The 72,089-nt window shown below is 38.7% G+C and overlaps 1 protein-coding gene and 2 non-coding genes across 4 annotated transcripts; 2 read left to right on the top strand and 1 right to left on the bottom strand.

The window, feature by feature from the left end:
* The first annotated feature begins 15,549 nt into the window (after positions 1-15,549).
* On the top strand, positions 15,550-24,452 carry LOC110929159 (patatin-like protein 2). 2 transcript variants are annotated; one of them, XM_022172279.2, is made up of 6 exons: positions 15,550-15,726; positions 15,935-16,119; positions 16,347-16,527; positions 16,636-16,794; positions 23,976-24,148; positions 24,227-24,452. In XM_022172279.2, exons 1-6 carry the CDS (start codon positions 15,610-15,612, stop codon positions 24,294-24,296), a joined length of 885 nt encoding a protein of 294 aa, XP_022027971.1. In that variant the 5' UTR covers positions 15,550-15,609; the 3' UTR covers positions 24,297-24,452. The 2 variants fall into 2 exon arrangements, with proteins under 2 accessions (XP_022027971.1, XP_035843276.1); XM_035987383.1 differs by lacking the exons at positions 23,976-24,148; positions 24,227-24,452 and adding an exon at positions 21,863-23,939.
* A 5,932-nt stretch (positions 24,453-30,384) lies between these two features.
* LOC118490830 lies at positions 30,385-30,491 on the top strand. Its single transcript, XR_004890055.1, has one exon. It is a non-coding gene; the product is annotated as a small nucleolar RNA R71 (small nucleolar RNA).
* A 6,520-nt stretch (positions 30,492-37,011) lies between these two features.
* Positions 37,012-37,118, bottom strand: LOC118490996. The gene has a single exon (XR_004890221.1). It is a non-coding gene; the product is annotated as a small nucleolar RNA R71 (small nucleolar RNA).
* Positions 37,119-72,089: the final 34,971 nt, after the last annotated feature.

Here is a 72,089-nt window from a genome sequence, read left to right as displayed (position 1 = left end):
AAGGCTTGTCAAAGCAGCAAGAGATTGAGATAAGCGATTTTAAGAAGAGTTTTGAGGCCGATAGGTTGAAGCTAAAGGCGGACAGGGAGGGCTTTATCTGTTGCTCAGAAAGCCTTTGATGAGGAAAAGGAGAGCCTGAAGGCTTTGGTTTCCCGTGCAATTAGTGATAACCAATGGTTGATTGAGCAGGGCTTTCAACAGTTTGTCACCTACCTGCTTCATTCTACCGAATTTAACTCCGCTCTTGGTGATGTTTATACAAAGTTGCTTAATTTGGGAAAACACCAAGGCCTCATTGTTGGTTACAAGTTGCATGAAGCTGGGCATTCTCTGGAAAAGTCCTCCTTGTTTCGTCCCGACGCTTCTGATGTTTTTAAAAGCTCAGTTGAACAGATGGAGAGGCTAACCTATCCTTATGTTCATCAGGTTTCCTCTTGCTTTGGTAAGCCTTTGTCTGTTTTACAGGACTTGAAACCGGAAGGCCTGAATGAAAAGGTTTGTACTGAAGTCTTGGGCTCACTTTCGAAGAAAAGATCCTATTCCGGAGATAGTGATGATACCCTCTCGAGTATGCCGGATGCTTCGAAGGATGTTGGCTTGGAGGCTTCAGCGGTGGGTGATGATGGTGGTGCAAAGGCTAAGAAGTCCAAGAAAGCCAAGAAGGCCAAAGCTGAAGGTTCTGGTGTCTCCAAGCCTTCTGCTATTTGATGATTATTCGTAGCTTTCTTAGCAAAACAATTTATGGTTTGTAATGTTATTTTGAGCAATATTAGATTTCCAGGAACCCTTAAGGTTCCTATTGATGGTGTGTTGGGCCTGTATGGCCATTTGAATAGTAGTTAACTTTGCAAGTTACTAGGACTTGCCTTAACTTTTTATTTGAAAGTCTTTCATGACTTTCTTTGTTATGGTATGATGGTTAATTATGTTACTTGTGTTGTGTTTTTATGTTTATGCCTGTTTTGCTGAGTTTGTTTGGTTAGCTTTAACCCTTCAGACCTTTTGGCTAATCGTAGGTGGGTTGAAGCCTTCAATGTTTCAAGCTGTCAAGTGGGTAGCTTGAAGCCTTGATAGCTCTTGATTTGGTTTGTATGTTTTGTTGAAGGATTTTCTTTTTGCTTGTATTTTTCCTTGGACAGTTTTCATTCTCTTTTAACTTTGTCTTTGTTGAGTTTACTTTGTCTTTATGTTTTTTACACCTTAAAGGGTTTAGTGCTGCAGACACTTAGCCTTGGTGTTTTTAACAAGAAGACATAGTACCTATCCTCTTTATTATTTCTTTGTGATTTATTCGACTTCGTAAGCCTGTTTGTTGGTTATATTTCTAAGGCTTAAGGAACGATTGGTGTAGGTTGTTCAGACCTGTCTATGAGACAATTTTGTTTTGGCTTAATAAGTCTCATGGAGTTATATTGATTTAGGAACTCACCCCTTATATAGGTTCATTCAACCCTTGAACCTATTGAGCGATGTGGCCTGGGAGCTCATCCCCTTACATGGCCCTTGCCATGGAGTTTTTTGCTAGGTTCTCAACCTGACCTTAGGATAGAAAGACAAGTTTGATAAAACAACTTCATTCATTCAAGCAACACTTGCTTTTTACAAAAGGTTTTCATAGTGTTGTTCCAGATACATTTTGATACAAACCCAACTTTCCTGTCTAAACGTGGAATCTTCTCAGGGTTTTGCCGTTCCAATGCCTTGGAAGCCTTTTGCCTTCTGAATCTGCTAGCTTGTAGGATCCACCCTTGTGTGCTTCAAGGATGGTGTATGGACCTTCCCATTTTGGGCCCAGCTTTCCTTGATTTTCCTTTTTGCTAGCTTCATTGTTTCTGAGGACTAGGTCCCCTGGCTTGAATCGTTCATTCTTGACCTTCTTGTTGTAGTAGGCTTCCATTTGCTGCTTATATTTGGCTTCTCGAATTGCGGCTTGATCTCGGGCTTCCTCTAGGAGTTGTAAATTCAACATGGTCTCTTTTTGGTTCGTTTCGGGATCCATGTTGACAATTCGTTGGGTTACAACTCCTATTTCAGAAGGGATTACGGCCTCTGATCCAAATACCAAGCTATAAGGTGTTTTCTTGTGGCTTGTTTTTTCGGTTGTTCTAATTGCCCATAGAACACTAGGCAATTCTTCGAGCCAATTGCTTTCGTATCTTCCTAATCTTGTCTTGATGCCTTCCACTATGCTTCGATTTGCCCTTTCAACCTGGCCATTTGATTGCGGGTAAGCCACTGAGCTGAAGATCTGGTTGATCCTGTACTCTTTACACCAAAGGCTGAAAGGCTTTTCAGCGAATTGCTTTCCGTTGTCGGTGACAATCACTCCCGGCAATCCATAGCGGCAGATGATGTTTTCCCAAACGAAGTCAATGACCTGTTTGCCTGTGATCTTTGCAAGGGGTTTAACCTCGGGCCATTTGGTGAAATAGTCTATTGCCACTAGCAAGAATTTCACTCCTCCTTTGCTTGGAGGGAATGGTCCAACAATGTCCATTCCCCACTTATGGAATGGCCATGCCGAGGTTATTGGGACAAGATCGTGCTTGGGACTTTTTGGGATCGGTGCATGAATCTGACAAGCATCACATTTCTTCAATTGCTCGGTGGTGTCACGATGCATTGAGGGCCAAAAATATCCGAGGTTCATGAGTTTTGCAACCACCGACCTTGCTCCAAAATGGGCTCCACATACGCCTTCGTGAATTTCTTTGATCAAATACTTACTTTGCTCTGGACCAACACATCTTAGCAAGGGGGCAAGGTAACCCTTTTTGTAGAGGGTTTCTCCTTGCAACACATATTGTCTTGCTTTGATTTTAACCCTTTCAGCTTCTACTTGATCATTGGGTAGTTCACCATTTTGAAGGAACTTTTTGATGGGAGTCATCCAGTTTGGATCTTCCTCTGTGACTATATCTTGGACCTCCAATTCATTAATCGATGGAGCCTTCAACACTTCTACCAACACCTTCTTGGTGAGGTGGGCGAAGGTGAGAGATGCAAGCTTACTTAAGGCATCAGCCTTTTTGTTTTGGGATCTGGGAATTTGTTTGATACTGCATGCTTGGAAGGTATTCATCACCTCTTTGGACTTTTCCTTATATCTTCTCATATTGGGTTCTTTGGCAACATAGCTATCATTGACTTGGCTCGAGACTAGTAATGAGTCTGTGAACACTTCAAGCTTTTGAGCTTTCATTTCTTTAGCCAGCCTTAAGCTGGCGATCAGTGCCTCGTATTCAGCCTCATTATTGGTGGTCTGAAAATCAAAGCGAAGAGCATATGTGAATTCCAAACCTTCTGGGTTGATTAAAACTAACCCAGCCCCTGACCCTTCAACGCTTGAAGCTCCGTCGGTGAATAGCTTCCAAGCTTCAGGGTTGAAGGGTTCGGTGGTGGTAGTGTTTACTTCGTCAATTGTTTGGTTTGGGACTACCACAAGGAAGTCAGCCAAGACTTGGGCTTTAATAGCTTTTCGTGGGACATAGGTGATGTTGTGCTCACCTAGCTCCCCTGCCCATTTTGCCAACCTTCCTGACTTCTCAGGTTTTTCGAGCACATTTTTAACAGGTTGGTCAGTGACCACTTGTATAGGATGTGCTTGGAAATACCTTCTAAGCCTTCTAACTATTTGAACTAGGGCTAGGGCAAGCTTTTCAAGGGAAGGATATTTGGTCTCAGCTAATTTTAAAGTTTTGCTGAAGAAGTAAACAGGTACCTGAGCCGTGTTTCGTTCGATTGTGAGGACTGCACTTATAGCCTCTTCAGCAACTGATAGATATACTGAAATCAACTCTCCCGTTTCTGGGGCTGCAATGTCTGGCAAGGAAGCCAGGTTTGTTTCATCTGGTTAAAGGCTTCCTCAGCCTCATCAGTCCACTTGAAATCCTTCTTATCAGAACAATTTTTAAGTGTTTTGTAGAAGGGTAGGGACCTTTCAGCCAGCTTGGAAGTGAAACGCTTCAAGGCAGCAAGTTTCCCGTTTCAGCTTTCAACCTCTTTTTTGGTTTTTGGTGGCTTGGCTTCGAGGACAGCTTTTACTTTGTTTGGGTTGGCCTTGATGCTTTGTTTTCCGACGATGTGACCCAGGAATTTTCCTTCTTCGAATCCAAATGAGCATTTTTCAGGGTTAAGTTTCATGTTAACCTTTCTGAGATTTTTGAAAGTTTCTTGGATGTCATCAAGCATTTGATACTCCTTCTTGCTTTTGATCACCAAGTCGTTGACACAGGCTTCCATGTTTTTGCCAATTTGACTTGCAAAAGCCTTGTCCACCAAGCGTTGGTAGGTTGTCCGGCGTTCTTTAGTCCGAAGGGCATCTTCTTGTAACAGAAGATTCCTTTATTAGTGTGGAACGCCGTCTTTTCTTCGTCCTCCTCTTTCATGAGTATTTGATGATACTTTTGTAAGCATCGAGAAAGCATTTGAAAGGGTAACCGGTGAACGAGTCGACCTTGAGGTCAATTTCTGGTAGAGGATAGCAGTCCTTAGGACAAGCTTTGTTGAGATCTTTGAAGTCTATGCACATTCTCCAAGAGTTATCTGGTTTCTTGACCATAATCGGGTTTGCAACCCATGATTGGTACTTGACTTCTCGGAGAATGTCAGCAGATACAAGCTTCTCAACCTCCTGACAAGCAGCCAGGCTTCTTTCTGGTGCTAAGCTTCTTTTCTTTTGGACCACAGGTTTGACATCGGGTGGTATTCTTAACTCATGTTCAGCAATACTTCGGGGGATTCCCGTCATATCTTCTGGACACCAAGCGAAGACATCGCTGTAATGTGTCAACAACTTTTCCAAATAAGAGAGAATTTCTGGTGAAAGGCTTGGGTTGACCCTTATTCTTTGTTCAGGGTACTTAGGATTTATGATAAGCCTTTGCTTGTCTTCTTCGCTTCTGTGACTTTCGCCTTCAACCATGTAGGCTTCTTGAGAGGGTTGAAGGGTTGCTATCCCCCTCTCGGTTGGGAATTTTACCGTGCCATGACCAACAGACACGGCCATGAAGAAGGCACATTGCCCCGGTCTTCCTATGATCACATCATAGTTTGAAGGTATGTTGATAACCACAAAGGTGAGTGGCTGGATTCTTTTCTTCTGACCTTCACTGAAACAAACATCCAGCGTCAGTTGCCCTAAAGGCTTGAGGGGTATATCAGCAATGCCTTTTATGGAGGTTCCAGAGTGTTGAAGCCTTGAACGTTCTTCATTACTCAAGCGGTTGAAGAACTTTTCGAACATGATTTCAGTGGCTGCCCCAGTGTCTATGTATGCCTTGTGTGTTTCCAATGTTCCAATAGTAGCTTCCACGACGAGAGGGCTTGAAAGAGGGCCTTTTTCCGTTGGGGGAAAGCAAACACACTGAAGCTCCCAAGCTTCCAACTGCTGCCTTTTATGAGGAACCTTTTCATTAGAGTTCACCATATTGACTTCCTTTCCCTTTCCTTTAGCCATTTTGTCTAGAACCCCCTTCACCAAATGGGCGAGTTCTCCTGACTTAACAGCCTCCTCAATTCTTTTCTTGAGTTGGAAGCAATCGTTGGTGTGGTGACCCTTCTCTTCATGAAACTTACAGAATTGTGTGGAGTTTTCATTTTTTCTGCTTTTGGGGAGAGGCCTAGGAGGCCTAAAGTTCTGCTTGACTTATTCTGTTGCAAGGATTTCTTGAGGAGTCTTTGTGAGGGGTGTGAAACTCATGCCTTTTTCCCTGGTTGGAGGGTTCCCGCCTTCAGACCTTCGATGGTCTGAACCCTTTTGCCGTCTGTCATAGGAGTTGTAATTCCCTCTTTTTCTGACTGGGCTACTACTTCGCCAACTAGACCCTCTTTTCCGTTGTTCTTTGATGTCGACCGCCTCCTCTCCCCGGATGTGGGCTTCTGCCCTTTCAAGGGCTTCTTCCAAGGTCTTGGGCAGGGACTTGTTGAAATCTCTTGTGAGGTATTTCGTGGTGATAGCGTTCATGAAACCGGCTACCCTCATTTTTTCATCTTCCCCTACATAGGTTAGACCTTCCTTTTTGTATCGTTCATTAAACTCACGAAGACTTTCATTGTCTCGTTGTTTTATTTGAAAAATGACTGTTGCATCTTTGACATATGTCTCTGCAGGGAGAAGTTGGCCAAAAAACCCTTGCTAAGGTCGTCAAAGTTTCGAATGCTTCGAGCAGGTAAATCGTTGAACCAGATCCTGGCAGATCCGATAAAGGTTTGCATGAACATTAGACAACATTCAGCGTTTGACCATTTCTCTATCCTTGCTGCACCGGCAAAGATCTGAAGATGGTCCTCTGGGTCCTCAGACCCATCATACGTTCTGATGTGGGATGGCATCTTGATCTTTGTTTGAAAATCATAATCGGCTATTTGCTGTGAGAAGCATGAAAGGTTGCTTGGCTTGTAGGGTTTGGCCAAGTCTTCTTCGACCCTTGTACCCATATTATTATTACCATTGTTATTCCCTTGAGTGGCTAACACTTGATTGATGAAGTGTTGCCACGGGAAGCTGGTCATCATCTGGGTCATCAACTGGGTCATAGGGTTGAAGCCTTGGAGGTTTCCGGAGGTGACTGGGCAGCTGACTCCAAGAGGGGTGCTCATTACCGCACTTCGTGCCAATGGAAGCACATACAGGGCTTGTTCCCACGAATTGGGTGTAGAAGCTGGAAAGCTTGATACTGGGGAATGTAGGAGCTGATCCAAAGTCAGCTCATGGCCCAGAGGAGCACCACTTGTAACTGGCTGAGACGAAAAAAGGGGATATGTTGTAGGATTTGTCATGGTAGATAAATATGGAACGGGGTTTGGAGGATTACTGGGGCCGGCTTCATTCCTGGTTGTAAAAGGTGGAATGGGAGGTCCGGGAGACAGTGTTGGTTCAGGTTCATCAAAGTCTAGACGAATCCTCACTCCCTTATCCTTCTCTTTGTTCACATACTGGTTGAGGAGAGTCCTCAACTCAAGAAAATTATTAGCAACTCCCTCGGGGGTAAGTTCGATACGCGTGGGGGTGTCAGTGACACCAACGTTAGGGGAAGGAACTCCGGATCTAGAAGGAGTTGGAGTGTTAAAGGTGAGAAACTCGGGTGTGCTCCCCGGAGTTGAAAAAGAGGTGGGAATAGCCACGTGAGCTTGGCTGCTACCCGGAGTTGAAGTGTTTGGTACCTGGTTCACTTCACCCGGGGATCCACTTTCGGACATGGCAACTTTAAGAGAGAAGAGCTACACTACTAGGTCTTTTTGAGGAGAAATAGCGGCGTAGCCCCATGGTGGGCGCCAACTTGTTGAGACAACAAATAATAGACCAAAGATAGTGGCAAGGGTGGTTAGGCAGAAGGGTTAAAGGGTTTAACTTTGCCTAGCGCAAGTCGTGGGGTCCCCCCACGTTTGCAAGACGTGGAAGGAGGTTCACTAGTTTATTTTTCTTGTTTGAAGATCCAATTCTGAAGTGTTGTTCAGAAAAGGGTTGAGGAACAAAAAGAATAAGTGTAATTTGAATGTGAGTGAGAGACACTTGAGTGAAGCAAGTGTACGATGTGAAGGACCAGAGTTTGTGGAAGCAAACCTGATCGGAATGTCTTCCCTTGATAAATGAAGTGTCACTTATATAGGAGAAGACATCTCCCAAAGAAGTATTCATTTGACTAGTGAACTAGCTTGCAGTGAGGGGCTTACCCTTTCGGGGGTTGAAGCCTTTTGACCCCTGGATAATAGCATGTACTCTGTGGACCTGCATTGCTTTTACGGCTGTGGTTTGTGAGACTGTTTGGGGATGTGACTTGTTTACTGTTCCCATATTACTTTACTCTATCTTCTCAGCTTTTTCAACCATTGAACCTTTTAACCTTTTGGGCGTTTACACACTTGGTCATTTTATTTGGTCTCGGGCTACCCCGTCATCATGCTGAAGATAATATTTTTTAAATTTATGGTTTAAATAAAAATCGTGAAAATGCTAAAATTATCCACATGTACGTTGCACATGATAATATTTAAGGTCCTATTTAAACGTTCGTCCTCTAAGAGACGAAACATGTAAAAATCATATAAATATGGGGTTAGCCCCCACTTAGACCACTCGTAGTGGCAAAACTTTTAGACGTTTTTTTATGAATTCCACGCCCCAAAATGCCAAGGAGCCCGCCCCTAGGGGCGTTTTTTTCCAAAAAAAAAAATGCTTGAGGTGTCCTTTAATCCAAGCCTGGCTGATTTTGTTTTGACCAATCACAGTTAATATCCTTTTTGTTTGGCGAATAAGATTTTTTTGATGGTTTTTTTACTTAATTGTTTAACACCCATTTTAACATAATTCCCACAATGCCCACATCCTCAGTACACCCATTTTAGTAAACGTCCCATAATGTCTAATTGCTGACTGAACTGCCATATTGCGCAAAACGTCCAAGGGTGAGGTGTCTTCCACTACGCATGGTTTTAGTAGAGACATTCAATCCTGGCAAGGGGAGTAGTTTGTATTGCTTGGTGTAAAATTAAGTAGAGTAATATTTGACGTTTATAAAAAAGACATTGTTAGTGCATTATCTGTCTATCGCCTCCGTCAATCTAGTCCGTAGCAGAAAACCGAAGAAAACGAGAGTTACTATGTTATATTTTAGTGATAGTTAGTAAAAAAGGCAAGGTGACATAATTGTAATTAATGAGATTCCTCATTAAATGCCTTGGCCTATAAATAGAACTCTAAGGCTTCTAGTTTAGAACTTTTTGAGCATTTGTCATTTTCACAACTTGGAGGTTTCTAGAGCTAGAGAGAGAAAGCTAGAGAGAGAAAGTTAGTTATTCGTGATTCAGGCGTTGTACATTTTCAGATTCGTTAATAGAATCACGTTTATATTACGTCTCGTGTGTTAGCTCGCGTTCGTGTACGGATTCCGCACGTGACACGTTCGATTACGCAATCGTTTCGGAGTCAAACCGGTCCTAACAGACATGTTAGAAGCATTATAGTTAATGTAATTAATTGAGATACATTGGAGAGGATGGTAGGGTGTAAAATGAAGTAGACGTATACACATCGAAAAGACAAAATCGAAAATTGTGAAATTCTGATTTTACCCCTACACGTATCGTATAGGTCAAGACTAAAACAGACCTATACGATGCGTATATGGGCGTCGTTTCATGAAGGGGGGGCGTATCAACATAATACGAGACCTTTATATGCATCGTATAGGTCAATACCAGTCGTATAATTGTACTATACGCCCCAGTTTTGGCCTATATGATGCGTATAGGGGTAAAATTTGAAGGATCGGTTTTTGACTCCTGAACGATTGCGAACCAATACGTGTGACGTGTGGAATCCGTACACGTACGTGGACCGAACACAAGAACGTACTACAATCTGTGATTCTATTCAAAGATATGAAAAGATACAATGAACCGTGAATCACCTTTTGCCTTTCTCTCTCTACTTTCTCTCTCTAGCTCCTATTCTCCAAATGGTGAAAATGGCAAAAGTTCTAAACTAAAGCCCTAAAGGTTTTATTTATAGGCCAAGGCTTTAATGAGAGTTCTCATTAATTACATAAATGTCACATTGTCTTTTCCCTAAATATTGCAATATTAGACTTTGTTTTATTCTAATTTCTGCTATGGACTGATTGACGGAGGTGATAGACATTACTGCACCAACAGACTCCCACTTGGATATTGCCGCAGTCAATCTCGTAGCGTCTTGTCTTTCTCTCTCTGAGTCTTCTTGAAGCTTTATCACATCTTCAGCAACATAGACTCCCTCTTACTCGAACAGAATCCCCGTGGATCTGTTTTCAGCTTCAGCTGCTCCCCCTTTCGGTAGACTCTTTCTTTAGGTTCCCCTTTCGTCAAGCTTCCGTGCTTTTGGGATTGACACCTGGCTTTCCGGATACAAGCTCCCCCTTGCGTCGAGCTTGTCTTCAGACTCCCCTTAATCTTGGCTATCAGGATCGTAACCTGGTACAACATCTGTAAATCTCAAACATTTATAAGTGAAAACGTTTTGAGCATACAGTAATGATTATCGGGCTCTTTAAAACTTTTTGAATCAAGAACCTGGCTCTAAAATATGATAATATGAATATATCCAGGATTAACTTGACTCCACTTCCCCTATCAACAAACTTCAAAGATTTGGCAGTATTAAGAATCCAAATCTGTAACTTGACTCTTTTCAACAGATTTAAACAATTTAAGAATCCAAATCCCTCACAGTTAATCGTCCAAGTCCAACTTAATGACCTTGGAGATTTCACAAACTGTTTTTGATTTTTGATTTAAAAAAAAAATTCAAGTTTCAAATTAATGAACTTGTTTATTTTCAGAAACACGATTAGCATACTTAGATTTTGAAACTCAGCACTCAGACATCGGTTGTCGAAAATAAAGTAGAAACAAAATCTTTTTGATTTTTTCTGAAACATAAAGGAGTAAAGAAACATTTACACACAATATTTTTGTTTAAGTTCGTGTTAGAGGATCATATCAGTTTATGACAAATCACTAGCACCATTAAGCTATACATACTTTAAGTTCTAAGCGATTCACTTAGATTGTCAGTAGACTGGTCCTCTTAAATTTTCACACAAATTTCAATTGACTCGATATACGGAATTAGTGTTTTAAGGACTTAAACTTATTCGTGTGTCTCACCTCAGAATATACTCCCGTATCAAAATTCCCTTGATTCAGTCTTACAGGTGAGTATACCAATTTGATATCTATACTCTGGGTTAGTGCGAGACCTTGAGAGCTCAGGTATGAACTTCCGTTCAGTCATAGAGATGAACGCTCAACTTTAGGTGTGTTCCCTTTAGAGAATCTTTTCTTCAACTGCAATTGATTCATATCTTTCGATATTTTTCAATTTTTATGCAGAGGGTAAGCTTTTAAAAGTGCGTAAAGTATTATACGAGGTCTAGGCCATTGCTTCCGCACTATCAGAAGACCAGGTATAATACCCCAGATATCAAACAGTAAAAATACCTAGTATCTCAGAATCAAGCAACCTCTCAAACAAGATTTCGGGGGTTACCCATATATCCGAGAGATGTTCCCCACGATATAAGTAAGTATTTGATATTTAGATTTATATCTCGAAAACAATCTACTAAGCATGTAAAAACCTACTGGCATATCATCAGTGAGACCGTTTATCACATTTTAACTTTCCAATTCTTTAGCGTACTGTGTTTGTCTACTGATGTAGTATCATTTCCTCTTTTTACACACAACTCATTTTTTGAGTTTTATCATGTTTTTGGCTTTTTCAAATTTTCAAATGTTTTTGGATTTTTTGACAACGCCTTTACTCCCCCTAAAATTCAAAACATTTAAAGAAAATTTAATAACCGATGTAGATTGCTTTGTCTCGCCATCCATTTTCTGCTTCTCATGCTCTGTTTTGCAGAAAATATACCCCCCATGATTTACAACACATTGATATTCGACAGTTTGAAAACCGTTGTTCAATCTTGTGAAATTAATCATGTTTGTTCAGCCGTGAGGGTTTCAGCGTGTTCACTCAACATATTTTTGAATTTTTTGAATTTTGACAAAATTTAAAAACAAACATATTTTTGATTTTTCAAATTTTTGACAAAATAAAAATATATTTTTGGTTTTTAAATTTTTCAATTTTTAGGGTTTTGAAATATGGTTTATTTATGTACAGAAATGAACAAACTTCCTGATTTCAGACGTAGGGACCTGCAGCCTCCTCTCCTCGTGCCAGGCTGCTCTCATCTCCATCTTGGTATTTTTCAAAGTTCTTGAGCACCTGCACATTCAAACTACTCAATTACTTGAACAAATTAGCCCAGGTCTGTTTGACCTTAGGCATTTCAACACAATAAGATTCGTTTAGCTTCGAAAAATCTTTATCATTTTTCACAAATGTATTTTCATTTCGATTATCACTCACATGAACCTTTTGTTTCTTTTCCACCAAAGTTTGTCCTTTAGACGCACTTCTTTTGTAAAAATGAGATTCATTCTGAGTGTTTTGATTTTGAACAACAAATTTTGTTTTCCAAAACTGGTTTGGTTTTGTTGCATCAACAGTTGTTTTCCAACTTTGTGTTGTTCTAAATCTGGGTGTCACTGATTTCCATGTTTGTTGTGACTCAGCGTTTGACATTTTCGGCTTCCAAGTTTGCTTGATTCTAACTTGGTTGATTTCGAGTCACAACATCAGACTTCTTTTTCGTTTCAACAACAACAGGTTTAAGATTTGGATGATTTCGACTGAGATGTCCAATTTGATCACACTTAAAGCATGTTCTCTTGGACACATCTTTAACCTGTTGTTGTTGCTTACTCTTTTGAGCATAGAACTCTTCATTAGACTGTCGCCAAAATTGGAGTTATTTCTCTTCTTCGGAACTTGTTTCGTGAACAAAATTCATCTTTTCCTGATAATTTGGTGTTTCATTTCTTTTCCAATTCTGTTTCTTTTTATAACCCAACCCAGCCTTCATGTTTTTCTTTTTGTAACCAGGTTTGTTATAAAAGATTTTGTGACTTTTTCCAGCAAACTTTAAAATTTCAGACTTTTGAATCTCTACCAGTTTGAAAATTGTTGATTTTATCTGAAATCACATTTTGAATTAGGAATTCATTATCCGAAAATAGTTTGTCCGATCCAATCATGGTATAAACCAATCCTTTTGAATCATCATTCACAACTTTTTCAGATTTTGAGTGTTTTAGATAACTATCATGAAAACTTCCCTCATTTTCATCTTGTGATTCAAACTTATCTGTTTTGGTTGACTCCTCTGCTAGAACACTTTCAACAACCTTACCAACCACCTCTGAATCACTGATGTCATCAGATTTGGTGTAAGTCACATCGATGTTTTCGGGTAACTAGTCAACCATGTTTATTGCTTTTTCCACCTTCTTGCCATCATAGAATGTATAATTATTCTCCAACAGTGGTGGAACCTGATGGTATTCAGACCCAATTCCCTTTTTGTTTTTTTCTGACTCTTTCCCATTGGGGTTGATGTTGAAAATACGTTCCATAATGTATGAAGACTCATGATAACTTTGAAGTTTATTGACCAACTTTTCTTTATCTGCCAGTTCTTGTTTAAGCTTAGCGACATCATCAATATATTGATTTAAAACCATTTGTTTACCTTCGTATCTAGCTTCAAGAAATTTTGTTGTTTTCTGACATGCAGACAATCTACCATCTAAACTTTTGACTTTACTTTTCAAAGTTTCATAAGCTTCTTTTACGGTATGATATGATAATTTCATTCCATCATATTCTTTTTGCAACTCTTGAATTGTTTAATCTTTTGGAACACATTCGTTGCAAACAATTGAACACTTTTCTTTCAATATTTTATTTTCTTTTTCTAGATCATCACATTTTTGTTTTAGCTTTTCATTTTCTTGTTTCAAAAACTTTTCATTTTCAATCATTTCGTGACATTTATTTTTGAAAATCTTTTCTATTTTAGTGAATTCAATGTCTCTGATTTTAAACTTTTCATCTTTTTCAATACAAGCACTGCACGTTTCCATGCATTTCTTGCACTGATATTCAGCTTTTTCATCAATTTCAATTGACGAATCAAAAGAATCAGTTTGAGTTATTACCTCAGTGTTTGGGACCGTGGCTTCTTTTGCTTGTTGATTCTGATCTTCTTCAAGCACCTGTTGTTTCTCTGCAACAGCTTCCTCTTTTCAAAGTATGGCCGACAATGACTAAATTTACATGCAGCTTTTGATTGTATATTGTAATTATTTGGCTGACAATTATAAAATCTCGTGAACAAATGTAATACTATTGGACCAAGATTATTTGTCGTTATTGAATATTGGGCCGCTATTTTAAAGTGTACTGCTAAAGAAATTTGGCTGCTAAACAGAATTGAATGACTTTAAATGAAATGTATTTCACCTGTGATCACCGATCGAATGAGTTTTAAGTGTGCTAAGTCTCGGATTGGATTTGGATCGGATGGCCATCCGATCGGTGAGCATCATTATGAACAGCAACGCAAACAACAACACTTTCTAACATTTTTCGGACCAAAAAAATCTCAATATCTCACAAACCGCTTGGAATTTTGATCTGAAAATTTGTAGGCTTTTAGAACGATGATTTTCTCACACTATGTCAATAAAATCAGCCAATTTTATCCGTAAAAACCTCGTTAATTTTGAATTTTTCTGTAGAAAAGTGAAGAAAAAGAGTAGAGTAAGAAATTTGACAAATCTGATATGATTTTGACTCTGAATCTGATGATTTCTTGTGCGATTTTGTGTGTTTGATCCGTACAATCGAGCCCCCGCTCTCCCGCTCTGATACCACTTGTAGGATCGGGGTTTTTGACTCCCGAACGATTGCGAACCGATACGTGTGACGTGCGGAATCCGTACACATACGTGGACTGAACACAAGAACGTACTATAATCTTTGATTCTATTCAAAGATATGAAAAGATACAATGAACGGTGAATCACCTTTTGCCTTTCTCTCTCTACTTTCTCTCTCTAGCTCCTATGCTCCAAATGGTGAAAATGGTAAAAGTTCTAAACTAAAGCCTTAAAAGTTCTATTTATAGGCCAATGCTTTAATGAGAGTTCTCATTAATTACATAAATGCCACCGTGCCTTTTCCCTAAATATTACAATATTAAACTTTGTTTTATTCTAATTTCTGCTACGGAGTCATTTTATTCTAATTACTGCACCAACAAAATCGAACTTTCATAATTTTTTTTTAAAATTTATAATAAATGTTATATATAATACTATAGTTTATTATACTATACTACACTACAAATATACTATACTACAATTATAAGCGTATATATGAGATGTATACTACACATATAGGTTTATACGAGGCCTATACATAACTTATACTACACCTATACTATACATATATCACATCTATTCTACACTAAAACCTATACCAATATTACAATTATTAGCATATACGAGACCTTTACTACACCTATATGCTCATACGGGACATATACTTCATATATATTATAATATACTATACTACACTATACGATACATGTACCAAGCTTATGCTACACTATCTTATTAGCATATACCAGACCTTTACTACACCTATATATATATATATATATATATATTAAGAAAACCTTGTTACAACTATAGATAAATGTATAAACAAAATTGTACAAAATAATAATAATAATAATAATAATAAAAATAATAATAATAATAATAGTAATTCAATTCGACCCGTATAGACCTATACAACCTATATAGGTCCAGTCTCTATCAGACAAAATCTGATACATTAGTCTTTGTTGAAAATTGAAAACGTTATACGACTTGTATCGTATAGGCATATACGACCCGTATTAAAGGTGCCGATTTAAGGATTCAGTGTGTGCCAATAATATGATATAGTTATGGTATGGGAAAGGATGTTATCCATACCAAACAATATAGTAGTTTATAAATTCTGAAACGGTATTCTCGAGCAAGAAAAGTAGCGCATATATAGGCCTATAAATATTAATGCGAAGATAAGTGTACTACACCCGGGTCGCAAAAACACAAAGAGCTGTCACTAACAATAATACACAAATAAGCAAAACATACATCACTGTGATGGAGAGAAAGCCCCCAGTTTATGGGAAGTTGATCACAGTCCTTAGCATTGATGGTGGTGGAGTTAGAGGTCTAATCCCAGCTACAATCCTTGAATTTCTTGAAGGTGAACTTCAGGTAGAACATGTAATTTGTTAGTTTATTTTTATATTCGGTTTTTAGATTTGATATTTTAAGGGATCTTATTCTTACGATGTTTTAAAGGATCTTATTCTTACAAATAATAAGTGCAATTGCTAACACACACCACTAACATAAGTATCTTAGCATATTTTAAATTCTGACAACCCGGGCTTTGATATAACTAAGGTGGTTTATGGTTCAGAAATTAGACGGTGAAGATGCAAGAATCGCAGACTATTTTGATATAATTGCTGGGACAAGTACCGGTGGTCTCATCACTGCGATGTTAGCCGCTCCAAATGAGCATAGGCGCCCTCTATTCAAGGCTAAAGAAATCATAGATTTCTATCTTCATATGTGCCCCAAGATCTTCCCTCAACACTGGTGGTATGTAATATTTATTTTGAAATATAGTACTTAACAGGTTTCTCTATTATCTTTCCTTTTTCTCTATTATCTTTCCTCCGAGATAAAGTGTAATAGAATCTGTAATTGCTTTTAAAATTTAAAATTCTTTGGTGTTTCCTACACCAACTCATCTTTTTTATGATTTATTTACTTCAAAATAACAAATAACATTGACATGATTTTTTTTTTTATTTCTTGAACAACAGCTATACTTTTATAAGAAGATTAAAGAGCTTAATTAGAGGGCCAATGTATGATGGAAAATGCCTACATGACTTCATAAGGAAGAAACTTGTTGACACCAGATTAGGAGATACATTAACTAATGTAGTTATTCCTACCTTTGACATCGAAAGACTCAAACCAACTATCTTTTCAAGCATTGAGGTTTCATCTTTTATCTTATTTTCTCTTCTATGAACGTATGATATAGTTTTGATGCCATTATACACAAAGTTTATAGACATAAACATCTGATGCGCCTTATATTGCTAGGTGAACGAAAAACCATACATGAACGCCTACCTATCCGATATTTGCATAGCAACATCTGCGGCACCAACTTATCTTCCTCCTCATTATTTTGAGACCAGTCAAGGTGGAAAGAAGCATAAATTTGACCTAATTGATGGTGGTGTGGCATTAAATAATCCGGTAATGCTACTTTATATTTAGATTATCGCACGTTGCTGCGGATCCATAATAGCATAGATATTTTATGTAAATCACATGGACCATCCGAATATAACACGTAAAAAGTTAATTTCCTATACTTATAAAATTAGTATGTATAAAATGTGAGAGCATATCAAACAAAGAAGAAACACTTAGAACTATGTGTAGTTGTAGATAAAGTTGCGTAAATATTTTATTTTTAAATTATTAAAAACTAAAACAAAGAAAAGTTATACTATTAGAACGTGTCATATCTAAAACTTTAAAATAACTATTAATACTTTTATAACATTAAGTAATAATTAATAACAAAATACAAATAAACAAATAACATGCATGAAATATTTAGTATATAGCCCCTCTGAAACCAACAAATATGTTCTATATATTTTTATACTCAGTCTTTTAGGGGTTTGTGTTTGATGGCCCAAAAATGCTTCACCAACTTGTAAACTAACACTACTTGTGCATTATTAAGTTGTAAAAAAATGAAGAGTAAAACTAACTCACAAAGCAAATTTATAAATTGATATAGAGGAAATTAGCCATTGTTTAAATCCACAAAAGAATTATGATAATTTAACCTAATTGATGGCGGTGTGTGTCACACCCTCAATTTCTATATGCGAAGTATTACCGCGAGGCGTGTGACTGACCAGGATCCTAACCAGTAATCATGTTGAACCATTTACGTATGTTATAATTTTTCCCAATTAACACGATTAGATTCTATATTTAAATGTCCAAAAACGCTATTTAATTTAGCAGCGAAAATGTAAAGGAAACCTATCATAATATAAAACCACAAGTTCTTTAATTATACGTTAACAAGAAACTTACAAACCACACACTCCAGCCGATTGTAATGTCCGTCCAAAGCTGTAACGTGCAACCTACAAAGCATGCAGTAGGGTGTCAACATAAAGTTGTTGAGTTCACGAGTTCACAATTTTCCAGTTTTATTTCCAAAAACTTGTGTTGTTTAATTACTCATTTATATCATGTCATAGGAAGCTACCCCATATGTAAGTTATTAAACTACGTCACACCGAATACTCTGCGACCTCATGTTTCGTTGTTGCCCCGTTTGTCAATGTCTATCGTCATTGATGGTTTGCCTGAGTCTATTAGTTCACGACCGATCCTCTCCAGGCATGGTGTGAGGTTGTGAAACCTAAATAGCGCTATCAACTAATAACCCGTTCACCAGGTCCCGGTGACTAATCGGTATAGTAAGTGGGGAATTTCGTGATAGAGTTTCATTTAGTACACTTGTTGCATCTAATATAAATAGTAATTAACTGTATTCCAAACCAGGAATAGTAAGCAATTCCAAACCAGGGAAAGTGTTGTTTCTACCGTTCAAGCGTATTCCAAACCAGGAATAGTAAGCAAATCTCAAGCAAGGGAAAGTGTTTTTCGTTCTGTTTCCCAACCATCGGGAATGCATGCTTTTAGTAAAAAGTTGTGAACTCACCTTCGCTTTGCTCGCCAGATAATTTACTTGTGTTATGTTGGTCAACCATACCCTATTATGGTTGCCAATATTTGTTAGCTTCGTATGCAAGTAACATCACATATTAATTACACGTATCTAACACATAGTGTTCAAGTAGCAGTTACTGTGTGTTATACTAACATGTATACACGTTCACAATTATCATCACAGTTTATCATAATCCAAATGTACTGTTATAAGTGTGTGATTAAACAAAGATATGGGCTTTTATTAGCGTGTGACCCATTGGAGTGTGCGGCCCACTAAGGATAAAGCCCAAGTAAGAGTGTGTGGCATCAATGGAGGTGTGCGACCTCATTGTGCGGTCATGTAGTAGATGAGTGTACGATTAACAGGTGTGCGTGGTGAGAGTGTAGTGTAAGGTTTAACATAAGTGTGCGACATATAAATAAGTGTGTGGTCAAACCAAAAACATGGGCCATTAATAGTGTGCGGCTCACTGGAGTTCAAGCTGCCCAACACCGGGTTCGGCCCAAAGTAGTTTTGCGGCCTACTACCAAGTGTGCGGCACACATGGAAGTGTGCGGCCACTAGGTAGTGTGCGGTCATGCTCATGAGATATATTCTAACTAAAGTGTGCAGTTGCTATTACACTATGCGGTCCGCTTTAAGTGTGCGGCCTAGTTTTGAAGTGTGTGACTACCGATGTGCGATCGTGTAGTGTGCGGCTTCAATTGATCCAATTAATAAGCAGTCATCTATTCCACAAAATTTAAACTAACGGTATGCACGTCAAAGCTTTGTGGTCATTTTTAGATTTATCCATGGTAGCCAGGTGAAGAGAGGAGATGGAAGTGCCTACCGGGGAAATCAGAGTCGGATCGCCGACCGGTAACCGGGATTGTCGCCGGAAAAACGAGGGTGAGAGGAGAGGAAGATTGTGCGGCTGATGTGTGTAAATTTAGAGTTTTCTTTATAAAAAAAGAGAAGGAGGTGGAAGAAGGGTTGCTTAAATAGGCTAGGGTTAGGATGTGGGTTGGTCTTGGGCTTGGCCCAAGTGCATGGATTCGCTTAGTACTAGGTGTCTAGCTAAGCCCAAACGCTCGAATAGTTATAATGGTTAATATGTACGTTTAATTGTATATACTTGATTGGGGTTATCCATTAAACGGTTCGTTTTTCTCGTCGCGCGTTATTATTATTTAATAATAACAATAATAATAATAATATTAATAATAATAATAATAATAACAATAATAATGATAATCAATTACCGCTTGGGATCGTGGGCACGGGTTGTCACATTCTCCCCATGTTACAGGAATTTCGTACTCAAAATTTTAGTTAAGACATACGATGTGCTATATAAATATAGATTCGCCAATAACCCATAAATACACATATTTTCACCAAAGTTCACAAAACGAACATGTAAGCCACATAGCACATAAGGTCACATAATACGTAAAGTCATGTAGCATAAAATTCACAGGGTTTGTACGTTTTTCTCATAGTATAGAATTTCATGAAATTAATTATATCAACAAAGAAACGTGCAGGAGAACCCGAAGTGTTACATTATCTCCAAGTTCAAAGAAATTTTTGTCATGAATTTAGCGCGCAGTCACTGACAAGCTAGTATGTTTAACCGCTTTTGCGGGGTCTCACAGTGTAGCATTAAATAATCTAGTAATGTTACTCTATATTTGGATTATAATTAGCCATTGTTTAAACCCACAAAACGAATGAAGATACACATCTAATAACAATATGGGGACCTACAATTTGATATTCAATATTAGTTGCTCCTTTGTTTTTAACAATAATCTAGTAATGTTACTCTTTATTTGGATTATAATATAATATAATTACTCTATTTCTGAATGTAGCTTTTGGGCTGTTTCTTTTTGGTGTTATATAAGGATGCCTTTCAAAGAAAAAAAACATCTAATAAACAATGAGGAAACCCAATATTGGGACCTATAATTTGATATTCAATATTAGCTGCTCCTTTGATTTTTTACTTTTCTAAAATCACCAAAATAGGGTCGTACTAAAAAATCATTAAAATAGACCCTAACAAAACTAACAAACAGGCATTACATTTTAAGAGTTAAAACTAGATACATACCATCCGATATGAATATACGCCAAAGTTAAAGATGTTTGAATGTATCCCACACAAAAATCAATAGGTCCACAAAGTTAATCTAATACTTACATGTGTAAAGTGTCGAAGCGAACACTAAGGTCCAGTTTGTTTTTTCAGAGGGAAAATGTCTGCAGTCTGCGGACCACATCTGCAAACATTTGCAGCTGAAGAGGTGGACCAAACCTCTGCAGTCTGCAAGGAGAAGACTGTTTATTTTTTTATCTTTTACAAGCTGCTAAAAATCATCAAGAACAAACAACACCTAATAAATTTGAAGACACCTAAATTTGAAGACCTAATTACTGTGTTTAAAAATCATCAAGACCTAATTTCATCTTTCACATCCAATGTACTGTGTTTAAAAATCATCAAGAACAACCCCCTAACAAAAACACAAGAAAGAACAGAACAAAGAACAAACAGTACTTGGGTGAACGATTGGAGGGAGATGGTGAACGGTGAGGTGTCGGCTGGAAGTGGAGATGATGAACGACGATGTCGGTTCGTACCTGGGTGAACAAAACAAAGAACAAACAGCACCTTGGTGAACGATTGGAGGGAGATGGTGAACGATGATGTCGGTTCGTACCTGGGTGAACAGAACAAAGAACAAACAGTACCTGGGTGAACGATTGGAGGGAGATGGTGAACGACGGTGAGATGTCTGCTGGAAGTGGAGATGGTGAACGAACATGGGTGAACGATTGGAGGGGCGGCAGAGGTGGAGGGGCGCCGGAGGTGGAGGGGGTGGCGGAGGAGGTGAGGTGTGGCTGGAAGTGGAGATGGGTGCTAGGGTTTGAGGTTTGAAGATGGGCAGTTGTTTTGAAAGAGAGAGGTGATGTGAAGAGGTTTGAAGAGGTTGGTCCAGATCTGCGCGAGGAAGAGCTTTAGAAGAGTTTTTTTTAGTGTAATCTCTTTAGAAAAACAAACAGTCTGCAAACACAAAGGTCCGCGCGTGATCTGCGCGACGCATACATAAGAGGTCAGAAAGTACTTCTTGCAAAAAAACAAACACCCCCTAAAAAAGAGGGGTTAAATAATAGATGCAAGCTAAAAGAGACGGTGTATGTTAGCTAGTGGCTAAACGGGCTAAACTTTAGCCACATTCTATGATGTAGCCCTATCATATAATTAGCTGGCTAAATATAACCGGCTATTTTAGACAACAACGAAATAAAGCCCTCGCTTTACTGTGTTGGCTAAGACATAACCAGCTCAGTAAACATTGAGAATCTAGTTGGCATTTTACACGTGTAATTAATTAATGGATTTGTTGTGTTGTACTTTAAACGTTTCTATTGTGGGTTAATACTTTGGCCTATTACCCGACATTGTTTATTTGACTTTTCTTGATTGATTACTTTTTTTCTTATTTCTTCCAAATTCAACAAAATTGATCTTATCTGAAATGTGTTTTTTTTTCTTATATTTTACAGACTCATATTGCAATGAGAGAACTTTCCGAACAATTCCATCGTAAAAACCTTGATTTTCCCATCCTCATATCTTCTTCGGAGTATGCTCGCTTTGTGGTGTTATCTTTAGGGACAGGCGTATGCAACATTCAAGGGAAATATAAAGCAAGTGAGGCTAAAAAGTGGGGTTTGTTAGGATGGTTTGCACCATTACTTGATATTTTTACAAGTGCTGATAGTGATATGGACGATTTCCATCTTTCTTCTGTCTTCAAAACCCATAACGCCCAAAACAATTACCTACGCATTCAGGTGGTCTTTTAACTACACACTTCCTTCATATATCGACACACATGAAAGCATAAAACTGATTAATCATATGTGAAAACATTCGGTGGTAAATGAATACAAAAACGTTTTCTTTTCTTCGCTTTGAGAGGTTACAATCATGCATGAATTAGAGAGAATGCATACTAAATCCATACATTCATTACATTTAAAGGATTAATCTACATGGGTATTTAAAGTGTGGGATGCCTTGAGGAAGAAAACATCAGAAACACCATAACTTAGGATAGTAACATAATAATATACCCATGGCATTATTGCTTAGTGGTATCTTGGGGGTGGGATAAGCCTTATGACCATTAGGTCATTGGTTCGATTCCCATAAAGGGAGTTTTTCCCAGATTTATTGGGTTTCCTCCTGAATTGGTGTATAGGCATTATTGCCTACTGTGGATGGATATGATCGGGTGGTTCTGCTGGTGGCACGATAATACTCCAGTGGTCCATCATTATAGCCTACTAACATTTGGTGGGTGTGATAACACTTAGGAACAATTAGGTCCTGAGTGTAGGACAACAATTCACAAAATAAATAAAAAAAAAACAATTTTATTAATCAATTTTATGATTACAACTCATAAGAAAGAACAAAAGCAAACTGAAAGAAAATACAATACAAGAAATGTAAACTAAACTAAGAACATATTACAAAAGAAATACAAAGAAAACATAAAACAACGGTGACTGAGGCACGTGAAGATCACGCTTCCCTTAAAACAGATTTCGGGCCACCCAGGTGAACCCGTCTGTTTCCCAGGGTACAACAGCCTGAGCAGATTGTACTGCCGGGATTAGCCTAGCACTTGAAAAAAATATCTGAAACAAGAGTGCGTAGAGATCCAAAATTAGAGAATTCGTTTGAAGTTGTGTGTGTTGTATGAACTATGCAATTTTCAGTGTTCTGTGTCTCCTAAACAAAGCATACAACTTTGTATATAATGCTGTTTAGAATTCCAAAATGAAAGGTCATAATTGACTACATAATTCAATAAAAATTAAGTCTCAAATTCAATGAGAACTTAATTCAACTTCACCAGTAGGAATCTGAACAGTCACCAGACCACTTGCTCAAGCCACACAGACCAAGACGCATCTAAAAAATAGTAAAGGCGGCTCGCGGCGATGCGAGCGTGCGAAGTGCGCCACATTGCCCTCGTCCCGGTCCCATGCCCGGGCGCGTGCCGGGTGCTTCGCACCCTCCTGGCTACCACTGGGTGTGAGCTGTCACGTAAGAATACATTCGTGTAGAAAATCATAATTATCAATGCATAAAAGATTTATCTCTCCACCTATGTGGAACAAACTCAATTTCCCACATATTTATGGTTCCAACACACAACCTTAATGCTTAAGATCTCTCATTCATCTTGACTTATTTATTAAATAATCATTATATTAAATCATAATATAATATTACTTATAAAATTTCCAACACTGAGTTCAATTCCCACAAAGGGGTTTTCCCAGATTCATTGGTTTCCTCCTGAATTGGTGTATATGCATTATTGCCTAGTACAGATGGATATGATCAGGTGGTTCTTCTGATGACGCGATGATACTCCAGTGGTCCTTCAGTGATCCAAATTTAGCGTTAAAAAATCAAATCATAATTTAGCTAACAGGCTTGTAGGGGTAAAGATTGGCTTTTATATTTTTATTTACAGATGGTGTAGAGAGTTCCCTAAGAGGGGTAAATGCTTATGATTTTTCTCGACCACCAAGAAATGAAAAAATCAGTAAGGTTTAGTCATGCTGTTATTCCAATGCTGAGTTCTATGAAACGTAGGAGCATTGCTTGGATAGTAAATTGTCTCAGCTAGACAGAGCTACCAAGGAAAATATGGAAGGTTTGATAGAAGTTGGTAAAAGGTTACTTACAAGCAAGGTTTCAACGGCCAAGTTGGAACAAGATAGATTCGTCCCTTGGAGTAATGAAACTAACGCTGAAGTTCTCATACAGTAAGTATATTAACAAAGCAAAAAAAAGTTAACTCCGAGTTGGCGCATCACTTAATAAGTGTATTTTTCCTTTGACAGATTTGCGAGGAAACTTTCTGATGAGAAGCGTCTTCGTGATCACCGTTCTGAAGATAAAGCCAACTTTTAAAGCACCAGAAAAAAAAGATCTATTGGTGAAGGCTAAGCTTGCCATACGATCACAGACTGCTGTCAACAAAAATAAATAATTATTGGTGTGTATTTTTGAAACTTTTTTAAGCTTTCGAGTGATATATTGCACAAAGTAGTGTTGGTTATGTCTTTAGTCATGCTTTCTAATCTTGAAATAAAAGTTTATGCAAAAAAAAAAAAAAAAAAAAAAAAAAAAAATCGAGGACATGTGTTAATTAGAATGTGTTTGTAATAACTATAAAGTACAGAGGATGGATGATATTGAAGAATTTCACACTTTCATTCTATTGATTAGTATCATATAAATACATGGTGTAGAAGAGAAGATACTGGCGTAAAATAAGCTAACCCATATTGACCAGGAAATAATAATACATACCTTACATACATAACCGTAAATACAAATGGTATTAACAATTCATGAGGCATGATATTAGTCATTCCTTAACATTCCCCCGCAAAATGGACGAACTTGGTGTGAGACCAATCTTGGAAATAAGTGAGTGGAACCGCGGTCGTAATAGAGGCTTCGTGAGGACATCGGCTAGTTGGTCATCACGAGAGATATGAGTGACTCGTAGGAAATCTATTTGAACTTTTTCACGTACGAAATGGAAATCCAATGCTAAGTGTTTCATCCGAGAATAGAAAACCGTGTTGGTTGAGTATGTGGTTGCACTTAAATTATCACAGTAAATGGTGGGAACAATGGAGGGCTGGAAGCCTAGCTCAGTTAAAAGTGAAAATAACCATTGTATCTCAGTAGTCGTGGATGCAAGTGCCCTAAACTCTGGTTCAGTGGAGCAACGGGTCAAGGTGCTTTGGCGTTTTGAACTCCAAGCAATGGGATTGGCACCAAGATATACCACGTAGTTGGTGGTACTTATAAAATTTTCCTTATCGCCGACCCAATCGGTATCTGTAAAAGCATGTAGATAACGTGCCTTGTAGATAACGTAAAAGTCTCTTTTAAGGCTGCCTAATGGTTTGATGTGGGTGCATGCTTAAATTGAGATAACCTATTAATTGTAAAAGCTACATCCATGTCTAGTGAGAGATACATATTTTAAAGCGCCTAGAATAGTACGGTAATCTATTGGGTTACGGTGTGGAGTACCACCATATAAGGGTGAAGGGGGTGCTCACCTAATAGGTGAGTCCCCTCTCTTACGCCCAACCAATCCCCGTGTGCCACGTCAAGTCCCCTCTTAAACTCCTCTAACACCCCAATTTGATGGCGCCACTCCCCTCTTAGGTGAATTGGTTTTTTTTTTTTTTTTTAAAAAAAAAAAAGGAAATCATTGATTGGACAAGCCCCTTCTCTCTCCTCCCTCTCTCTCGGTGAGCCGCCACCGGTTTCATCCCCCTCTCTCACTCACCGCGTTGATGGCAGCCCCCCCCCTAATCGGTGAAGGGGGTCCCCGAATTCACTCACCGACTGCACCCCGTGCAGCCTAAGGTAAGCGGTTCAAAACCTGAAATCGGTTGGAAATAGTCTTGCAATCACTCATATTTGCTTTGTGAAGAATATCGGAAATATATTTCTTTTGAGAAAAGAGAAGGCCATGTGAGTGTGGTAAGACTTCAACACCAAGTGTCGCAGCCCCGACCCCACCCTGGGAGATGGTGCCGCGAGCCTGTCTGGTGGTATCGGTGTTTATTAAATTTGCAGCGGAATTAAATCATTAGGATCGTAGTTAGGAAACAGAGTTTGTAAAACACCAAACCTTTTATATTAAACAAATGGGTTAAAACCCATATTCCATTTATAATCTATTTAAAGGGATAAACCCTAATTGCTGAAAATATAAACTTCTTCTTTTATTCTGGTAAAACTATAGCCACTTTATTTAAGTCTTCAGTGCTCCATAGCTGGCTTTTAATAGATTCACATCAAGTTACCTGAAACGCGTTTTGAAAACATTTTATCAGCAAGAATATTGGCGAGTACATTCCATTTTATAAAAAAGACACATTGTTATAACTTTACAGTATCAAGATGGAGATTACAACAAATGAAACGAAATCAAGGCTATTTGTAGACTGGGTAATTTCGCACGAACCTACACAAGCAAAATCAGGTTTCACACAAAATTAGATTTCGTGCGAAATTACCAAGTAATTTCGTGCGAGATTACTTGTCCTATTTCGTGCGAAATTAACCTCTTGACATGTTTTCTCGTTTTGCGTGCCCTGATCTATTTAAACAAATACAAGACTCGATACAAGACGAAGTCGACAGACAGATGCACCAACAGACTCCCCCTCGGATGTTGACGAAGTCTTCGGTGTGTCGATTCTTCAATCTTCAATCTTTATCAGTCTTCTCGAACTCTTTTGAAGTATCTAATAATGTAAAGCATCCTCAATCTCTTTCTCCTCTCTTCATCTCCAGGATCTCGACCTGGTTCTATCTTCACTCTAACATCCCAAGATCTGTAGCTGTCTCTTATAGTTCTCTTGATCAGATCTCTTGATTCCTTAAGTTCATCTGCATCATCAGCTTGCATGAACTTGAGCTTCAAGATCGTTACTTGGCTTTTTCAGTATCAGAACCTGGCTCTTTCCATCTACAGACTCCCCGTAACAATAAGCTGGGATCAGGATCGTGACCTGACACTCTTTAGGAATCGAAACCTTGGCTTACCTGCACATCCTCTACTTCACAATAAAGTTCACCAATTTAAAATTTGACAATTTTATGTTCTCTGCGTACCTCTTATAGAAAACAAAATGCATGTATTAACCAATTAATGATTTAACATTTAAATGCTTCTGATGACCACTTGTAAGTCAAACATTCAAAATCTTTTCTTATATTGCACAAACTCCCCCTCACGAAAATCCTTTTAGCACTTGGAATTTTGTATATCCATCATGTTTAGCACTTGGAATTTTGAAAATCAGCTTTTCAACACCAGTTGTCGAAAATCTTTTTGTATGTTTTCAAAATTTATGCTAAAACACAACTAAAATCTTTTTGGGTTTTTGATTATAAAGAAATGCAATAAGTAAATATTTACAGACAATATTTTTGTGAGTTTGTGTAAGAGGATCATATTAGTTTTTGAGACAAATCACTAACACCATTAAGCTTTAAACATTTTAAGTTCTAAACAATTCACTTAGATTGTCAGTATATTGATCCACTTCAATTTTCACACAAAGTTCAACTGTTTCGAGATACGAGATTAATGTTTTAATGACTTAAACTTATTCACCTTACCAATTCTTTCAACGATCTTGAATGGTCCAACGTATCTAGGTGTAAGTTTTCCTTTCTTTCCAAATCTGATCACTCCTTTCCAAGGTGAGACCTTAAGTAATACACGATCACCGACTTGAAATTCCAAGGGCTTGCGTCGTTGGTCTACGTAACCTTTTGACGGCTTCGAGCTGTCTGAAGGTTATCACGAACTTTCTTAACCTTATCAGTTGTCTCTAGAATGAGGTCAGGTCCAGTAAGTTGTGTTGGTGCACTACATCTGTCGACTTTGTCTTGTATCGAGTCTTACATTATACTGTATAGATTAGGGCGCGTTTTACAAGGAAACATGTAGTGTATGTGTATAGAAAGCAGGTTTCGCTCACCTGTAAATCTGTTCGAGGCAACACGTATTTCTTCAATATACATTCCCAAGATCTAAGATGGTTTGCCTGAACCCAGTTCTCGAATCTATCTTTCCACCCGTAGTATTCTTCGATACTCATCAATTTCGGTGGCTTTTGGGTGGTTCCTGTCTCGTTTTCTAAATTCATAGCTTGAGCAATAGCAGCTAGACCAGACGGTGTTGAAAACGCGTTATAGAACTCGGTATCCATGATGACTTAGCACGATTTTCAAATTCAGTGACAAATAAGCGAAATCAGGTGACTATGCACTAAGAGCGAAATCCCAGATGTTCACAAAAACGAAATCAGTGTTCTGGTGACCTTATAAGCGAAATATGGTAGTCCCAAGAATAAGTTTTTAGGTTGATTGAATATGTAAAAAGGTGTGAAAAAGCAAAATTTATGTTACTGGGCGTCTGGACACGGCCCCGTGGTGTCCAGGCACGGCCCCGTGTTCAGATCGCCAATAACAAAAGTTTGTAAAAAGAAACAGAAGCCTAGGCACGGGGGCGTGTACAGTGAGCACGCCCCGTGTCCAGTTACCTTAACTGGGCATTTTCTGCAGACTGTGCAGCACGGGGCCGTGTTGGGCGGGCACGGCCCGTGCTGAACTTGCTGTAATGAAGAAAATTTTGTCGGATGGCCTGTGTTCGTGCATGGGGTGCTGGTGCAAGTTTCCCTTGTTATCCTTTACCATCCCGAGTGTGTTTTATTCCTGAAAATTAAAACTAAACTAGAAAACATAAAAATTAATCTAAACTAAACTAAGGATAGTTCCGTGGAATGCCTCCGTGGTGCGCCACGTTTATAAGGGTCTTTGGCTAGACCCAAAGCCTGGTCATATGTTACCCAAGTGGGATATTTTGCATCCCATGCTACACCGTCGGAGAGCATCATCCAAGCTTGAGTCGATGACCTTCATGTAGTTGACCGGGTCTTCGTCTTCTACTCTTTTTCCAACCCCAAACTTTACTTCCTCGTCCCCAAACTTCAGTGTTAGTGTTCCGTCATTCATGTCTACCACTGCTTGCGTTGTGGCTAGGAATGGCCTCCCTAGTATGATAGGGACTTTGGCGTCTTCTTCCATGTCTAGTATGACAAAGTCGGTCGGGAAGACGAAATTGTCGACTTTGACCAATAGATTTTCAGCGACACCTTGTGGGTATTTGACGGTTCTGTCGGCAAGTTGTATGCTCATCTTTGTAGGGCTCGTTTTTCCTAGGCCGAGTCGTTTGAACATTGATGCGGACATGAGGTTTATGCTAGCCCCAAGATCGGCTAGTGCATTGCGAATGGGGGATTCCCCAATTGAGCAAGGAATCGTGAAGCTTCCAGGATCAATCTTCTTTTGCGGGAGTTTGTTGAGTAGTAAGGCGGAGCATTCTTCGCCTAAGTTAACTAATTGCAATGATTCAATTTTCCTTTTATGAGTGAGGAAGTCCCTCATGAATTTTGAATATTTAGGTATTTGAGTTAGGACTTCGATAAATGGAATATTAACATGCAATTGTTTTAGTAAATTCTCGAACATTACGAATTGCTCACCGGTCTTTTGACGAATTAACCGACCGGGGTATGGAACCGGAGGAGTCTTAGTAGGCTCTTGAATTGGTTGAGAAGCCTTCTCTTGTTGTGGCGTGGGTGGAGCTGTGGATTGGCTTCTTTCAGTTGGTGGTGGCGGAGCCTCTTTGGAACCCACGGTACGGTTTCTCAACGTTATGAGATGTACTTGCGCCTTTGGGTTGGTTTCGGTATTACTTGGTAACGCGCCTTGTGGTCCCTCGGAGAAATTTTGAGCTATTTGATTTAATTGTTTTTCAATGTTTTGTATACTAGCATGTTGATTTCTAAAATTCGATTCCAATTGTTGAAATCGATCTGAGTTTTTCTTTTCGGTGTCGGAGATGAGGCGAGATACAGTATCTTCAAGCCTTTCTCGTCCACCTTGTTGTTGAGAGAAATTTTGTGACTCGACTCTTGGTTGTTGAAAGGTTGTTCGTTGATTTAGATTTTGTTGGTTACTACTATTGTCGGGTTCTCTCCAACCAAGGTTAGGGTGGTTACGCCATCCTTAGTTGTAGGTACCCGTTGGAGGACCCGACGGCCTAGGTCTATTATCAATGTAGTTTACCGACTCTGTTTGATCATCTAATTCTTTCATATAACTCCAACTTTCGTGTGGCCCACCACACCCTTCACAAGCCATGCCCGAAGCCGTTTTTTGCCATTTCTAGTTTTTTTGATTTTTGAAGAAAAAGCTTCGATTTGGGCTTGTAAAGAAATGCTTTCATCAACCTTATGGGCGCCCGGGGCAATAGATTTATTCCTCAATTTGATTTTATTTTTCATTTGGGCGACGATTACCTAAAAGTCCCCCGGAGCTAGAGTCAAGTGTTTGTCTTGTGTGTGGCAACAACCTATTGTAGAAAGTGGATACTTGTTGCCATACCGCAAGACCGTGATGAGGACACTTTCTTAGTAGCTCCTTGAACCTTTCCCAAGTTTCATATAAGGATTCCCCATCCTCTTGTGAATATGTATTAATTTCAGTCATTAATTTAGCCGTTTTAGCAGGAGGGAAATACTTATATAGAAACTTTTGGGCTAGCTCATCCCAGGTGTTTACCGAGCCAACTGGGAGGGCGTTGAGCCAAGCCTTAGCTCGGTCTTCTAGCGAAAATGGAAACATGTGAAGGCGGATGGCGTCGTTTGATGCTCCATTGATCCGAAGGTATCACATATTTCTAAGAAATTAGTAATATGTAGATGAGGATCCTCGTCCGCAAGCCCATGGAAGGTTGCAGAGTTTTGAAGCATTTGTATCAAATGTGGCCGAAGTTAGAAGTTGTTAGCTTCGACATTCGGTGCATTGATAGCGGCGCCGAGATTACCCACAGTGGGTCGTAGGTAATCCATGAGGGTACGTTGGTCCGCCATTTGAAGTGGTTCCCCTGAAACTTTCTCTTGGTTTTTAGCTTTAAGTCTTTTTCTGAGAAAGCGTTCGGGTTCTTCTAGAGGTTCTTTTATATCTCTACTAGAACTGGAGCTCATACACTACGTAGAAACTTCAGATGTGGTGCCTGTGTTCCAAGTCCTGCAATAAAAACAGAAAAGAACGTTGGTCAGAAAGGTCACCACGGCCCCGTGCTCAGATGAACATGGCCCGTGGTCGGAGATACAGTGATTGTTTTCTGGATCCCTGTTACTGGGGAGTTGGACACGGCCCTGTGTTGCACCGACATGGCCCCGTGCTCAGCTCTTTGTAACTCAGAAAATAAAAACTGTCAGTGACAATGCTGGGCACGGCCCGTGTCCGACCAGGCACGACCCGTGCTGAGCTCTGCAGAAACTGAAAAATTAAGAAAATCCTAAAAAACAGAAAATTTAGAAAAAAACGATTAGGCCGTTGATTCCTAACTTTCTTAAAATCCTTGTGTCCCCGGTAGCGGCGCCAAAAACTTGATGTGCGTGTAGTGTAATATAATTTAGGTGTATATTTTAAGCCTTTTACACTTTTTAGCCAAGTTTTAAATTTATAAAACACGATATTTACTAACACTAAACACACATATGGGCAAGTGCACCCATCGTGGACGTAGTACAGTGTTGGTAAGATACCGAGGTCGTCCAAGGACACAAGAGCTTTTAGTACCGGTTTATCCTCAACGTCTAATCAAATCAAAAGTTAGAAAAAGGTTTTTAAACCAGAAAAATAAAACTAACTAAAATGCTGAAAATAAAAATAAAAGTAAAAACAGATAGACAAGATGAATCACTTGGATCCGACTTGTGTGTAGTGTAACCTTTGATTATTCTCGCACTTTTGCACTGTTTAAGAGATTATCTTAATTATTGTAGTAGGCCCCTCTTTTGAAGGTGACGTTACCCTCAACCCAGTAGTTTGAGTCAGCAAGGATAAAATCCTAAAGGGTCGGATTATTGAAAGATAATTATTTAAGTTATTAATGCATAATGTGGTACGCCCCTCTTTTGAAGGTGATGTTACCCTCGGCTAAGTAGTCTGAGTCAGCAGGGATACACTCCTAAATAGCCGGGTTAAAGTTTTAATAGTAGTTTAACTTATGAGGGGATCAAAGAGTTTGTACCCCCGCCTTCCAATACCGGTGGGTATTGAAGGAGGTCCTACTAAATTTGACCCAGGCCCTTTGTAGGATCTATACACTGAACAATGGCAAGACTCTTACCAAACCGTTCCCTTAACCCCCGACCGGGTAGCCAACATATCTCCATATAGATCGTGGAGATATGAATGGTGAAAATCTTTTGTTTTATATAGACAGTAAAATAATGCCAAGACACCACGGACAAACGATAAGGAAGAATCACCTTCAACATAAGAAATTAGTTATTAAAGTCATTAATACATAACCAAATAAAAAGTGCGAAAAGATAAAAAATGAAAAGTATTACACTAAACACTTGTCTTCACCAAGTGATGTAAGAGACTTAGGCAAACATGGCCTTTGATTGTCAAGAACTCTTACGATCAATCTTGGATCCCGAGACGACTCACACACTCTATGATGGACAATGGATGATGATGGTGGATGATGGTGTTGTGATGGTGGTGGGTGAAGTGTGAGAGAGGTGGTGTGCCAAGGGATGAGTTGCAAGTGATCCAAGCACTCCTATTTATAGGTTGAACAGAAGCTCGGGGACGGCCCCGTGTCCATTGGGCACGACCCCATGTCCATCATCCTCTCTTTCTTCATTAATTGCAGTTTGTCTACATTAGTTGACCACGCCCCCGTGTCCGCTGGGCACGACCCCGTGTGCAGAAGCGTATTTGTACTATCAAGATTTCCCTATATCCTGCGAATCTTAGTGTTGAACACGGCCCCGTGTCCACTGAACACGCCCATGTGGTGGGTGATAGAAGCTTCTACAGCTTTGTCTTTTCTGCTGACACTTGGGCACACCCCCGTGCTCACTGAGCACGGGGCGTGTTCAGCCTTCTGTTCTCTTCTTTTGCTTTGGGAAGATGCGTCGGGAGGTCGGGCATGCCACGTATGTTCCTTTTGTTGTATTTATGTTAGATTTAGCTGCCTTTTTGCTTCTTTTGTTTATTTGAGTTCATTTAATCTTGAAAATACAAAAGGAAGACAAAAACACACTTTTTCTAACATTAGTACTAAAAAGGGTTAGTTTTATGCCACAATTGATGTAATTTACATTTTGCATTTTGTGCACATCAGAGACTCTATCAAGTCTGATTCTCTACTGGTGCTCGTGTACTTTCACATCATTCTAATAGATATCAGACAGTGTTAAACGTTGAATACGTTGTTGTTGATTCCGTGACTTGATCAATGGATTCCACACATTGATTTAGATCGATTCCGACCACATTCACATGAACAGATCCTGATCCAAAGGCCTAACACTCCTTCTACTTGATTTCTCTCAAACTAGGGCTCTGATACCAACTTGAAATGCCAGAACGTTAAAAACCAATATTAAAATACTTTGCGGAAAATAGGCCCAGTTTTTTGTTTTTTTTTTTTTTGACATTACGTAATAAAAGATACTATTCCCAAATATATGAATCCACATCACTAGATTAATAAGACATTTGCGAACAGGTATTTAGAAAAATTTCCCCATGACACATTTGCAATACGACCAATCCTTACGAAAACAAAACCTACTTAACAACTAAAGTTCTTTTTTTTAAACAATTATAACCCATTACCACATTGACATACTAGCATATTGCTAAAACAAACGTTGGACTTAAACTACAAAATACAAATAATTAAGTCTAATTGTCCCAATAAGGAAACCCATATACTTAGTGAACAAAATATCAATAAATCCTCATATCGTTGACCCGCTTCCAAGACTTGATCACTTTCGCCTTTCTACCACCCCAATCTGTCATATAACATTACCATATCATTAGTTGTGACAACTGTGTTCTGTAGTCGTGGTGCGATGTAAAACAATGTTGATTATTAATAAAACAATGTGCTTTGGTGTTATTATATGTGTTTTTGTGTTATTATGTGAGTATTTGTGTTTGGTGATTTTGCAATTCGATTCGATTCCGATTTCAAGCTCTAAATCACTTTCTGGAAGGTTATATGCGTACGAATGCGTAAATATAACCAGTTTAACGCAACAAACACTCCGGAATAGTGAAACAGGCTTAACATACCTTAAATAACCTCCACATAACTTAGAAATAAGTTTTGGATGGTTTGGTGTGTTGAAATCAAGTATGTTCGATCGCAGGGACTATTTGTGTCAAACTGCGAAACTATACCGATTTGTATGGTAACGAACATTCCGGTACTTGATCATAAGTTAAACATACCCTAAATAACCTTCACATAGCTTAGAAATAGGCTTTGAGGGGTTCGGTATGCTAAAACAAACTTTATTGATCAATAGGGACTAAAAGCGTCAAAAAGTGCATAAGTTTGCATTTTCGCGCATATCTTACGTTCTGAATACATCCGGACATCTGATGTGTGTAAAATGCAACATATAAAACACATCAATTAAGGCATAAAACTAACCCTTTTTAAGTACTAATGTTGGAAAAAGAGTGTTTTTGTCTTCCTTTTGTATTTTCAGGATGAAATGAGCTCAAAATCACAAAAGAAGCAAAAAGACTACTAAATCTACCATAAATACAAGAAAAGGAACAAAAGTGAACTGTCCGGACCCTCAACGGCACCTCCCAAGACAAAGAGAAGAGAACAGAGCCTGAACACGCCCCGTGTCCAGTGAACACGGGGGCGTGCCCAGGAAGCAGCAGAAAAGACAAACCAGTAGAAGCTTCCATTGCTCACCACGGGGCCGTGCCCAGCGGACACGGGGGCGTGTTGAAAGTACAGCAGGCGCATTAATTGTAATTCGCAATTACAATTAATGAAGAGAGAGAATGTCAGACAGGCACGGGGCCGTGTTCAGCGAACACGGGGCCGTGCCCAGCGTTCTGTTCAGCCTATAAATAGAGGAGCTTGGCTTCATTCTCTCTCATCCCTTGGCACACCACCTCTCTCACACTTCATCCACCACCCACCACCACCATAACACCATCATCCACCACCATCATCCATTGTCCATCATAGAGTGTGTGAGTCGTCTCGGGATCCAAGATTGATCGTAAGAGTTCTTGACAATCAAGGCCATGTTTGCCTAAGTCTCTTACATCACTTGGTGAAGACAAGTGTTTAGTATAATACTTTTTATTTTTAATCTTTTGCACTTTTTATTTGGTTTTGTATTAATGACTTTAATAACTAGTTACTTATGTTGAAGGTGATCTTTCCTTATCGTTTGTCCGTGGTGTCTTGGCATTATTTTACTGTCTATATAAAATAAAAGATTTTCACCATTCATATCTCCACGGTCTATATGGAGGTATGTTGGCTACCTGGTCGGGGGTTAAGGGAATGGTTTGGTAAAGGTCTTGCCCTTGTTCAGCGTTTAGAGGTCCTGCTTGGGACCTGGGTCAAATTTAGTAGGATCTCCTTCAATGCCCATAGGTATTGGATGGCGGGGATCTAAACTCTTTGACCCCCTCATAAGCTAACTACTATTAATACTATAACCCGGCTATTTAGGACTGTATCCTTGCTGACTCAGACTACTTAGCCGAGGGTAACGTCGCCGCCAAAAGCGGGGCCTACCATAATTTGCATTAATAACTTAATTCATTATCTTTCAATAATCCAACCCTTTAGGATTGTATCCTTGCTGACTCAAACTACTGGGTTGAGGGTAACGTCACCTCCGAAAAAGGGGCCTACTACAATAACTAAGATAATCTCTTAAACAAGTGCAAAAGTGCGAAAATAATCAAAGGTTATACTAATACACGTGTCGGATCCAAGTGATTCATCTTGTCTATCTGTTTTTATTTTATTTTATTTTTCAGCATTTAGTTAGTTTTTATTTTTCTTAGTTTAAAACATTTTTCTAACTTTTTGATTTGATTAGACGTTGAGGATAAACCGGTATTAAAAGCTCTTGTGTCCTTGGACGACCTCGGTATCTTACCAACACTATACTACGTCCACGATGGGTGCACTTGCCCATATGTGTGTTTAGTGTTAGTAAATATCGTGTTTTATAAATTTAAAACTTGGCTAAAAGTGTAAAAAGGGCTTAAATATATATCTAAATTATATACACACCGACACGCATCAAGTTTTTGGCGCCGTTGCCGGGGACACAAGGATTTTAAGAAAGTTAGGAATCAACGGCCTAATCATCTTTTATTTTTCTTTAATTTTTAGGATTTTTTTTTTTTTTTTTAGATTTTTCAGCTTCTGCAGAGCTCAGCACGGGGCCATGCCTGGTCGGACACGGGCCGTGCTCAGCAACATTACTGGCAGTTTTTGTTTTTCAAGTTAACAGAAGGCTGACCACGGGGCCGTGTCGGTGCAACACGGGGCCGTGTCCAACTTCCAGTAACTGGGATCTGAAAAACATCCACTGTAACTCCGACCACGGGGCCGTGTTCGCTGGACACGGGGCCGTGGTGAACCTTCTGACCAACGTTCTTTTCTGTTTTTATTGCAGGACTTGGAACCCGACCCAACCTCACGTAGTGTATGAGCTCCAGTTCCAATAAAGACATAAAGGAACCATTAGAAGAACCCGAACGCTTTCTCAGAAAAAGGTTAAAAGCCAAAAATCAAGAGAAGGTTTCGGGTGACCCACCCCCAATGGCGGACCAACGTACCCTCATGGATTACTTACGGCCCACCGTAGGTAATCTCGGCGCCGCTATCAATGCCCCGAATGTCGAAGCTAATAACTTCGAACTTCGACCGCACTTGATACAAATGCTCCAAAACTCCGCAACCTTTCACGGGCTCGCGGACGAGGATCCCCATCTACATATAACTAATTTCTTAGAAATATGTGATACATTTCGGATCAATGGAGCATCAAACGACGCCATCCGCCTTCGTATGTTTCCATTCTCACTAAAAGACCGAGCGAAAGCTTGGCTCAACACCCTCCCAGCTGGATCGGTAAACACCTGGGATGAACTAGCCCAAAAATTTCTATATAAGTATTTCCCTCCTTCTAAAACTGCTAAATTAATGGCTGAAATTAACACATACTCACAAGAGGACGGGGAATCCTTATATGAAACTTGGGAAAGATTCAAGGAGCTACTACGCAAGTGTCCCCATCATGGTCTCGCGATATGGCAACAAGTATCCACTTTCTACAATGGATTGTTGCCACATACTAGACAGACACTTGATTCTAGCTCCGGGGGACTTTTAGGTAATAGACGCCCACACGAAATATATAATCAGATTGAGGAAATTGCTCAAACCAATTTTCAGTGGCACACCCCCCGGGGAAATAAAACTATTGCCCCGGGCGCCCATAAGGTAGACGAAAACACCTCTTTACAAGCCCAAATCGAGGCCCTTTCTTCAAAAATAAAAAAATTAGAAATGACAAAAACAGTCTCGGTCATGGCTTGTGAGGGGTGTGGTGGGTCACATGAAAATTGGAGTTGCATGAAAGAAACGGACGATCAACAAGAAATGGTAAACTACATTGATAATAGACCTAGGCCGTCGGGTCCTCCAACGGGGACCTACAACCAAGGATGGCGAAACCACCCAAACCTTGGTTGGAGGGAGCCCGGCAATAGTAGTAACCAACAACCACAACGAACAAACTTTCAGCAACCAAGAAATGAGTCACAAAATTTCACTCAACAACAAAGTGGGAGAGAAAGGCTCGAAGATACTATATCTCGCCTCGTCTCTGACACTGACAAGAAAAATTCGGAAAGATTCCTACAATTAGAATCAAACTTTAGGAATCAACAAGCTAGCATTCAAAATATAGAAAAACAAATAAATCAACTAGCTCAAAATTTTTCCGAAAGACCACAAGGCGCGTTACCTAGCAATACCGAAACCAACCCGAAGGCACAAGTTCACCTCATCACGCTACGAAACCGAACCGTAGGGCCTGCAGAAGTACCTCCAACCGCGGAAGAATCAACGCCAACACATCTGCAGGAGAAGGACCCTCCCCCATCAACAGAGCCTACCAAGGCTCCTCGAGTTCCGTACCCCGGTAGGTTAATTCGTCAAAAAACCAACGAGCAATTCGCAAAGTTCGAAAGTTTGCTAAAACAATTGCATGTCAATATTCCTTTTATCGAAGTCCTAACCCAAATGCCCAAATACTCTAAATTTATGAGGGACTTCCTAACACATAAAAAGAAAATTGAGAATTTGCAATTAGTTAATTTAGGCGAAGAATGCTCTGCCCTCGTACTCAATAAACTACCCCAAAAGAAAATCGATCCCGGAAGCTTCACGATTCCGTGCTCAATAGGGGAATCTCCCGTTCGCAATGCCTTGGCCGACTTAGGGGCAAGCATTAACCTCATGCCCTCTTCAATGTTTAAAAGGCTTGGCTTGGGAACCACAAGCCCCACAAAAATAAGCATACAACTCGCGGATCGATCGGTCAAGTTCCCGCAAGGTGTCATCGAGAATGTCTTGGTAAGGGTAAGCAGATTTGTTTATCCTGTTGACTTCGTCATACTCGACATGGAGGAAGACAACGAGGTCCCCCTTATTCTAGGGAGGCCTTTCCTTGCCACCGCACAAGCAGTAGTGGACATGAATGAAGGGACACTAACGTTGAGGTATGGAGACGATGAGGTAAAATTCGGAGTTGGGAAAAGGATAGAGGATGACGACCCGGTCCAATACATGAAGGTTATCGACTCAAGCTTGGATGCCGCTCTCCGACGGTGTAACTTGGGAGGCAAGGCACCCCAATCAAATGACGTGTGACCGGGAATTGGGTCTAGCCAAGGACCCTTATAAACGTGGCGCACCACGGAGGCATTCCGCGGACCTATCCTTAGTTTAAGTTTAATCTTTTAGTTTTTGCAGAATAAAACACACTCATGGTGGTAATGGATGAAAAAGGGAACGAGAAAAAATGGAACCATGCAGAAGAACAGAACAAACCGACAAAAAAATCTCCAAAACAGAAGGCTCCACACGGGCCGTGCCCAACCAACACGGCCCCGTGCTGAGCCCCCTGCAGGAAATCACCCAGTTCAGGTAACTGGACACGGGCCGTGTTCAGCGAACACGCCCCCGTGTCCAGGCTTCTGTTTCAATTCTATAATTTTTGTTACTGGCACTTGACCACGGGGCCGTGCCCGGTCAACACGGGGCCGTGTCCAGAGTGCCAGTAACACAAATCTTTGTTTTTAAACACACTTTTACATATTCTAATCAACCAAAAACTCTATTTTTGGACACATTGAGGACAATGTGTAATTTAAGTGTGGGGGGGATGCTAAAACCTTGGAATTTTGCAAAATCCTAAAACAAGCCTTACACAAAACTCTATTGGAACCGCTAAACACCCCAAATTTTTTCAAAAACTTTTTCATTTTTTTATTTACTTGTCTTAGTTTAAGTTGGGAATAACAAGTTATAAAAGGGTTATATTTTTACAAACTTACAACCGATAGCGTCGTGATAAAAAGAACTAACATAAGAAAATTATGAAACGGTATAACAAGTCTAGCTAAAATTCGATTATATATGCTTGTTCACATTAAAAACCCATTCCCACAAAAAAGTGAGTTTTGAGCCTTTATTGAGCATAAAAATACACATATTTAGATTAAATGCTCATTTTTCGTTTCTTGTGTGAATAGCCGCTCGGTCTTTACAAATCTAGAACTTGCCACGACGATACATTCCCGGTCCTTACCAACTTAAACCCAAGTAAGTAAATGATGGAGGCATTAGGACTAACTATTTTTCTTTCAAAACCATTATTTTTCATTTTTTTTTTTTTTTTACCTACCCAAAATCCCCCTAGAAAACCCCTTTGAGCCTAAACCTTTCATTTCATTACCCCCAAAACAATTTTTTTTACCCACCAAAAACCTTTTTCATTTTTTTTCACCTTTATTTTAGTAACAAACTCGGTTTTTCATAAACATACCCTTTACGTGACGAAAAAAAAAAAAAAAAAAAAAAAAAATTGTTGAAGTCAAAAACAAACATAAGCTACAAAAAGCTTGTTTGAGAAATACTTCAAAAATAAATGTCACCAAAAATAAGGTATTTTACGAAAACCGACACTTGTTACGATTTTCGCCCTTTTTACTAACCACTAACCAACCACCCACCTTTAAACCCAAGCCTTCACCCCAAAAAGACCTCTTGATATTTACAAAGGTAAAAGTTAAAAAGGAGGAGGATTGATCGCTTGGCAAGCATATGGAAAATGTAAATCCGTGCCGCTCTCGAGCGATTCACTTAAATATACACCTTCGGCCGAGTGATTGAGTGATCTCCCGTGAGGTATGTGAACTTGTATATAAATGGAATTTTAATAAGGCATGCTATGCCAAATTAAATAGTTTATCTTATGTAAAGTTCAAAATAAACCATGACGAATAAGATTGTAAATAAAATAAAAATAGAACCTATACAAATATTGGATTCCCGACACTCTAGGACAAGTTGAAAAACTTCTCTTCTACCTATTCCATTTGGGAGTGTAAGCCACATTAAAAGAGTTTTGCTTGAGGACAAGCAAAAGTTCAAGTGTGGGGGTATTTGATGTGTGTAAAATGCAACATATAAAACACATCAATTAAGGCATAAAACTAACCCTTTTTAAGTACTAATGTTGGAAAAAGAGTGTTTTTGTCTTCCTTTTGTATTTTCAGGATGAAATGAGCTCAAAATCACAAAAGAAGCAAAAAGACTACTAAATCTACCATAAATACAAGAAAAGGAACAAAAGTGAACTGTCCGGACCCTCAACGGCACCTCCCAAGACAAAGAGAAGAGAACAGAGCCTGAACACGCCCCGTGTCCAGTGAACACGGGGGCGTGCCCAGGAAGCAGCAGAAAAGACAAACCAGTAGAAGCTTCCATTGCTCACCACGGGGCCGTGCCCAGCGGACACGGGGGCGTGTTGAAAGTACAGCAGGCGCATTAATTGTAATTCGCAATTACAATTAATGAAGAGAGAGAATGTCAGACGGGCACGGGGCCGTGTTCAGCGAACACGGGGCCGTGCCCAGCGTTCTGTTCAGCCTATAAATAGAGGAGCTTGGCTTCATTCTCTCTCATCCCTTGGCACACCACCTCTCTCACACTTCATCCACCACCCACCACCACCATAACACCATCATCCACCACCATCATCCATTGTCCATCATAGAGTGTGTGAGTCGTCTCGGGATCCAAGATTGATCGTAAGAGTTCTTGACAATCAAGGCCATGTTTGCCTAAGTCTCTTACATCACTTGGTGAAGACAAGTGTTTAGTATAATACTTTTTATTTTTAATCTTTTGCACTTTTTATTTGGTTTTGTATTAATGACTTTAATAACTAGTTACTTATGTTGAAGGTGATCTTTCCTTATCGTTTGTCCGTGGTGTCTTGGCATTATTTTACTGTCTATATAAAATAAAAGATTTTCACCATTCATATCTCCACGGTCTATATGGAGGTATGTTGGCTACCTGGTCGGGGGTTAAGGGAATGGTTTGGTAAAGGTCTTGCCCTTGTTCAGCGTTTAGAGGTCCTGCTTGGGACCTGGGTCAAATTTAGTAGGATCTCCTTCAATGCCCATAGGTATTGGATGGCGGGGATCTAAACTCTTTGACCCCCTCATAAGCTAACTACTATTAATACTATAACCCGGCTATTTAGGACTGTATCCTTGCTGACTCAGACTACTTAGCCGAGGGTAACGTCGCCGCCAAAAGCGGGGCCTACCATAATTTGCATTAATAACTTAATTCATTATCTTTCAATAATCCAACCCTTTAGGATTGTATCCTTGCTGACTCAAACTACTGGGTTGAGGGTAACGTCACCTCCGAAAAAGGGGCCTACTACAATAACTAAGATAATCTCTTAAACAAGTGCAAAAGTGCGAAAATAATCAAAGGTTATACTAATACACGTGTCGGATCCAAGTGATTCATCTTGTCTATCTGTTTTTATTTTATTTTATTTTTCAGCATTTAGTTAGTTTTTATTTTTCTTAGTTTAAAACATTTTTCTAACTTTTTGATTTGATTAGACGTTGAGGATAAACCGGTATTAAAAGCTCTTGTGTCCTTGGACGACCTCGGTATCTTACCAACACTATACTACGTCCACGATGGGTGCACTTGCCCATATGTGTGTTTAGTGTTAGTAAATATCGTGTTTTATAAATTTAAAACTTGGCTAAAAGTGTAAAAAGGGCTTAAATATATATCTAAATTATATACACACCGACACGCATCAACATCCAAAAATTTATGTGAGCATTAAAATATTATGTTTTAGTGTTTGGCATAATAAAAATCCATTCGTCGCGCAATTTGGATCGTTTTTGCGTTCGTTACGACTCCCGTCGTAATTAACCGAACAACGCAATCGTACGACCAAAAGAGCCGACATCCGAGATATTTTTGAGCACATTTTAAGTTCCCTATACTTTAACTTCATTTTAGAGCCTTAAAATGGGGTTAACGGGGTTTAAACGTGCCAAAAATGCTTAAAAATCAAGTTTGGGGCTTCAGAGGCCTGTTCTGCCATTTTTCAAACTTGGCTGATCTGCAAAAGGCTTACGGACCGTAAGCACATCTCCATATGGTCCGTAAGGACCTCCCAGATCAGCAGAATGTGTTTTCCAGCTTGTTCCAGCTGTTACACACTTATGCTCATGGTTTTGGCCATTCTATGGGCTGGTTTGAAGGCTCCCATGGTATTCAAATCAGTGGGTATGATGTGTAGGGCTTGGATCGAAGCTCGGGTTTCAAGAAACGATCCTAACGGTTCTAGAAATCCTATAAATACCCCCCCCACCCTTCACTCAATTCCCTCACATTTGAATCTGATTCTACACTCTCTAAGTGGAAGTTTGTGCTTCCTACCTGAGAGTGAATCGGGTTCGAATCTTGCGGGGACCTTCTGTAAGTATTCTTTCGCGTTTTTCGTTCGTTTCTATCGTTAAAGTCAAACTGCGTTTGACTTTCTGCTTTGACCAGTTTATGATCAATGCGAAGTTCGTTTGAACTTCATAACGTGAGCGTAATCACAATGGTTATAGTCCCTAGTGACTATACCTACTGATTACCACGTTATCTAGGCTCAGTGACGAGTCGTAGCTTCGGCCAGAATGCGTATTCTCGCGTATTTTGCAACCAAGCTACTTTTAGGTATCAAAACTGTTTGTTTTGATACCAAACCTGTTTTCTAACTTAACTAAACATGTTTTAGCATGTTTAGCTCGTCACTTTTAGTTAGTGCTTGTCTAGAGTCGTAAGTCAAAGCGGACTAAACACCCGCTTAGACTTTCGAACACGACCCGTTTGGTCGATCAATAGGATCCGATCAAACATGTTTAGTGACCATAGTAGCATAGGGAATAACCTTCCGAGGTTATACCTTATGGTCACTTGGGTTTGATTAGTCGCATGATAGGTAATTTATATGCCTTTGGTAAATTACCAAAATACCCTTTTCAAACATAATTGGTAATTAAGCATATGTAACCTAAACTTTTGACACGTAACTGATTATGTAACATAATTAAACATGTATGGGCATATAATACTTGTCATAGGACTAGTTAAACGTCTCGAACGCGCTTTTGCGCGCACGACGCGTTAAAGTAGCGTAAGCTACCTTAATGGGTCACGATGGGTCGAAAGCACTTAGGTTAGGTTTCAATTTAGGATGTAGGTTTCGTTAAACCATATCACATGAGTTCCAACACTCATTTGGTTTACAAGACCTCATTCTGTCCGATCTTCCGATTTAGGCGTCTATTGTTTGACTAGTGGTTCGATTATTAGGAGCTATTTGATTTCTCTGGTTTGCTCGAGTTTGTTGAAGTTCTATTTGATCGAGGATACTTTGCACTACATGTGAGTACATAGTTCCCCTATTTTACTGTTTTTAAATGTTTTGGGGTGAGTCATATGTACGAAATGTTTTCAAGGTTTAAACGATGATTTCAAAAACGATTAAAATGATTTTTACTAAACTAATAACGATTTCTATAATGTGAACAAAACTTGATGGTTGTAGTTACATAACGAATGACATTCATTAGCATTGATCAAGCCGACCAGTATTAGGTTATGGTACCATAGGATCTGACAAATCCCGTTACTTTACTACACCCATGCTTATGTGTGGGGGTTGTGGGTAGCGACTGAATCTGATATTTGTTAACTTACCCTTTGGTGGTTTGTTAATACGAGAACGAGTTGAACGATGGACGAGTCACGAAAGTTTGAATGTTGTTAGCGAGACGACCATAAATAGTTTTTCACAATTAAAACGAGGATGATTTAAACAATTCTAAACGAGTGAACGATTTTCAAACGATTTTAAACGATTTGGGTGAACGATTGGTTTTTGATTAATGTTTAGATAACGGGACGGGTGTAATGTGATGAAAGCATGGTGGATGCGCCACTGGTACTTCCTATATATAAGTGTTTTCATCATATTACATATCGTGGCGTTATTTAGTTCACTTGGGTAAACGATTTTGAAACGATATCATACAACGATGTTTTACTAAGAGATATAAATTAGACGAGTTTTTAACAAGTTTTTACAAGATGTTTTACAAGTTGGTTTTCTAAAACAAATGTTTTTGCGTTAAGAAGCATGGCTACGAGATTTTATAAATCATAATCAACTTGATTTGAGTTGATTAACTATGTTGCAATACATTTTTCAAAACAAGGTTTGTATTTTGATTCTTGTAGTCTAATAAAGTACCGCAACATATAAACGAGCCATGATTCCGATACTCTTATAAAACCTATGTACTCGCAAGCATTTCTTTACTGACTAAGTTTTTACATATGTTTCAGGTGTCGATGCTTGATTGATTTCTAGGATGCATGCGTCACATAGGATCTGGACAAGGCCTTAGTGACATAATAACTATGATAGACGATATAAAACTTTTTTGTTCTATGTGTTAAGACAATGTAATGTTTAATATTATCAATAAAACGAAACTATTTTTGAATCCATAGTTGTGAAACAATTATTCTGTTGCAACACTCCCCGACGTTTCCACCACGGTTGTTGTCCTACGTGGTCGGGGTGTGACATTAGTGTCGACCGAGAAACTACGATAAGCATAATAATTACTAATATATTGATTGAACCGGGTTATTGGTGAACGACTTGTGAGCTCTTTTCTTATTTCATGATTCCGATTCAAGCCACCCCGTTGATTCTCATGACTTATTACCTACATTGAAAACACCAAAAAATAGTTAGCTTTTGCTAAGTGAGGACTAATAATATGATTTTGTATCAAACATAACGGAGTATTCAATGCTCATAACACCCAAAGAAACAATGTCGAGCCACCACTTCATTATCTCCAATCACACATTTCGTGACTTTCTCTATTCAAATCTGGGCGCCCCTTTTTTTATCCATATATCATGTATATCCCTACTAATATAGAATCAAGGACACTTCAAAGTAAACCATTATCAAACTGATTCGGTCAATATAAATAAAATGGTAAACCGCCACATAACTATGTTGTAATTCATTAGACAACATATACGGTTATCAACAATCATTATTACCTAACATACTCTTAGTAATTCATACATGTATTCATAACATACTCAAATAGGTTTTATAGTTTTAACGACACAAGTATCACTCGTTCATAAGCAATACCAAATGAACACATGTTTTTGCATATACAGGTTACAACACCCATGATTTTTTTTTTAATTTAGCATACGCATCCCATATTCAAGGAATCACTCACTTTAACTCATGTAAATATATATAACTACATTGAGTTTTAAAACAACAATATAATCACATCCGATTGGTTCCTTATAAATTCCTTAAGATTATGCAAGTACTATAAAATTTACGTTTTTCACTCACCTTTACGCAGCTGTAGTAATTCAGTATTTTCCCCTCTTTATAGGGAGTATTTCACTTTAAACTAAATTTATTTGTAACGTTGACTCCGAGACCTTTCCGCGGATATAAAATACGCCCGAACGGACATTTGGTTGATTTTCTATGAATTTTTAAAGACTAGCAAAAATCTAGAAATAAGCTGAATTTTCAGCACTTGGGTATCTCGACCCATTAACAATTTGCACTCTTTTTTGATGAGTTTAAACCCCCAAAACATCGTCAAGACAATACGCTATTATTAAGTTGAACCATATTCAATAATTTGTATCAAACCACCTTAACTATAAAAAGAACTTCGGGTCAATAGTAAGACTATTTAAATTAACACGACTCCAAACATATTCAAGTACTCACAACCGAGTCTTTTGTCTACATTAGCGTCTCCATTTCTCGATTAACATTCTTATATGAAATTCTACCCATTACCCGGTTACATAACCGTAGCTGTGACACCTGTGCCTCTGCGACCATCAAACAAATACAAATCAATGAAATATTGTGTTTCACACTTGGGATTTGTATAAATATGTGTATCATGTGCACATATCAATTCATGTTCAGTTTCGAGCTTTAAATTTCTTTCTGGAAGGTTATACGTGAGCTGATGCGTAAATATAACCAGTTTAATGCAACAAACACTCCGGAATAGTGACATAGGCTTAACATAGCTTAAATAACCTTTACATAACGGAGAAATAAGTTTTGGATGGTTTGGTATGCCGAAATCAAGTTTATTCGCTTACAGGGACTAATTTCGACAAACTGCGAAAGTATGCCGATTCGTACTGTAACGAACATTCCGGAATATTGGATGGTTTAAATATGCCCTAAATATCCTTTACATTTTGACAAACTGCGAAAGTATTGGATGGTTTAAATATGCCCTAAATATCCTTTACTTAGCTTATAAATAGGCTTTAAGGTGTTTGATGCGCAAAAATAAACTTTTTGATCAATAGGGACTAAAAGCGTCAAAAAGTGCATAAGTTTGCATTTTCGCGCATATCTTACGTTCTGAATATATCCGGACATCCAAAAATTTATGTAATCATTAAAATATTTTATTTTAGTGATTGGCATGATAAAATTCCATTCGTCAGGTGATTTGGATCGTTTTTCACGTCCGTTCGTGTTTCGGCGTAATTAACCGAACAACGCAACCGTACGACCAAACGAACCGACATCCAGGATATTTTTTAGCACATTTCAAGTTCCCTATACTTTAACTTCATTTTAGAGCCTTGAAATGGGGTTAACGGGTCTTAAAAGTGCCAAAAACTGAGTTTATAACATGCAGGGACCTAAATTGTCATTTCTGGATAGTTAGCTCTGGCGGGCCGCGTAAGATTTCCCTTCATCTTATGCGGAGCGCGTAGACCACCAAGATCAGCAAAACTGATTTTCTGAATCAGCAGCTGGTATTCAGGCTTTGGGACATGGTTTTAAACACTCTAGGGGCAAGATTTTGATGGTTTTCATGCTCCCATTGTATTACAAAACCTTAGCCCCAAGTGTAAGGTCATGATTCAAGCATGGCTTACGAGGAACGATCTTAACGGTTGTGGGTTTCATATAAATACCCAACCCAATTCATTTGGTCCTCACAAAATCTGATTCAAATGCTCTAAGTTGGGGTCTAGCACTTCATACCTGAGCAATTTGAATCAAGATTTCCTTGCTTGGAGCCTTTGTAAGTATTCTTTCGTGCTTTTATCGCGTTTTTAAGCGTGAAAGTCAAACTGCGTTTGACTTTCAGCTTTGACCAGTTTACGGTCAACACGAAGTGAGTTTGAACTTCGTAACATAAGTGTAATTACGATGGTCATGGTCCTTTTGTGAATACACCAACTGATTACCACGTTATTTAGGATTAGTGACGAGTCATAGTTTCGGTCAAAATACGCGTTTATGCGTATTTTGCAAGCAAACTATTCTTGGGTATCAAAACCGTTTGTTTTGATATCAAACTTGTTTTTAAACATGATTAAACATGTTTTAACATGTTTAACTCGTCACTTTCAGATTAGTGCTTGTTTAGGGTCGTAAGATAAGCGGTCTAAACAACCACTTAGACTTTCGAACCCGACCCATTTGATCGATCATTAGGATCCGATCAAACATATTTTGTGACCATGGTTGTATAGGGAATAAACTTCCGAGGTTATACCTTATGGCCACTTCGTTTAAATAGTTGTATGATAGGTAGTTTATATGCCTTAGGAAAATGACCAAAATGCCCTTTTTACGCATAAATTCATTTTAAGCATATGTAACCTAAATTTTGACATATAAACTGATTAGGCAACATTATTAGACATGCTAAGGCATATAATACTTGTCATAGGACTAGTTAGACGGTCCGAACGCGTGTTACGCGAACGACGCGTTAAAGTGGCATAAGCTACCTTAACGAGTCGTAATGGGTCGTAAGCACTTAGGTTAGGTTTCTTTTTAGAATGTAGTCTTTGTTAAACCATATTACATGAGTCCCTACACTCATTTGGTTTACGAAACCTCATTTTATCCGATCCTCTGATTTAGGTCCGTTTATTAACGTAGTTACCTATATTAGGTGCCGTTTGATTTCCGTGATCCCTCTAGCTTTGCTTGGTTGTTGTTCAAGACTTCTAAGCACCCTCAAGTGAGTACATAGACCCCTCTTTTACTGTTTTCAAATGTTTTGGGGTTAAACACATGTGCCTACTTGTTACTTTCGTGTTTTTCATGATTTTATATCATATGCGTGTTATGTTCATTAGTACATATATAGTACATGATTTCATTATGTTTTGCTATGTATGTTCACTTAACATGCTAGCACATTGATTTTTGTATATTACATTTTGTTGCATATGTTCACTCAGCATATGGACACATTGTTTTACATTTTGAACCGTTTGTAACTGTTTGATTTATATGAACCGTTTGTAACTGTTTGATTATGTGAACCGTTTGGTATTGTTTGAATCATTGGGTTAGGGAAGTGATTAGGTAACGGGGCGGGTCTAATGTGTTAAAAGCATGGTGGATACGCCGCTGGTACTTCCTATATATAAGTGCTTTTAATACATTATACATCGTTGCGTTATCTAGATCACTTGGGCAAATTTATCAAAACAAAGTTATATTACAAGGTTTTTCTAACAATATATAACATTCGAGTTTTATTTCAAAAACGATTTACAATTTGGGTTATATAAACAAATGTTTTGGAGTTAAGATTCACGGTATCAAGGTTTTATAAATTAAATCTGTTTTGAATTAGTTATTTCAATTTACGTTATAAACATTTTACAAAACTTGGTTTTCCAATTATCAATTTACAAAGGTGTTTAAGTTATATTTTCAAAACATAAACGAGCCATGAATTTGACACTCTCATAAAATCCTATGTACTCGCCGGCATTTTTATGCTGACGTATTTTCACATGTGTTTCAGGCACCCTAGTTGGTGATATTTGATGATGATATTGATGCATACTCACATAGGAACGGGCGAGGCCTTAGTGACTTAATAACAATGAAAGTCTATTTGTTCATGTTTTGTTTCTAATTTCGATGTAATGTAATACATTTAATTCAATAAAACAAAACTTCAATCCATGTGTTATGAAACAATGATTCTGTTACAACACTCCCCGACGTTTCCGTCACGATTTGTTGTTTTTCGTGGTCGGGGTGTGACAGAAAAGTTGGTATCAGAGCTTATGGTTATAGGGAATCAGGTTATTAGTAATGCTTTGATCTAGTCTATAGCCTTCCTAGGACCTTAACGCGAGTTTACTTGCGTTTAGTCATAAAACAATACCGTCACCTATCTTTAGGTGACAACCACAATGAGAACATAAATTTCGAATCCGCTTTGAAAACTAGTCATGTAACATTTGTGCTTGAAATCATTGTGAACAGTTCAGTTATTAATAAAACAATGTTATTTGATCCCAATGTTTGCTTGTTTATGTTTTACATTTTTCATGTTTTGACTTTTGTTCGATTTTAAACTCTGCATCGCTTTCTAGAGAATTATACGCAAACTGGTGCGTAAACGTACTCAGTTTAATGCAACAAATACTCCGGAACATCAACATATACTTAACATACCTTAAATAACCTTTACATAACTTAGAAATAAGTTTTGAAGGCTTTGGTATGGCAAAAACAAGTTAATTCGCTTACAGGGACTAAACCTGACAAACTGCGAAAGTATGCCAATTTGAACTGTAACAGACATTCCGGAACATGACCATAAGTTAAACATACCACAAATATCCGTTACATAGCTTAGAAATAGGCTTTGAGGGGTTCGGTATGCTAAAATAAACTTTTGAATCATTCAGGGACTAAAAGTGTCAAAAAGTGCATAAGTTTGCACTTTCGCGCATAACTTACGTTCTGAATACATCCGGACATCCAAAAATTTATGTAAGTATCATAATATTATGCCTTAGTGCTTGGCATGAGAAAAATCCATTCGTCGCGCATTTTGGATCGTTTTTCGCGCTTATGCGCATTCGTCGTAATTAACCGAACATCGTGATAGTACGACCAAACGAACTGACATCCGACATATTTTTGAGCATGTTTCATGTCCACAATGTTTAAGCATCATTTTAGGGCCTTAAAGATGGCTTAACGAGCCTTAAACATGTCGGAAATGGCCTTAAACCACAACAGGGACCTAAACTGTCATTTTTGAAAGTTGTTTTCTGATCAGGACACCCAGGCGGCCCGCGTAAGCCCAGGGTGATCCTTTACGCGGCCCGCGACAGCCCTTCAGATCAGCAAAGGTCGTTTTAACTACTGTAAACAGCCTTTCAACCCTCCAAAGGGCAATGCCTCTTGCAAATCTCTGGGGTTGGGGTCATATTATGATACCACAACATTTTGACACTTGTACGGATGAGATTCGAGCACGTAAATCGATAAACGATCCTAACGGTCTTGCATATCCTATAAATACCCCTCCCCCCATTCTTGCAAAAACCCACAAATCTGATCTAAAAGCTCTAAGTTGAAGCCATTGCTTCATACCTGAGCTCCTGGATCAAGATTAGCTTTCGGGGACCCTTCGTAAGTGTTCTTTCGTTCTTTTCATTCGTTTTGGCGTTAAATTCAAACTTTGTTTGACTTTCTGCATTGACCAGTTTATGGTCAATGCAAAGTTCGGTTGAACTTCATAACGTGAGCGTGATCACGATGGCTATAGTCCATAGTGACTATACCTACTGATTACCACGTTATCTAGGCTCAGTGATGAGTCGTAGTTTCGGCCAAAATGCGCATTCTTGCGTATTTTGTAACCAAACTACTCATAGGTATCAAAACCGTTTGTTTTGATACCAAACCTGTTTTCTAAACTTAGGTAAGCATGTTTTAACATGCTTGGCTCGTCACTTTTAGTTTAGTGCTTATATAGGGTCGTAAGGTAAGCGATCTAAACAATCGCTTATACTTTCGAACCCGACCCATTTGGTCGATCATTAGGATCCGACCAAACGCATTAGGTGACCATAGTTGTATAGGGAATAACCTTTCGAGGTTATACCTTATGGTCACGACGTTTGTTTAGTTGTATGATAAGTAGTTTATATGCCTTCGGTAAATTACCAAAATGCCCTTTTACGCCAAATTTCATATTAAGCATATGTAACATAACTTTTGACATCTAAACTGATTTGGCAACAATATTAGATATGTTAAGGCATATTTTACTTATCATAGGACTAGTTAGGCGTTCCGAACGCGTTTTACGCGAACGACGCGTTAAAATAGCATAAGCTACCTAAACGGGTCGTAATGGGTCGTAAGCACTTAGGTTAGGTTTCATTTTAGTATGTAGGCTTTGTTAAACCATATTACACGAGTCTCCATACTCGTATGGTTTACGAACCCTCATTCTATCCAATCCTCCGATTTAGGTCCAGTATATTAACATAGTTACCTATATTAGGTGCCGTTTGATATCCGCGATCTCTAGCATTGTTTGGTTGTTACACAAGGACTTCTAAGAAATCTCAAGTGAGTACATAGAACCCCATCTTTTAAATGTTTTCAAGGTGTCTATGTGAGTACATATACCCCTCTTTTACTGTTTTCCAAACTGTTTTGGGGTGAAACACATGTGCCTACTTGTTACTTTCGTGCTTTCCTGCTTTCACATCATATACTTGCTATGCTCATTAGTACACTATTAGTACATGATTTGCATTATATTGTTTCGCTAGGTATGTTTACTTAGCATACATAGTACGTTGTTTTACTTTACATTTCTGCTATGTATGTTGACTGATAGCATGCTAGCACATTGATTTACATGACTTTTCTGCTTTGTATGTTAACTTAGCATGCTTAGTACATTGTTTTCATATAACATGCTTACATTTGCTATAACATTTGGTTTGCACAAACGGGACTTATATACGTTCATTAACATTAGCTACGCCGCTCGGTAGTAAGTAGTGGTACCATAGGACTTGACAAATCCCATTTCTGACATCCCAGGTTTGTTTGGATGTAAGGAATGACTGAATCCGAAAACATTTCTTTTGATAACCTCGATTAGGGTTATCCGACTGTCTCAAGGCTTGAATGTATGCGTTAACTTACTAGATAAATGTATGTATCAATGTAACATGCTTTTACTTTGCAAAACATAACTTTTTGATATATTCAAAATACTCTGTTTTGTACATTTTCTACATTTGGTTATGTGACAATACTTCATTTACAATACATAACATTTGTTACACATTACTTGACTACATTTGGACTTTTTAACATTTGCCAAGATTTATACAAAGGACTTTTGACAATTGGTTTAAACATAGACATTATACATTGTTGTTTGGTTTGAGTGACTTAAGTAACGAGATGTGAGTAGTATAATACAAACATGGTAAATACGCCGCTGGTACTTTTTATATATAAGTGTTTGTATTATATTACATATCATAGCGTTACTTAAATTATTCCTTTTTTTACTATACATTTTACACAAGTAGCCCGTTTTCACAGGGCTTTGGTTTGCATTACAGTTTATTTTATACAACTCATTTTACTTGGTTATTCATTTAACCATGATTATTCTTTTATACATATATATCATTTGGTTTATTTATCACTTTTAAATGATTTACAAAACAAAACAATTTACAAGGTTCATGACTGAATTTTATTAAACAGTTCTTAAATCTTAAGTCATGAATCCTATTTTCACAAAACCTATGTATCTCACAGTCATTTTTATGCTGACGTACCTATTTTCACATGTGTTTTCAGGAGCTTTTGCGTAGGACGATGATCATGACACTAGGGCGGACCTGTGCCTTAGAGACATAAAATGAAGATAGACTTAGTTTAACTATGTTTTGTACTCTTGGGTTTTATGTTTAAGACAATGATACTCTATTGTTGATAAATAAAACGTAACTTTGTATGCCATGGTTGTGAAACAATTAATTCTATTACAACACTCCCTGACGTTTCCGCCACGTTTGATTGTTCCACGTGGTCGGGGTGTGACAGAAGAGTTGGTATCAGAGCCAATGGTTATAGGGAATTAGGTTATTAGTAATACTTTGACCTAGACTATAACTTTCTGGGACCCTAACACAAGTTATCTTGTGTTTAGTTTTTAAAACATGCACTTCACCTATCCTTAGGTGATAACCACAACGAGAACATCGATTCCGAATCCGCTTTGAAAATTAATCATCCGTTCTAGGATGATTGATTACTAGGTTTTGAACCCTCTGTTATATGGTTTTGAAATCCTTTGAATTTTCAAAAATCTCGTCAAAGTTTTTGGGTTTTAATAGTGTGAACACGTGCGAACTGGAAGAGCGAATGCCTGTACCCTGGGTTTTTTGTCTAAGGCTAGAGTGTTTGTACAAATCCACATAATCGGACCAGTCACTCTTACCTGGGAACTCTTGGGGTGAGTGTTCACTTATAGGCGAACATGTCTTCGCGATACATTATTTTTGACACATTTACTTTGACTAGACATTGTGTGTCGCTTGTTTGCTTAGCGATGCATGACCACCATCTTTGCTTTTGTTGATTTTGTTTCATCTCGTTCTCTTCATCCAATCATCTCACTTGTTTCCTTTCATGTTTTCCTCTTTTAGAATGCCTCCTCGACGCGAAAACCAGATAGCGACTGCCGAGCTGGCATAAATTATTGCGCAGCAAATGGTTACTCAATTCCCAAACCTCTTTGCTCAATGGAACCAAGCCAACAACAACAACAATGCTCCATGCAATTTCAAGAACTTTAACTCGGCTAAACCACTCAAATTTAGTGGTTCTGAGGGAGCAACTGGGCTTCTTCAATGGTTCGAGAGCATTGAGAATACTTTCCGTCACATGCAGTGTCCTGACAATCGCAAGGTCGAGTTTTCCTCAAGTGTGTTTCAGAAGAGGGCTCTTACATGGTGGAACGGGGTAATGAGAGACCGTGGTGCAGAAGTTGCTCTAGCACAGACATGGGCTGAACTTAGGGCCCTTATGATGAGGGAGTTATGTCCTCGTCATGAACAGCGAGCTTTGGAGAAAAAGTTTGATGACTTAAAACAATACAGTGGCGAGCACCGGGCATATACTGATAGGTTTGAGGAGTTGAGTCTGCTTTTCCCAACAATGGTTGCCCCACTCGACAAGGCTATCGAAAGGTACACCGACAGCCTACCTAACTCGGTACAAGACATCATTACTGGTAGTAACCCTACCACACTCCGTCAGGCGATCGAGTTAGCAGCGACATTGACTGAGTCGCAGGTTCGAAAGGGAAAGCTGCACAAAAAGGGTGACAAGGGTAAGAAGCAGGCGTCTGACAGAGAAGATAGCAAGAAAGGTCAAAACAAGAAGGGTAAGGATTCTGGTTATCCAAGGGGGTCTAGGAAGCGAAAGGCTTCCCAAACTATGTCGTTACTGCACAGGCTCAAGCTGCACCAAATCAGCCTGTGCAACCACTAGCCAAGAAGCCTTATCTTGGCAATGCACCTTTGTGCAACAGGTGTCACGGCCATCACCCACCACATCTTCAGTGTCGTCAATGCACCAACTGTGGAAGAAATGGTCATCTTGCTGCCACATGCCACATTCCTGCATTCCTGCTAACCAGAATCAGGCAGTTCAGAACCCAGCCCAATAAATTGCTCAGCCTCTTGCTCAGCAACAAGGTCAAGCTACACGACCTCATTTTCCTCTTGGTTCGTGCTAAAATTGTGGGGATCTGACCCACTACAGAAACCGGTGCCCAAGGCTAGCCAACCAGAATCAGACTATTTTACGTTGTTGATAATGTTTACAATATCAGAATCCAAATCAGAATCAGGCTCAGGCTCGAGGTCGAGTCTTCAACATGAACGCACAAGAGGCACAAGCAGATGATAATGTGGTGAACGGTACGTTCTTTATTAATAATCAGCCAGCATCTGTTCTTTTTGATTCAGGTGCCGATAAAAGTTTTGTGTCATTATCTTTTGAACCATTGCTTCGCATGTCTAGAACGAAACTAGGTAAACCATTGACAGTAGAAGTGGCTAGTGGTGAACCCATTGTTCTGGATTCTGTTCTCCGCAATTGCCAGTTGAACCTTAACAACCATCTTTTTCCTATTGACCTCACGCCTATGCAACTTGGAAGCTTCGACGTTATTGTGGGTATGGATTGGTTAGCCAAGCATCATGCAGAGGTAGTTTGTTTCGAGAAGATCATTCGTATGCCGCTTTTGACAGGTGAGATCCTACAGGTTCATGGTGAGAAACCTGTCGGTGGTCTCAAACTCATATCTTGTTTTAAAGCTCGGAAGTATCTGCGAAAGAACTATGTGGCATTTTTGGCACATGTTGTAGCAGATAAGGGCAAAGGTAAGTCTATTCAAGATATTACTGTTGTGCGGGATTATTCTGAAGTATTTCCTGAATGGTTACCTGGTCTGCCCCTAGCACGCCAAGTCGAGTTCCGTATTGATCTCATACCTGGTGCAAATCCCATTGCCAGAGCTCCCTATCGTCTTGCACCGTCTGAGATGCAAGAATTGTCTAAGCAGCTTCAGGAGCTCTCTGACAAAGGTTTTATCCGTCCTAGCTTTTCACCTTGGGGTGCTCCCGTTCTTTTTGTCAAGAAGAAGGATGGATCTTTTAGGATGTGTATCGATTATTGTGAGCTTAGCAAGCTCACCATCAAGAATCGATATCCCCTACCTCGCATCGATGACCTCTTTGATCAATTGCAAGGCGCTTCTTATTTTTCAAAGATTAATCTGCGATCTGGATATCATCAACTTCGTGTGCATGAAGTAGATATTCCCAAGACAGTGTTCCGCACTCGTTATGGGCATTATGAGTTCACAGTCATGCCATTCGGTTTGACTAATGCTCCTGCTGTTTTCATGGACTTGATGAATAGGGTCTGCAAGCCTTATTTGGATAAGTTCATCATCGTTTTCACTGATGACATCTTGATATATTCTAAGACGCGAGCTGATCATGAGCAACATCTTCGTCTTACTCTAGAACTCCTAAAGAAAGAGCAACTTCTCGCCAAATTCTCCAAGTGTGAATTTTGGCTTAAAGAAGTTCAATTCCTAGGGCATATTGTCAATGAACAAGGTATTCATGTAGACCCCTCCAAGATCAGTGCGATTAAGGATTGGGATACGCCTACTACTCCTACTGAAGTTCGTTCTTTTCTTGGTCTAGCGGGTTATTATCGTTGCTTCATTGAAAATTTCTGAAAGATTATAGTTCATCTAATAGCTCTAACTCAGAAGAACAAGCCATTTGATTGGGGATTCAAGCAAGAGAAAGCGTTTCTGACTTTGAAACAAAAACTTTGCGACGCACCTGTTCTAACTTTGCCTGAGGGCAATGATGATTTCGTCGTTTATTGCGATGCATCTAAATTAGGTCTTGGCTGCGTCCTGATGCAAAGAAACAAAGTCATAGCATACGCATCGAGGCAGTTGAGTTGGGTGCAGTTGTCTTCGCTCTTAAAGTTTGGAGACACTATTTGTACGGTACAAAATGGGTGGTTTTTACTGACCACAAAAGTCTTCAGCATATCTTCAATCAGAAAGAACTCAACATGAGGCAACGACGTTCGGTTGAGCTTCTAAACGATTATGACTGCGAAATTCGCTACCATCCTGGTAAGGCGAACATCGTAGCCGATGCTTTGAGTCGCAAGGAACGTACTAAGCTTCATTGTGTCCGCGTTCAATCTGATATTCAAGCTCAATCCGATATCCAAACCCGCATTTCTCAGGCTCAACACACTTGTGTTTCACAAGGTTTGATGGATAAGGAAATTCCTTATCACATAACACCTGCTCTTGAACTGAAGGACAATGGATCGTATTACTTCATGGACCGTTTGTGGGTCCCGAGCCAAGATAACCTCCGCACCTTGCTTATGGATAAAGCCCATAAATCTTGTTATTCTGTTCATCCTGGCTCAGATAAGATGTATAAGGATCTTCGTAGTCAGTATTGGTGGCCTGGATGAAGAAAGACATTGCCTTATATGTATCAAAATGCCTTACTTGTCTTAAGCTTAAGGCTGAACATCAGCGTCCTTCTGGTTTATTGGAGCAACCAGAGATCCCAGTTTGGAAATGGGAAAACATTACTATGGATCTCATTACCAAACTCCCGCGCACAAAGAAAGGTCATGATGCCATCTGGGTAGTTGTTGATCGTCTTACTAAATCAGCGCATTTCTTGCCAATCCGTGAGGATTTTTCGGCTGACAAACTTGCTAAAATCTATGTGGATGAAATTGTAGCTCGACATGGTGTTCCTTTGAACATCATTTCTGACAGAGATGCTCGTTTTACTTCTCATTTTTGGAGAACCATGCAATCTGCTATGGGGACCCAACTTAATCTGAGCACAGCTTATCATCCGCAAACGGATGGTCAATCTGAAAGAACAATATAGACTTTAGAGGATATGCTTAGAGCTTCTGTGATCGATTTTGGTGGTAGTTGGGATTCACATCTCCCGTTGATTGAATTCTCCTACAACAACAGTTATCACTCCAACATCAACATGGCTCCTTTCGAGGCTCTCTATGGTCGAAAATGTTATTCACCAGTCTGCTAGAATAAGATCAGTGAGGCTCAGCTTACTGGACCTGCCCTCATCCTAGAGACAACAGATAAGGTAAAGAAAGTTCGTAATAACCTTCAGACAGCTAGAAGCCGTCAAAAGAGTTACGCGAACCTAAAACGCAAGCCCCTGGATTTTCAAGTCGGTGATCGTGTATTACTTAAGGTCTCACCTTGGAAAGGTGTGATCAGATTTGGAAAGAAAGGAAAACTTGCACCTAGATACGTTGGACCATTCAAGATCGTCGAAAGAATCGGTAAGGTAGCCTACAGACTTGAGTTACCTCCTGAACTTGGAAATGTTCATCCAACCTTTCACGTGTCCAATCTCAAGAGGTGTTTAGCTGATGAGAACCTCCACATACCACTTGACGAAATTCGTGTCGATAAAACACTAAAATTTGTTGAGAAACCGGTGGAAATCATGGAACGTGAAGTCAAGTGGCTTAAACGCAAGCGCATTCCTTTGGTCAAGCTTCGCTGGGAATCTAAACTTGGACCCGAGTTTACTTGGGAACGCGAAGATCAAATGAAGGCAAAATATCCGCATCTCTTTCCACGAGTTTCCTCTAAATAAAATTTCGGGACGAAATTTCCACAAGTAGGGGAGACTGTAACATTTGTGCTTGAAATCATTGTGAACAGTTTAGTTATTAATAAAACGATGTTATTTGATCCCAATGTTTGCTTGTTTATGTTTTACATTTTTCATGTTTTGACTTTTGTTCGATTTTAAACTCTACATCGCTTTCTGGAGAATTATACGCAAACTGGTGCGTAAACGTACTCAGTTTAATGCGACAAATACTCCGAAACATCAAGATATACTTAACATACCTTAAATAACCTTTACATAACTTAGAAATAAGTTTTGAAGGCTTTGGTATGGCAAAAACAAGTTAATTCGCTTACAGGGACTAAACTTGACAAACTGCGAAAGTATGCCAATTTGTACTGTAACAGACATTCCGGAACATGACCATAAGTTAAACATACCATAAATATCCTTTACATAGCTTAGAAATAGGCTTTGAGGGGTTCGGTATGCTAAAATAAACTTTTGAATCATTCAGGGATGTTACGCCCCATACCCTACTGTTAAATACATATAAAATAAATAGGAAAAAAATTGGAAATTTCGACATGACCTATTCGTTTAAAACCACTAACAACCTGTTTTACACAACAAACTTTAACGTTTAACATCATTGACAAATCCCAACGCGGACAAAGTTTACATTAGACACGACATGACTACAACTACTAAGTTTTACCCAACGACAAAGATATCAACATACTACATAGGCTTATAATACATATAACCAAAACTTAACCCATTTCAAAATAACTTATAACGGAAGCATGAGGCGGGCGTAAACCAAGTGTGCACGTTCCAAGCCGTCCGTACGCCTAAGTCGAGGATTTACCTACATTCAACAACAATTTAAAAAGCTAGTCTTACTACTTATTTTGCTTACAATACCACTTAGTAGTCGCATTCGTTTGATTTTATTCCTTCGTTATGCATTCGATTTACCCATACAAATGGGTAAGCTTACATCCTCATAAAGAGATTTAAGCGTATCGTTTACAACCCGGTAACAACGGGTTGATTGCCTTAAACATAAACCTTTCGTTCTATCCGTATAACGGATTGAGCTTCATGCATACGATTTTTGCTTACACGACCACCCGTTCTAGTCGGATGGTCTCATATCCTTACTCGACCTAATTACATGAACCGGTCGACTTGCATAACATAGCATAATTCTTCGTTAGCATAAACAAATCCGCAAGGGATTTGCTAATTCATTTACTAGCACCATAATCGCTATAACATAGTATAATCATTATCACAAAAGTTGTTCAATATAATTATTAACAAATAAAAGTAACCTTCATATGCAACGGAACATACCTCGGTCTTGTGATCCTTCCGATTTCTTAGAATTCGAACCTTCTTCCTTCACACCTAGATCAACATATTCATTCATTCGTTTAGTACCCCAACTTTCATTCCATCACGTTCCAATTTACACATAATTGCTCTTTCAAGCATTTCATCGAACACCTAGTGTGCGTTACATAATAAAGCATAGTGTACAAGCAATTTAAGCATGACTTGCTAATTCATCCTATATGTCATTACTACTCAAACTAATTCTTACAATTCCTTTAATCTTCATCAGTTTATCTAGCATTCGGGTACTACAAGCTGAATTACATATCAAATTACATATATTCATAATTCTTATGATCTTTATATTCATAACACGAATTTCACAAAGTGGGTTTATAGAGGCTTTCTTTCAAATAACCAAAATCAAGCATGATTTCTACTCTAGGGAGTATCCTTAACATCTAAACAACACAAATCATATCACAATTCGACTTACCAGTTTACTAGGGATGCTTAGATGATCGAAACTTTATAACATGCAGTTATCTAACATTGATTTTTCCTTGTCAATTGATGAGTTTTTTACAAGAACAAAAGGGTAACCCTTGTTCCCTGCTTCTGCTCGATCCCAAACACGCACAGGGTGTGTGTTTTGTGGTTTCAACATAATTAACCCTCACTAATTATAATTTACATAATACCCCCTTAAGTCTTGTTACATTTGTAAACTATTATCCTTAAAACCCTCTTTTAAGTACCATATTACCATTCATCCTTAATCATATTAAGTTTATTATTATTTATCGTGTTTTTCATTTTTGGGGTGTTACAAGGGACTAAAAGTGTCAAAAAGTGCATAAGTTTGCACTTTCGCGCATAACTTACGTTCTGAATACATCCGGACATCCAAAAATTTATGTAAACATCATAATATTATGCCTTAGTGTTTGGCATGAGAAAAATCCATTCGTCGCGCATTTTGGATCGTTTTTCGCGCTTATGCGCATTCCGTCTTAATTAACCGAACATCGCGATAGTACGACCAAACGAACCGACATCCGGCATATTTTTGAGCATGTTTCATGTCCACAATGTTTAAGCATCATCTTAGGGCCTTAAAGATGGCTTAACGTGCCTTAAACATGTCGAAAATGGCCTTAAACCACAACAGGGACCTAAACTGTCATTTTTGAAAGTTGGTTTCTGATCAGGACACCCAGGCGGCCCGCGTAAGCCCAGGGTGATCCTTTACGCGGCCCGCGACAGCCCTTCAGATCAGCAAAGGTCGTTTTAACTGCTGTAAACAGCCTTTCAACCCTCCAAAGGGCAATGCCTCTTGCAAATCTCTGGGGTTGGGGTCATATTATGATACCACAACATTTTGACACTTGTACGGACGAGATTCGAGCACGTAAATCGATAAACGATCCTAACAGTCTTGCATATGCTATAAATACCCCCCCCCCATTCTTGCAAAAACCCACAAATCTGATCTAAAAGCTCTAAGTTGAAGCCATTGATTCATACCTGAGGTCCTGGATCAAGATTAGCTTTCGGGGACCCTTCGTAAGTGTTCTTTCGTTCTTTTCATTCGTTTTAGCGTTAAAGTCAAACTTTGTTTGACTTTCTGCATTGACCAGTTTATGGTCAATGCGAAGTTCGGTCGAACTTCATAACGTGAGCATGATCACGATGGTTATAGTCCATAGTGAGTATACCTACTGATTACCACTTTATCTAGGCTTAGTGACGAGTCGTAGTTTCGGCCAAAATGCGCATTCTTGCGTATTTTGTAACCAAACTACTCATAGGTATCAAAACCATTTGTTTTGATACCAAACCTGTTTTCTAAACTTAGTTAAGCATGTTTTAACATGCTTGGCTCGTCACTTTTAGTTTAGTGCTTATATAGCGTTGTAAGGTAAGCGATCTAAACAATCGCTTATACTTTCGAACCCGACCCATTTGGTCGATCATTAGGATCTGACCAAACGCATTAGGTGACCATAGTTGTATAGGGAATAACCTTTCGAGGTTATACCTTATGGTCACGACTATTGTTTAGTTGTATGATAAGTAGTTTATATGCCTTCGGTAAATTACCAAAATGCCCTTTTACGCCAAATTTCATATTAAGCATATGTAACATAACTTTTGACATCTAAACTGATTTGGCAACAATATTAGATATCATATTTTACTTATCATAGGACTAGGAAGGCATTCCGAACGCGTTTTACGCGAATGACGCGTTAAAATAGCATAACCTACCTAAACGGGTCGTAATGGGTCGTAAGCACTTAGGTTAGATTTCATTTTCGTATGTAGGCTTTGTTAAACCATATTACACGAGTCTCCATACTCGTATGGTTTACGAACCCTCATTCTATCCAATCCTCCGATTTAGGTCCGGTATATTAACATAGTTACCTATATTAGGTGCCGTTTGATATCCGTGATCTCTAGCATTGTTTGGTTGTTACACAAGGACTTCTAAGCAATCTCAAGTGAGTACATAGAACCCCATCTTTTAAATGTTTTCAAGGTGTTTATGTGAGTACATATACCCATCTTTTACTGTTTTCCAAACTGTTTTGGGGTGAAACACATGTGCCTACTTGTTACTTTCGTGCTTTCCTGCTTTCACATCATATACTTGCTATGCTCATTAGTACACTATTAGTACATGATTTGCATTACATTGTTTCGCTAGGTATGTTTACTTAGCATACATAGTACATTGTTTTACTTTACATTTCCGCTATGTATGTTGACTGATAGCATGCTAGCACATTGATTTACATGACTTTTCTGCTTTGTATGTTAACTTAGCATGCTTAGTACATTGTTTTCATATAACATGCTTACATTTGCTATAACATTTGGTTTGCACAAACGGGACTTATATACGTTTATTAACATTAGCTACGCCACTCGGTAGTAAGTAGTGTTGGTGCAGTTGTCTGTCGACTACATCTTAGTTCGAGTCTTAGATTAGGGCTGATTATACAGTGAACGGAAATCAAGAAACACATAAGATTAGATAGGTTCGCTTATATGTGAATATTGTAGGTTCGCTTATGTGTCCTTGATAGGTTCGCTCATTTGTCACTTGATAGGTCCGCTTTAAGGTCATGTCCATATAAGCGAACCCATCAGTCTATAAATAGGGAACTGATGAGCGGATCTAGAGAGGAGTTGTGTGTATGTTACGGCGAAGCCCTGCCAGTTTGTCTCCAGCTCTTGTACTTGTTAGCAGATTAATAAAAGAGACATTAAATAGTGAAATCAAGCTGAACAAAGACAGAATCAATGAATTCCGCCTCTGATTCTGTCTGAGTACTCTTCTGATCGACTCATTAGGTCGTCTAACGATCCTACATGTGGTATCAGAGCTCAGGAGGAAGAGTTCTTACCGTTTAGCTCGTTTTCGCTCAAAAATTCTGATTTCTACACCTTCTTTCATCAGTTCGGGAAGTTTTACCGGATAAAATTGGATCAAAATTTCACAGACTGTGTGATATTGGACATTGATAAACCCTTGAAAGTTTCAGACTGAAATATGGACTAAAAATGGATCAAATCATTTTCGGACTTAGGACCGCTTTTACGGACACTTGATAGATCCGCTTATTTGACAAGCTCAAGTCCGCTTATTCGGACATATTTTGGTAGGTCCGCTTGAAATTGCTTCAGGTCCGCTCGAAATTGCATTAGATCCGCTCCAAATTAGTCAGGTCCGTTTCAAAGATCATTCAGGTTCGCTCAAACAGTGAGGTTCGCTCCAAGTGCACATAAGCAGGTCCGCTTTTGTATAGGTTCGCTTTTGTGGTCCACTTCAGTGAACAAAGTGGTTCGCTTTGGTGTTTAACACTGGTTCGCTCATAAGGACATAAGGTGGTCCGCTTGGTTGAACAATCTGGTCCGCTCTTCTGTCACATTGGTGTCTCGCTTTTGTGAACCACGAAGATTTGTTGGAATTGTTTGAAAAATGGAAACGAGGTTTGATGAAAAAGAGAATAAGTTTGTTGAAAGTTTAAATAGATTTGGGAGGTATCGTACGAGTCTGTATGATCAAGATGATAAGAGGATTTGGACTCTTAGACTTGAAAACTTTGCTTGTCAACAGAATGAGAGCTTGAAAGAGATGGAAAAAAGATTTGATTACTTGATGGACAAGTTAAAATCGTTTGGAATAAATTTGACAGACACTGAAAAGATATCAAAGCTGGAAGCCGCTTTACCTGCCGAATGGGATGATGTTCTAAAGAAGTTAAAACAAAAGCCTAAACTCTCAAAATTACGTCCATCTGATTTCATCAGTAAACTTCAAAAGCGTCATTATGAAAATTTTGATAAGAAGAAAATATTGATGAATAAAATCAAAGAACATCTAGATGAACTGAATCTAGGAAATCTGGATAAAATCAATTTGGATGTAATTACTGAGATTAATAAAAGAATTTGTATATGTTTTGCTGCAAAACAAAACATGAAGTATGATTATAAGAGAGGATGTTATATTGATGAGAATTTAAAACCTCTTGATTTTGTTAAAATTGTTTGTGCAGGAACATACAAGGCAGAGATAAAGGAAATGTCAAAGAATGTGGAATCTGTGAAGAATGAATCTTCAAGTTCTGAAACAGTGTGTTTCAAGTGTAACAACTTTAAGACTGATAATGACAAACTCGTGAAAGATGCGGAAAGTTTGGCATTGGAGATCAAGAAGTTGAAAGATGAGAAGCAGGCTGATGATAAGCAGATTCTTATTTTGAAAGAAAGTTGTGAGAAGTTGAAAAATGAAAATGACAAACTGTTGAGTAGCTTGAACAGTTTGACATCAGAAAACAAAGTTTTGAAAGAAAATGTAAAGGGTTTTGAAAGCAAACAGAAATCCTCAGAAAATGAAGATTTCTGGATAAAGCTTGAGAACAAGAATTTGAAAGCTAATGAAACGAAATTTCAAGAACAGATAAAAGTTTTGGAAAATGAAAAGTCTGTTCTTGAAAACTTGAATAATGAGAATGAAAAATCAATCAAGTCTCATCTTGAAAAAATATCTCAGCTTGAAAATGAAGCCGAGAATTCAAGAAACAAGATTGATGAACTTGAAAAGAAATTGATAGGTTTTGTGACTTCATCAGACAGTGTGAATTTTCCCTGTCCAAAACCAATCAATTCAGTTCCAATAAGTGATTATGTCACAAACTTTGACAATGTCAAAGTTGAAGATTGCGATGACAAATCTGATGATGTAAATGAAAAATTAGAAAAACAAAAATTGTTTCTGAAATTAAAAGAAAAATTTCAGAAAACTGTTCTACAATCGACTGAAAAGGGAGAATGCTCTAAGCAAAAACCTTTGAAGAAGAAAGTGGAACAAAAACAAAAAGATAAAAATTTGAAAAATGTTCAAAAAGAGAATAAAAGTTCATCAGATCGATCATCCAATCAACATCAAAAATTACAAAAAGTAAAAAATGAAAACTCAAAAATTGTTGGAAATAAGTGGTGCAGGTTGGACCACAGTGCTCAAAAGCCAAATCCAGTAAACATGAGGAAGGAATATCACCAAGCCAGACAATGTTATGATCTGAGCGTTTGGTGTGAAGGTGGTATACGGTACGATAACAGAGTGTGTTACCAATGCGGTTATCAAGGACACATTGCTGTTAACTGCCGGAATTGGAGTTATGAGACCAGAAGATGCTACAATTGCCAAATCAAAGGTCACATTTCCAGAGAATGCCCAAGGAAATCGAATGACAGATTGAGGGTTAATTCTCAGAGAGTGGCAAAAATTCCAGTCAAAGTCAAGCCCCATGAACAGAAGGTTCTAAAACCTAAAGTTCAAGAACAGACAATTCAAGAAAAGAAAGTTAAACTTTCACAGGGGCAGAAAGACAGACTGAGGAAAAAGAGGAAGAAGGCGAGAGAATATCTCGAGAAGATCTTGTCCTCGGGTTCATCTGTTAGTAAAAATAAGAGTTCTGATGAATTGACCCCCTCGATGGTAAAGTCAAGCAAGACGAATTCATCAGATACAAATCTGAGGATGAAAGAGGAAAAGAAGAAGATGAAAGGTGTCGGCGATGAATCTGGCTCATCTAAGTCAGACAAGCCACACTCAGGCAATGATTCTGGTTCGTCAAAGCCAGAAGAGCCAGTGGTTGAGGTAAAAAAGGAGAATTCAGGTTTAACAATGGATGATGCAAATTTTCCACCATTGTTGAACAAGAATTCGAAATCACCCAAGAACCGTCAGGCTTGGGTGAATCTGTTTAAATGAAAAACCTGACTTGCCGGAGTTCCCAAGTTGGTAAAAGTGGAATATGAATCGGCACATTTCTTGAGAATTTTCACGTTGGTGATTTTTCGACTTAAATGTGGTAAATCAGGGACATTAAATTGTACTTGATTTTTTACATATGATTTATGGTAAATCTGGAAATGATAAATTTTTTAAATGTTTGAAAAGAGCAATGTGATGAAGTAACCCCGAACCTACAAATGTTTGGTAAACAAACTAATTTTTCCGGAAAAACCATTCTGATTAAAACAAACTTGAGTTTTTTGAAATCATTATGGGAAAATAGTTTGTTGTGAGGGGGAGTTCTGATTGTTTACGCCATGTGGATGGAGAATTCTTGCGATTCTTATCAACTTTTCAAATTTGTACAGTTTGTTTCAAATTTTCCCAGAAAATCAAAATTGAAACATATTTTGATTTTAGGGGGAGTAAAATTTTAAAAAAATTAGAAAATTTGAAAATGTCAAAAACATTGAAAAATTAAAAAAAAATGAGTTTTGGTGCAAATAGGGGAAATAATAGTACATTAGCTAGACTGGCATAGTACGCTAAAGATTTGTAATGTATAAATGCAATTAAGCAGTCTCGCTAAAGATGTGTCGGTAGGTTTTCACAAGAATTAGTAGATCAGTTTGGGATATTAACATAAATTTCACTTGCGTCTACGTGGGGAACTCCTCCAGGATATATAGGTAACCCCTGAAATCTTGTTTGAAAGGTCCCGTATTCTGAGATACTAGGTCTTTATACTCAGTGATATATGGGGTATTATCCCGGGACTTCTGCTGTATGGAAGTACTGACCTAGTCCCCGGATAATACTTTCTGCAAAAAGCTTTGAAATACAAGCTCGCCCTCAGCAATTTGATTAAACAATAAAATTGATAATCTTTGCTGTTGTAAAAAGATCCTCTAAAGGGGACCCACCTTAAAGTCGAAGCCGTCATCTCTCTGCGTATACGGAAGTATCGACCTGAGCTCTCACGGCCCTCGCACCTACCCCTTTAACAATATCAGCTGTGGTATACTCACCTATAAGACTGAATACTGGGGTCTGGATACGGGAGTATATACTGAGGTGGGACACATGTAGATGTTTAAGTTCTAAAACTCTAAATCTGTATCCCGAACAGGTTGAACATTTTGTGAGAATTTAAGTGGATCAATATATCGACAATCAACGCGAACTGTTTAAAAGCTTAAAATGAAATAACAGCTTAACGGTGCTAGTGTCTAGTCAGCAGCTGATATGATCCTCTTGCACGAACTCACAAAAATATGTTTGTTCATATTTCATTTCTGCTTGTTATTCATATTTGAAAATCCAAAAAGATTTTCGACAACTGATAATGAAGAGCTGATATTCAAAATCTCAAAGGCTAAACAAGATGAACAGATGGTTTGGTTGAATTAGTTTAAAATTTTTAACCAAATTATGGAAAGGTTGATAAGTTTTAAATGTGAGAAATTTTCAAATGCTTAGTTGATTCATTAAGTTGAATCACAATTGTATTGGTTTGTGATAGAGTGTTTGAGTTGTGCAGGTTTCTGATCCTGTTGCTACGGAAAGCCAGGAGATACTTCAGAACCTGAGAAGAAGTTTAAACTGATAAAGCCAGGAGTTGATTTCAATGGTGATAACAAATTCCAGACGGCGATCCCAGCATGATGATAGGGGGAGTCTGATGAAAGTTAGAGCCAGAGAAAGATCCGGGTACATAATTCCAGGAAGAGTTCCTGAAGAAGACCGATTAAGAGTGAAGAGCTGTTAATGTTTGAAGACTCTCACTGAAGATTCCGTCAACATTCAAGGGGAGTCTGTTGGTGCAGTTGTCTGTCGACTACATCTTAGTTCGAGTCTTAGGTTAGGGCTAATTATACAGTGAACGGAAATCAAGAAACACATAAGATTAGATAGGTTCGCTTATATGTCAATATTGTAGGTTCGCTTATGTATCCTTGATAGGTTCGCTCATTTGTCACTTGATAGGTCCGCTTTTATGGTCATGTCTATATAAGCGAACCCATCAGTCTATAAATAGGGAACTGATGAGCGGATCTAGAGAGGAGTTGTGTGTGTGTTACGGCGAAGCCCTGCCAGTTTGTCTCCAGCTCTTGTACTTTTTAGCAGATTAATAAAAGAGACATTAAATAGTGATATCAAGCTGAACAAAGACAGAATCAATGAATTCCGCCTCTGATTCTGTCTGAGTACTCTTCTGATCGACTCATCAGGTCGTCTAACGATCCTACAAGTAGTGGTACCATAGGACTTGACAAATCCCATTCCTGACAGCCCGGGTTTGTTTGGATGTAAGGAATGACTGAATCCGAAAACATTTCTTTTGATAACCTTGAATTAGGGTTAACTGACTGTCTCAAGGCTTGAATGTATGCGTTAACTTACCACATAAATGTATGTATCAATGTAACATGCTTTTACTTTGCAAAACATAACTTTTTGATATATTCAAAATACTCTGTTTTGTACATTTTCTACATTTGGTTATGTGACAATACTTCATTTACAATACATAACATTTGTTACACATTACTTGACTACATTTGGACTTTTTAACATTTGCCAAGGTTTATACAAAGGACTTTTGACAATTGGTTTAAACATAGACATTATACATTGTTGTTTGGTTTGAGTGACTTAAGTAACGAGATGTGAGTAGTATTATACAAACATGGTAAATACGCCGCTGGTACTTTTTATATATAAGTGTTTGTATTATATTACATATCATAGCGTTACTTAAATTATTCCTTTTTGACTATACATTTTACACAAGTAGCCCGTTTTCACAAGGCTTTGGTTTGCATTACAGTTTATTTTATACAACTCATTTTACTTGGTTATTCATTTAACCATGTATTATTCTTTTATACATATATATCATTTGGTTTATTTATCACTTTTAAATGATTTACAAAACAAAACAATTTACAAGGTTCATGACTGAATTTTATTAAACAGTTCTTAAATCTTAAGTCATGAATCCTATTTTCATAAAACCTATGTATCTCACAGGCATTTTTATGCTGACGTACCTATTTTCACATGTGTTTTCAGGAGCTTTTGCGTAGGACGATGATCATGACACTAGGGCGGACCTGTGCCTTAGAGACATAAAATGAAGATAGAGTTAGTTTAACTATGTTTTGTACTCTTGGTTTTATGTTTAAGACAATGATACTCTATTGTTGATAAATAAAACGTAACTTTGTATGCCATGGTTGTGAAACAATTAATTCTGTTACAACACTCCCCGACGTTTCCGCCACGTTTGATTGTTCCACGTGGTCGGGGTGTGACAAATCATCTGTTCTAGGATGATTTATTATAAGGTTTTGAACCTTCAAAGTTTTCAAAATCTCGTCAAAGTTTGGGTCAAAATAATGTGAACACGTGCAAACTGGAAGGGTGGGTGCCTGTACCCTGAGTCTTCTGTCTAAGGCTAGAGTGTTCATACAAATCCGCAGTATCGGACCAGTCACTCTTACCTGGGAACTCTTAGGGTGAGTGCCCACTTATAAGCGAGCATGTCTTCGCGATACATTATGAAGATCTATTTACTTTTATTCAGCTTTTGTGTGTCGTTTGTTTGCTTCGTGGTTCGAACAAATGACCATCATCCATGCCTTTTGGTCGGAAATTGTAACATCCTTACCCAATGCCATTTCATTTGTTTTCTCTCTTGTTTCCCCATTTAGAATGCCTCCACGACGCAACAGTCATGTACCCAATGAAGAACTGGCAGCTATCATTACGCAGCAGATGGCTGTTGCAATCCCAAACATCATTGCCCAATGTAACCAAGCCCTCAACAACAATAATGCTCTCTGCAACTTCAAGATGTTCAACTCAGCTAAGCCATCAAAGTTTTCTGGGTCTCAAGGAGCGACTGCACTTCTTCAATGGTTCGAGAGTCTAGAGAGCACCTTCAGACATGTTCAGTGTCAGAACGAGCGAAAGGTAGAATTCGCATCTAGCGTCTTTGAGAAACGAGCTTTGACATGGTGGAATGGTGTGATGAGGGATAGGGGTGCTGACGTAGCACTGGCTTAAACATGGGAAGAGCTTCGAGCTCTAATGATGAGCGAATTCTATCCTCGTCATGAGATTAGGGCATTGGAAAGGGAATTCGACGATCTTAAGCAGGATAGCGGTGAGCACCGAGCCTAAATGGACCGTTATGAGGAGTTAAGTTTGTTATGCCCGAATATGGTTACGCCTTTGGATAAGGCAATCGAAAAGTACATTGATAGCCTCCCTGACTCAGTACAAGACATTGTTACTGGTAGCAACCCCACTACCGTTAGACAGGCCATTGAGTTATCCGCTACCTTGACTGAATCCCAGATCAGGAAAGGTAAACATTTCCGAAAGGGTGATAAGAAACCGATCGAGGAATCGAAACCAAAGGATGAACAGACTGGATCTCCCAAGAAGTCAAAGAAGCGAAAGGCTTCTCAGAACTTTGTCGTGGTCGCTCACAATGATCAAACTGTTCCCAACCAACCGGCTCAACCCCCTTCTAGGAAGCCATACAACGGAACTGCACCTTTGTGCAACCAATGTAGCCTTTATCATCATGCAAGTGTAAAGTGCCGCAAATGCCAAATTGTGGACTTATAGGTCATACAACAAGGGTTTGCCTAGCCGCAGCTGCACCCAATCAAGCTGACAACAATCCTGCTCAAGCTCGTTTTCTACCAGGGTCTTGCTTCAACTGTGGCGAGATGGGCCATTTTCGAAGAAATTGCCCAAAGCTTGCTAATGCGAATCCAGCGCAGGGATGAGCATCTGACCGACTGAAAGACAACACTATTTAGAAATAATCAAGCTTTATGTATTATTTTCTTTTGTTGTCAAGGTCTATAAAACAATTGTTGTTGTTGTTTATAAATAAATCTTTTATTTACGTTGCAATGTATTTATGTACTTGCATGTATAAACAACACATCCCCTACAATACCGACAATCAAGGAATCGTATTCCTTGAAGAGCAGACTAGCCCTAAAATTCTTCCATTTTTATGATCTCTTGCGTTTTTCCACGAAAATCCTAAGTACCCGTTTCCTTCAAGGAAACGAAGTAGAAGGCGCAAGTTACAACTCTGGACAAATATCCAATCCTTAATAGGATACCTAAGGGTATTTCCATAAGTCCTTAATTGTTGTGTACCTTAATTCGAATGTTATGATTCCTTGTAATCAAAAATCAAATTTTTGGAAGATCATCCTATCTTTATAGATAGATTCTTGAAAATGATTAAAGTGCCAAATGAAATCCACGGATTGGATTCCTGGTGTGCTTTAAGTATCCGTGTCCAAAGATAACAAATTAAAGGTCAAGTTAAACAATTATGTGATTATGTGATTATGTGCTTATGTGTTCTCTTTTATGTTTTTGTGATCCGAAATTTTTTTTTCGTTATCCAAATCCTCGTAGAATCTTCTATATCTTCGTATAAGGGATTCATAGTAGGATATCCAAAGGTACTACCTCAAATCTGTAACAACTCTCATTAAATTTAATAATTAGGATGATAATTAGTCCATAAGAAAACCCTAATTGAGAAACCCAAGTAATTCTGCACTAACCCTAAAATTTTTAGAACAATCGGAATCAGGATCAGGACCCCTAAAACTCAGGGGGGTAAACCCTAGCTTACGATTATCCATATAATACGCTGTCGAAATTGAATTTATAAAAACTGTCGACTCACCTGAGCTAGTTGGACACGTACCTACCCTACCCTAAAAATGACTTCCCAGGCGAGTAGCGGGAGATTCCCCGAATTCTGCCGCGACACGCGGGAGATGCC

Source organism: Helianthus annuus, chromosome 3, assembly GCF_002127325.2.
Source record: "Helianthus annuus cultivar XRQ/B chromosome 3, HanXRQr2.0-SUNRISE, whole genome shotgun sequence".
Lineage (NCBI taxonomy): Eukaryota > Viridiplantae > Streptophyta > Magnoliopsida > Asterales > Asteraceae > Helianthus > Helianthus annuus.
This window is presented reverse-complemented; position numbering and strand designations above follow the sequence as displayed.

What these genes read in the sequence shown, in the direction of transcription:
- LOC110929159 (XM_035987383.1), top strand. Translation starts at nt 15,610, where the DNA reads ATGGAGAGAAAGCCCCCAGTTTATGGGAAGTTGATCACAGTCCTTAGC. An exon ending in TTCTTGAAGGTGAACTTCAG is followed by an intron (nt 15,727 to 15,934) that starts GTAGAACATGTA and finishes TTTATGGTTCAG; the next exon opens with AAATTAGACGGTGAAGATGC. An exon ending in ATCTTCCCTCAACACTGGTG is followed by an intron (nt 16,120 to 16,346) that starts GTATGTAATATT and finishes CTTGAACAACAG; the next exon opens with CTATACTTTTATAAGAAGAT.